The sequence below is a fragment of the Triticum aestivum genome, chromosome 2A, assembly GCF_018294505.1.
Source record: "Triticum aestivum cultivar Chinese Spring chromosome 2A, IWGSC CS RefSeq v2.1, whole genome shotgun sequence".
NCBI lineage: Eukaryota > Viridiplantae > Streptophyta > Magnoliopsida > Poales > Poaceae > Triticum > Triticum aestivum.
The window spans coordinates 683948957-684021045 of NC_057797.1; the positions used below are offsets into that span (position 1 = coordinate 683948957).

General features: G+C 45.3%; 2 protein-coding genes across 8 annotated transcripts in view; both read right to left on the reverse strand.

Moving 5' to 3' along the window:
• The window catches only part of LOC123190224 (ethylene-responsive transcription factor 4), a 1121-nt gene extending 60 nt beyond the window's left edge, over positions 1 to 1061 (reverse strand). Inside the window, exon 1 of the mRNA XM_044602829.1 lies at positions 1 to 1061. This exon is cut by the window's left edge and continues 60 nt beyond it. Coding sequence (XP_044458764.1) covers positions 333 to 965 — 633 coding nt within the window. The 5' untranslated portion in view covers positions 966 to 1061 and the 3' untranslated portion in view covers positions 1 to 332.
• A 4257-nt stretch (positions 1062 to 5318) lies between these two features.
• LOC123190225 (uncharacterized) lies at positions 5319 to 13650 on the reverse strand. 7 transcript variants are annotated; one of them, XM_044602832.1, is made up of 9 exons: positions 13182 to 13650; positions 10097 to 11693; positions 9950 to 10017; positions 8893 to 9017; positions 8622 to 8805; positions 8100 to 8534; positions 7696 to 8013; positions 7551 to 7613; positions 5319 to 6940 (listed from the first exon to the last, which is right to left on the reverse strand). In XM_044602832.1, exons 1-9 carry the CDS (start codon positions 13569 to 13571, stop codon positions 6866 to 6868), a joined length of 3255 nt encoding a protein of 1084 aa, XP_044458767.1. In that variant the 5' UTR covers positions 13572 to 13650; the 3' UTR covers positions 5319 to 6865. The 7 variants fall into 7 exon arrangements, with proteins under 7 accessions (XP_044458767.1, XP_044458766.1, XP_044458765.1 ...); XM_044602831.1 differs by having other exon boundaries at positions 8893 to 9026; positions 10097 to 11690; positions 13182 to 13649; XM_044602830.1 differs by having other exon boundaries at positions 8893 to 9026; positions 13182 to 13649.
• Positions 13651 to 72089: the final 58439 nt, after the last annotated feature.

Below are 72089 nucleotides of genomic sequence, written 5' to 3' on the forward strand. Positions count from 1 at the left end.
AAGAACAAAATGCTCTACTACTGGCTTCTTCCATTTTTGTCTTTGTTTTTCCCTTGCTTTTAAGGAAATTGTAAGTAACATCGGGAGCAGATAGATGGATGTTCCTCATCATGCTACCTGCCTCCCCATGCAAAAAACGCACGCACGCACGCGATCTATGTACACCTACTTACCCTTACCCATCGATGGATCGATCCTGGCAATTAAACGGCCGATTAACCTCTTACTAGTAAGTACACGCCATTCTTCTAAACTTTAAGTTCTACCCAAGAGAGAGCTTCGCTTTGCTTCCGGGCCGCGTCGTCATCGGGCGACCGAGATCGGTCCATCTCCTACGCCATCTCCACCGGCGGCGGCAGGTTCAGGTCGAACCCCACGCCCACGGCCGGCGAGGCGTCCACCACGGATGACGACGACCCCGTGTCGCTCTGCTCCTCCTCGCGGGACGCCGCCTTGTTCATGCCGCTGATCGCCGCCGACCGGCACGGCGCCGGCGCCGGCGCGGCCACGGCCACGGTCACCGCGACCCTCGGGTCCAGGAACAGGAACGGCTGCGCCGCCACCATGGCCGGCATCGCCAGGCTCAGGTCGAGCGCCGGCGGGGGCGCGGGGGCGGCGGGCGGCGCGGCCGGCGTGTCCCGGGACGAGGACTCGACGGTGCTGCTGCTGGGGCTGACGGCCAGCGCCTTGGGCGGCGGGAGCGGGACGTGCGCGAAGGCGGCGACGGTGCCGACGGGGAAGTTGGTCTTGGCCTTGGGCCCGCGGTAGTGGAGCGCGGCGGCGTCGTAGGCGCGCGCGGCGGCCTCGGCGGTGTCGAAGGTGCCGAGCCAGACGCGCGCCTTCCTGGCCGGGTCGCGGATCTCCGCCGCGTACCTGCCCCACGGCCGCTTCCGCACGCCGCGGAACCTCGGCTCCATGCCGGCGTCCGCGGCGGCGGCGGCGGGGGCCGCGTTCTTGGGAGCCATGGCAAGTGTTCGACGCGGCGGTTGTTGTGGCGGTGGCTGGGCGGGGTGCGGCGTTGGTTGGTTGGTGTGGCTGGTTGGAGCTGGGGGAGGAGAGGCGACGGGGGGCGCGGTATTAATAGCGGAGGCGGGAGGCGTGGAGGGGCCGGCGGGAGGGGCGGTTTGACCCACAGCCAGCCAGAGGAGGGGAGGTGGACGCGCCGCCCCGCGCCGTCTGTTCCTCCGCTAATACCTCTCTCCCTCTAACTTTTTTTTTTCTTTCGATTATTTGGTGGTGTGCGTACTGGTGCGCGGGCGCAGTGCAGGTGCGGTGTGGTTGGTTGGTCGCTTGCTCACTCTCTACTATACTGAGCAGTGCTGGTTCGGTTAGGGTGAGGTGCCCCGATTCTCTACGCCGTTAGTTCACGCCGTGCAGCTCTTTACAGCTTTTTATTCTGGCCGTGGATCGATGGAATGGTAATCGCGCACGTTTCAGGCTTCCGTTTTCCCCTCGTCGTACATGTACGGCAGCGTTAGTTGGTTCGGTATTCGTATGTAGCAGCACCAGTTGCGTTCTTTTTTTTAGAGCATAGGCACGTGGCCCGTCTTGGCTTATACCGAGAGCAACCGTTACCAGTGTCCACAGATTTAATCACTTGCCAAGCTTGTGCTCACCGATCGAGCGGCGAAAGGTAATTACCGACCATACGGAATCGCGTCTTCCTCTACCGAAGAGTCTCTTTAGCTTTCCACACATGCGCGCGGTGCGATTCGGTCCACTGACGACTGGGCCTGAGGTACGTACGTACGTGGTCGGTCGTGTGTTTTCGCGTCAAGCGCCAACCGGCCGGTGGCGGTGCGCTAGTGCGTGCGATTCGGTGGCAGCAGTTCCGTGCGCCCGGCCGCAAAGACAGACAGCAACGGCGCTGCTGCGGCCGCGAGCGAGCCAACGGTATCGCCGTCCCCGTCCGCCCGCCCCGATCGCTCTCCACCACCCGACCCGACCCGACGACGTGCGCCCGCCAGGCATGCAGTTTCCCACCGCGCGCGCGCGCACGGGCCACGCCCCCGCCGCCGCGTGGGGCCGGGTCTCGCGGCGGGCCGCGTGGCCCGCGGTGCGGTGCGGCCTACGTGTTGGGACGTGGACGGGCCGACGGGGACGGGGAAAAGGGGAAGCGGTCTCGTTTTTTTTTATTAATCTGCAAAAAATAATCCGGGGGAGGTGGGCCGCCGCACCGCACCTGCACCTGCACCGCGCCTTCCTTCCTTGCCTGGCACGGCGGCGGCAGCGGTCCCGTCCAGGCGGATTCGCGGGAGATCTGCGTGGGGGCGGAGTATTGTATTATTGGCCGACGTGCTATGCTACGTGTGTCTGGATCGGGACGGAGGTAGTACCGGCCGGTCGCCGCCGTTCCTGTTCGGACGGTGAATACGAAAGCCAGCGGTGGGTTGATTTGTCTCGCTGTTCGCTGCCCGCTGCCGGCGGCCGAAGGGGGAAGTTGTTGGTTGCGTCGCCTCGAAGCTTCCTTGGGGTCGTTTAGCAGTGTTTAAGGTGTATACGGCCGCACTTGTACTGACTGTTTCGATGAGTATACTGGATAGACTAGATTTTGTCTGCCTGGTGCGAAATTTACGTGCATAAAATCGTATCATGTCACAGATGAATAGCATCTCCACCACGGAAGCGGATTTTATAGCACCCGGGTGCTCCACACCTCTATACGAGCATTAAGTTTTAAAAAATAGCGAGAAATTTGAAGAAAAAAATCTGAGATTTTGTGATATAAAACCCGGGTTTCCGATCTACTCTTGTGTGAAATTTCGTGAAAAATACTAGGAAACGTATCCGTTGCAAAAAAGACAAAAAAAATCCTGCGTAGTATCAAAAAAACTGTTTGAATGGATTTTTGTTCGGACAATATTTCCTTCGCCGCGGATACGTTCCTTCGTGTTTTTCCATGAAATTTCACATGGAAGTAGATTAAGAACCCATGTTTGGTATCCCTAAATTTCAGATTTTTTATATATTTTTTGGTATTTTTTATTATTAACCCAAGAGCTCGTGTGTATTATCCCTCCATCACAGTACATACTACTCTCTCCGTCCTATAATAAAAATCTTTTTCTACACTAATATAAGAGTGTATTAGTGTAAAAAACGCTTCTATATAATAAAACGGAGGGAGTACCTCGATATCAAAATATAAGACGTTTTTTAAGCTAAACTAGCCTAAAAACATCTTACATTTTTATATGGAGGGAGTACAAAAGCTTAGGATGTCTTATAACTAGACTCATAATTTTAATAAAGTTACGCTCCATTAAGACGATGTGTATCTAAAATACACGGGTTACACTCCCTTCCCCCAGCGTCGCTCTCGCAAGTGACTAGGGGAACGCTAACCACCGACCAACTCCCCGTCCATCCCTGCCCTCCTCCACCTCCACCGTCGGCAGGCATCATCGGGTGAATCCCAACTGGCTTTGGAGGCGGCGACACCCTCCTCCATTACACTCATTCTTCGCCAGCTGCTGTGGGACAACAGGACTGAGCGGAGGCGCCGTGCTCAGCGTGAGGGCGGGGGCGTGACGGCGCCTGCGTCTCGCTTCGATGGCCTGGGTGTCCGTTGGCTGTGCGAAAGCGGCATAGTATCTACTTCATCCGTTCCTAAATATTTGTCTTTCTAGACATTTCAAATGACTACTACATACGGATGTATGTAGACATATTTTAAAGTGTAGATTCATTCATTTTGCTCCGTATGTAGTCACTTGTTGAAATGCCTAGAAAGACAAGTATTTAGGAACGGAGGGAGTAGATATGAAGGTGTGTGCCCCTGTGTCTGATCGCGCCTTCTCGGATGCAACACCTGGACGACGGTGGGTGGCGCGGGGCATCGATCCCGGGTTCCCTCCTTGTTACGATCCGCTCCTCCTTCCCTTTTCGCCGCCCTAGTGTTGCTTGGTCTATGATATTACGATGTTTGAAGCAGGGCATTTGCTGGCGGCTCCACCAGTCGTAGGGGTGCTGATCGGGGCAAAGCACATATCTTTGGTGGGTCTCGGGGGAGTGCGGTGTCAGGTTGTAGGGTGTCAATCCTGGCAGTGGGAGACATAGTGCTCCAGGAGGAACGCACGGGTCGGATGTGGACTAGCTACTATGGCCGCGTGGGTGGCATGGCTGTTGGTGTGCGGCGTAGTGTAACAGTGGTGCTGCAGGTGTTCCTATGTCTGATGGCACTCCGGTTCAGCAGAGGTGTGTAAACGTCAGGGTGACTATCTTGCATGCAGGGGCGAAGCTACGTATAGCTACCCGGTGTCACTGGCACCGGGTGCAATTTGCACGCACTTATTAGCTTAGTGTGTAGGCCATTCAATTGTTTGATATGTAGGCATGTGTTCTTCTATATGGACACCGGGTAATTTTAAGTCTGGATCCGCCCCTGCTTGCATGGATTCTCCAGGACGACGGGAGCGGCATTTGTAGGCCACGTTCCCTTCCCGAAGGCTTCATCATGGTTGTTCCCTTTCATTTGTGCTGCTATGTGTGAACACTTGATCCCTCGGATCAGGCTGTGGCAATACTCTGTGCCGTGCCTTTCTTGAAGGCTCCGTCTTGGAGTTCATGCTTGGACGTTGTCCATCTTCATCTCCAAGTGATTCCTTTTTTCTCCATCCGTATTTTTTCTTGCTATAACTAGTCCCTAAAATTTAGGAAGTAATTAAAACATGAGATCGGAAGGTTGGGAGGCAGATTTCACGGCTGCTAGGTGTCGAGCCTGATTTTGGCCGGCGAAGGTTGCCCAATGCCGAGGAAAGGCGGCGCGGACGGGGCATGGGCCGAAGGGGAGTCGTGAGATGCGGCCAAATCTAGCGGTGGCGCGATGACCAAACGTCGAGAGCTCGACAAGGACTAGCGGCTCGCCGGCGGGCACATGGGGGTCGCGGTGGCCCCTAACCGACGTATATGTGTGGTGGCTGGATAGGGAACATCCGGAGTCAGGCGTCGGCGTCACAGTTGAGAGCGGCCGATGGAGTCACGGCAGCGGCAAGAACTGGTCGAAATTGGCATGGGTGGGGACAATTGATGGAGGGGATGTTTCATCGTGACGGTTGGGTTCCCGCCACGTCGATTTGTTTTCAGGCAGCCCATGCAAAAAATGCAACATTTGTCCCAAAAATTTAGGGCCGATGTAAGAAAACATCACTTCATAGAGACAGAGCATGGTAGGTGTTTTTTTGGGACCGACGGCTGTTTCAAATGACAATTTCTTGGGACCGACGGCTGTTTCTTGCATCTACTGAAGATGCTCTGTGAACAGCCAAAATGGTTTTTCGTCCAAAAAAAAAACCCAGCCAAAATGGTTTGCGTGTACGTACCTACCAAACCATGCAACGATATTTTTTTTTAAAAAAAGAACATGCAACGAAATTGGTTTTGCTCTAGGACGCAGCTCGCTCGGCGTCATATGGCACTCACATTCGGTGCGCTCACTCCAGCGCCCCTGGAGCGCGCACGTCGTCCACCGCAGCGGATCACGAATCGCTCCAGCCGCCTGCTTTCGGGGCCGAGGCAGCCCACGCCGCTCGCCGCTCGCCGCGGTGGGTGGTGGGTGCCGGGTTGCGTCACGTCCCCGCACCCCGCACAGCGCACACCGCACGCAGATCCCAGAAGTCCCACCGCCCGCGTCGCCCACCGCAACCAAGTTTCCACACCGTCCGTGTCCGTGTCGCGCTCCCCGCGCCTCCCGGATCGCGCGCGCGCGTCCACCGTTGCGGCGTCCACATGTCAACGCGGTCGAGCACCGCACGCAGGCGGCCAAACGGGTGGGCACGGACACGACTGCGGGGGCGGCGGCGGGCGGACGAGGTGGGGAGCCGTGTGGCGGTGGGGGCCCCCGGGGTTCCCCGTTCCACACGCGTGTGCGCCCGGCCGCCGCTCGGCCAGTGGATTGGATGGGATATCCGCACTTGTTTATGAAATTTAATATAGTGGGGCGTGGATCGGCGGCCGGCGCCGCGCGGGGCCCGCCGTGACGTCGCCGTCTCCCCGTTCGCCGTGGCTTTCCGCCCCGGCGCGCTGTGCGGTCGCTCGCGGACCCGATTCGCTTTTTGTCTGACCACGCCGACAGGTCTCTTTTACACCTGCAAGGCTGCGACCGCAACCGACCGACGACGGGTGGTTGGGCGGCCTCCCTTGGCCGTGGCCGACCGAATCGGCTGATTGGCTCGGGCTGCCGCTCCACATCGTCGTAAAGCTACAAAGCTAGCGCTCGAATTCTGGTTGGTCTCGTAGTATCGAGAGTTGGGAGGTGCGAGATGCCAGGGCTTGGGAACGGAGGGCGGAAGTTCAAGATTTTGAATATGGGTGGATGGACTTCTCCGTCTCGCTGCCGGTGATTTGACGCCAAGAGCTACTGGATTGGATGATGAGACGATCCAACGCCAAACCTAGGAACTAATCATTCTGATCTATCTTATTGAAACGCGGCTGACGAACTACAGCGCCGGATTATTTTATGTCCAAAGACCGGCGACACGAGCGAGCAGGAGGATGCAGGGAAACCGGGTCAGGCAGACAGGCGTCACGTTGCCCACGACGGACGGGGCCGCCAGCGCGTGGCCACGCGCAGGTGGCGTGCCGCACCGCGTGATGGCCGGCGGTAAAGCGAAGGTCACGACGCCAGACGCCTCCGCGCCAAACAAACCAACACGGCCACCGCAAGCCGCGTCGGAGAAGCGAGTTCAGAGCGACGACTTTGAAAACATATGCACATGATCTAACTGGGTCAAAGGGATTCGCACATGATTTACACCCTGAGCTGCACGCACGCGGGGCTGATTGATTGCTCCCGTGCAGACGCACCGTCCTCCGATAGACAAAATCTGAGCCACAACAGGAGGCCCGCGTTGGCGCGTTGGGTCTAACTCCAACGCACATCATCCTGCTCCTCGCCGTCGTCTGGATCTTCCTCTCCCTCCGCCGAATCAAATGTGTCCTGCAAAGCATCGGAAGGGAAACCGTGTCAGTTTGCTCTCTCTCTCCGGCCAGTCTGGGCTGGAGAGTGCCAGTGGCATGGGCAAATTCAGAGACAATGCATGTAGTGCACTGGATAGATATGACCAATGGATGTGAAATCTTCTGCAAGTGCGAAACCCAGCGGAAGAATTTGGCAACCAGAGTTTCACAAGCTGCATGCTGCCAAGGACTGAAAGTATGCTGCATGCATCTGGTGAATAGTTCAGTGGTGATTTTGGACTTTGGACAGTTTCAATATATGAATTCACATGGTCTAAAAGGTTGCCCACCGTGGTTCATGGTTTCTGTTTCATTTTCTGTGGTTTGCTTAATAATTATTACAGATCACCAGCCACCAATCAACCTAAAAAGACCACGGTAGCATTAGATTGAGCACCTCAGTTTCTTCTACATATATAAACCAAAACATATTACTGCTGCCCAATACATGCGAGAAAACCCGGATTTTATCCCCACAGACCCCACCCATCAGAAGCTAATTTCTTCCCTTGAATATACCGAGGGGCCTCTTCTCCCTCCAGCCATTATCTATAGATGTATGTACAGACATAGGTAGATTTTATCATTACCTGCCGTGAAATCTGGCATCGCTTGTCCCTTGCAACAGCCACAGCTGACCTAGTCTTAGCACCCTGCAAAAGGATGTATCAGAAATGATAAGATAGATATCAAACCCCTGTTAAATGAGTTAAAAAGTCAGCTATTTTTTCTTACGACAGGAACAGCACGTGCCGAGGGCACGCTGCGCATGTTTTGCTCCAAGGACAGAAACTTCTTCTCCCAAGTTTCATTCAGTCCTTGTAGAGCTTGGTTAATCATCAGCTGCACCTGCTCCTGTGTGAATCTTGGCTCTTGTCCCTGTCTGCTCAAGAAATCTGGGGAGGATTTTGACGATGAATCAGTCTGGGCCTTCTTGCTGGCAACAGGAGTACCTTGGTACCTCCCACGCTTCGAGCTACCCACCTGCTCTTGCACAGGATGGGGGCCTAGCAGAGGATCTCTGGCCTCCTCAGCATGCCAGGATGTGGTATCCTGAAAAGTAGAACAAAACAGAATCATCAATACATTCTGAAAATCATAGCACCCAGAAATTGCATTCTTAGTTATTAACTTATTACCTTAGGGTGCTGGTGCATTGCTATGATTTGTGAGCCTGCAGCAGCAGAGGGGTGGCCTCCTGCATTCCGATTCTTTCTCTTTTGGTAAGAAACCTTCATAAATTCGTCTTGGGCCCAATGGTCACACAACATTTCCCACCATGATGGTTGCATCCAATCAGGGACAAACGGTTTCCAATTCAGTGGATCATCATGGTCAATCGACACAACGGACCCATCTCCCTGTCGTTCCTCTGAATCTTCTCTATCGTCTCCCTTTTCTAATTCTCCATTGGCCCTACCAACCACCGTAGATCCTTTGAACTTCTTTGCTGCCAACTCCTCTCTAACCCTTTGCTTCTCATAGCAAAAGAGGTTAACTAACTGTCTAACTGCTTTGCGCTCAAAGATCTTCTGGCACTCCTCTTCGTGGCCAGGGGCCCACTTGTAGCGTTTCTGCAGTATTCAAATGACAGGAAATCATCACTCGCAAATCTTACAGTGAGCAAAACATAGTTTGAGACGTCCTGATTAGTTACTCACAAGGAATTCATCCAACACGGTAGCCCTTACATCTGGAGGGCATTGGTGCCAATAGTGAACCACAACCTCACAGGATCTTCCCTCGTCATCCACTGAAATACAGGTCCCAGGATAGTTCTGCTTGATAAGAAGGGAGATGGTAGTTGCTACCTTCTTAGGAAACGGCGGGTGGACACTCCAGTTGCTGGTTACAAATTAAATTGACACATGAAGATCAGAATGCATCAGTTCTCCAACCATCGACAAACATAAAGGCAGGGGGGATACTTACTCTGTACCACTGGGCGTCAACACAGGCCTATCAGCTTCTTCGCGTGGTTCCACTAGCAATGAAGGGCCACGCCCCTTGCGCTTTTTCGATGACTTGCTAAGAGATCCTGATAGCATATCATCACACTGTGCATCCTGAAATTGCTCGGTATCAGACAATCACGAAGATTTCCATGAAAAGGTGAAATTCTTAGTTTCTCGGAAAAAAAGAACACCTCTTGCAAAAGTTACATCCTTGGGTCTTTCTATCATAACTAGAACCTTTGGTGTGCCTTGCCGTGCCGCTTAAGAAGATACGCAAGGATTAAGACATACCACAAGAAAGAAGACGACACGATGCATCCACAAGTAAAACATCCATACCCATGACCAACAGACCTTTGAGGAAAGAAATATACTCTTTGGACAACTTCAATCCCTAATTCCCTATACACCAAAATCACATACAGTCCAACACAGAAACCACGAGGAAAGACAACGGCCGATAATGAGTCCTGCGGCAGGCGACACATAAGGCGGATGCCAAACAGTGCCTGTCACTACAAACCACGGAAATGGAGGGTAAACTGAAAACACGCCTTATAATGGACACCTAACAGTCCTTTAACAACAACAGCCAGTCCCAGAAGGACATGCAGGGCGCCATTTCGGGTAGCCTTACAGCTTGGAGGAGATCCCATTGACAATACAGGGCTTTCCATTTGTAATACAATTAATCTAGCATGAAATATTAACACTAAACCAAAGGAAAGCTACTACAGATGAAACTCATGCCAACACCTTTTAACTGACAAAAAAGTTTTCAAGCTAACGTTCTAAAAAAAAAGTTTTCAAGCTAACATCACAAGTTCGCAAACCTGCATCGGAAGTATCAATTTCAAATGGTAATAATCAAAACCCATCTCACCAAGCCATTGGCAAGAACACATTTGAGTGGCGGCACAACAGTTACAAGTGACACTATGCATTGCTGTCAGACGAACACTGCACATCACACATAACACTTCTGACCATGCATTGAAAACAAAGTTCAGTAAAGAAGGGGTGAGGAGAGGGACCTGGGAATATATAACTGCTCGTGGTTGGTTATGCGGTGTTATTGGACTGCTGCACTGAGGTGGTAGCTCTGCAAGAATGGGAGGCGCATGTTAGTGATACAAAGCTCTCAATAGAGATTACCAAATACGTTGCAGAGAGGGACATACTTTCAGGTGAAGAAAGCGAGGAAATAGTGGGCAAAGTAGCGGAAGCTGGAACAGGCAACAAGGCAGCAAGGCGGCTGCATGAAGCAGCCAAGTTTATCGGCCTGCCATGCTCTGCAAAATTCTTGCTGTGAGGCTTGAGTCGAACCTGCTCCGAGTGGTTCTTGCCACTGCAAGCTGCTTCTGCCACTTGTCCATCCATATACTGATTTTGACCATCTGATGGACTTGAATGTACTTCCTCATCACTTCCATCAAGCTGGTCAATCCCATTAAAGCTTTTTTGGGGAATCTCATGCTCATGAGATGAACTAGAACCAGGATTAGGAAGTGCCCACCCAGTCTCTGGAGAGAGTGTTTGATCAGCTATGCTACTCTCAATCTGTGGAGCTTCTGAATGATTTTGATGGGGGGAAGCATCTAACTTCTGGATAGGCTCAACATCAATAAGGTCTGGTGATGATCCCTTTGACAGGCGTTTACTGCGCCTAAGCTGAGGCCGCTCATTAGAAGAATTCATCAAATTCTTGTTTTTCCTCTTACGATTTCCTTTAGTATTTTCGGTGCTCTTTATATTTTTGTTTGATGGCTTGCAGACAGAGTCCACCTTTTCCTGCTCCATGTGGACTCCGTCACTAGGATTTTCACCTTCCTGCTGCTCATGGTCAACTTGATGCCGAGAACGTACCTGCTCATGCTCGATAGCACTAGGGACAGCCACATGTTCAGTTCTCTGCTTGCCGTGCTTTGGAATTGTGTCATCAGGAAACCCTCCGTCTGCCTGATTTATATGAACCAAAGACTCAGTGGGCATTACTTGTGCCTGTGATGCGTGGACATTTATCAAATTACTGTTTTTCCTCTTATGATTTCCTTTAGTATTTTCGGCGCTCTTCCTATTTTCGCTTGATGGCTTGCAAGCAGAGTCCACCTTTTCCTGCTCCATGTGGACTGTGTCAATAGGATTTTCACCTGCCTGCTGTTCATGGACAACTTGATGCTGAGAACGAATCTGCCCATGCTCGGTAGCACTAGGGACATCCACATGTTCAGTTATCTGCTTGCTGTGAATCGGAATTGGGTCATCAGGAAACCTTCCTACTGCCTGGTTTGTATGAACTGAAGACTCTGTGGGCATAACTTGAGCATGTGATGCATGGACAACCTGGTTAGGCTGCTCTTTCTGGACATTTCCTTCTTGCCACGATTTTGGACCAAATACAAATCTATATGTCCTCTTGCCAGACCTGGCAATATTTCCTTGGACAGGTTCAGTATGTGACTCCTCCCTGTGGATTGAAGCATTAGGAAGCTCATTTTGTAGTGTCCTTGCTGCATCAATTTGTGTCCTCTTGCCAGGCCTGGCAAGAGTTCCTTGGACAGGTTCAGTATGTGACTCATCCCTACGGACTGAAGGATTAGGAGGCTCAATTAGTAGCGTCCTTGCTGCATCAATCTGTGTTCTTGGTTCAGCTCGAAATGAGTTGAAGGTCTCCTCTCCAGAAAAATGCTTGTATTGTTGTCCATGTGTCGGCTCTGAATGAATGGGCTTTTGAACCATTCCTGCACGAGCTGATTGACTCGAAGGCTGCTGCACCTGCTGCACAATATGGGTCAACAAAGAGAAGAAAATTGAACAATAGATACAGTGCATGATATACTCCCTCTACTAAAAAAATATCACATTGGTAAATGCGGACAATTCTTTGTCAACTTTGACCAACATGTTAACAAAAATTGGATTGATCACATGATAACTGTATAAGTTTATCATGAATACATATTCATAATGGGCACAAATTCCAGTGAAGCCTCCAACGACAATAGCGAGTGGAGCTATGGCTCCATGGAGCTGATAAACAATTTTCTGTTCCTAATCTTGATATTTTGTAGCTTTTGCTATTAAGGTAATAAAACTAATGGTTCAATTTGCACAAACAAATAAATTTAATTTAAATGGGTAAAAAGAACACCTTTTCCATGGTCAGTAGAAGTAACATTACGATTCACTCTGACGAGTCTACAAGTTGATACTTGGCACTGGAATAGGGGCCCTACCAACATGCTGCCGCTGGACACCGACCAAGACAACTCTTCTCCTTGACCTGGTCCTCATCAGCCACCCATGTCACAAAGGTGCATGGTTGTTGGTCCTCTGAACTAAGTCTGATTTGCTGGCTCCTTTGCTTAGCATTTCTCCCTCTGTTTTTTGGGTCCAATAGCAGTACAAGTTGTTGTGCCACCACAGTAGTAGCTTCTCTGCAACACAGATCATGCTCTGATTTGGGTAGTTGTGTACAACATGGGAGATGCTTCTGACTTCAGGTTCGTCTCCCCTCCCTGCCTTCATATCTTTTATTATAATAGCGTGGCATTTGTATAGTTGGTGAGTTAGTTCCACAGCCAGTCAGAGATCGACGAGACCATCCGGCTCCTAAATATTGTTTTTTGGAATGAAGAGCGCAACAACAAATATCACATCCAATGAGGTTGTCTAAAATTTTCAAAGCATCTAAAACCCACATTCCATAGCCACACTGGTTTCAGTAAATAAAGTTGTTTGTGACTAACTTATCAATTAGCACAAATCTTGAGCTATCCGAAGCACTTCCTGCACTTGTATCCCTTTCTTTAGCTTTTTCTTTGATTAATTTTCACCGAACTTGCTTATTATTCTAAAAAGGACCGGCAATCCTCAACTCTGCAGGTAGTCCTTAACCTTGTCTGTTTCTAGCCGAACAAGAGAAAAATGCAGACTCCTACAACAAAATCGTGGAGACGGGGAGCCTACATTGGCCACAGCTTACTGAACCAAGCTATTCAAAAGTAAAGTAAAACATCCCAGCCCTAAATTCCTGGCCTGATTGAACCTCACTGACTAGAATTATTAGACTACTAGTCAGAAATGTTCAATAACTAAATAGCGACGACACAAGCATTACACATTCTTTACTTAGCAATGCTTCTAGTAGCCTATTCAAGCTCATATAGCCAGAAATGTTAGCATCGTAGCAACAACCACCGGCACCAAGCTAAGCAACAATGCATGACAATGGAATCCCTTGGAGCGAACGACTGCGAGCAGTACCTCTGCGGCATTCATTGGCCGGGGGGAGGAGATTGGGACGGCTGTGGGCGACACCACGACCGGAACTGCGGCGAGGGGGAAGGACGCGAGCTCGACGCCACAGAGCGGGCAGGCGAATCGCCCGGGGCCGTGCGGCACGCTGAGCACGGATCCGCATCCGCCGCACGTGACTCGAGCGGTCGCGGCCGGCGGGGTGGGCGCGGCGTAGGGGGCGGCGCCTCGTCCGGGGAGCGGGAGCGCGCGGCGAGGGCGTGGCGGCATGAGCTCCGGCGGGAGCGACTGGGCCATGCCGCAGTCGGGGCAGGCGAACTCCATGAGGCCATGCTCCACCTCCAGGGTCTCGCCGCACCCCGCGCATCGCACCTCGAGGATCCCCGGCGGCGCCGCCATGGGAGGACGCAGCGGCTGATAGGGTTTTATTTTCCCCCTGTGGCTGTGAGCGCTACTGTTCTGTTCTGTGTGGGATGATTCAGCCGACAGCTACTTACGCGAAACAGAGTTTCCTGGCTACTCTCCCGCAGTTGTTTTCTGTCATGGAATAGCGGCACAAGTTGCCATACCACCAATATTTGACAAATGTCAAATGTTTGCTAGTGCCTGGTTGGTTATCAAAATTTTTTCACAAATCTCATGCAGAGTCGTCGACATTTCGCAACTTTTAGTTTTGCCAATTATCATAGAGCGATCGTTGTTGGGAATGATTTTCTGAACGAATGATCTGTGATGTGTTTGACCGTGAATGACACATGACAATGGTCATGGGGTTGCCGTTTGGCGTTCGCTCCAATGCAACCCTTTGAGTGAACAACACGAACGTTCGTTCTTCATGGCAATGTGAGGAAACAACACAGGCCGCGTCTTATCCTTTTACTCTCCTCCACCCCACCACCCCCGCCACCCCCGTCCTCAAAATTACATACAAATGGCGAAAAAAAACTAGAGCATGTCAATTTATGTGTGTACCATGACACGTCCCTCTTTTTTTCGAGTAACTTTCAATCTATTCATCAATTGTGAAGGTAGTATAAAGAACACTAGAAGTAAAATTTATATGCAGGTTCGTAGGCCATCTAGCGGCAGCTACAAGCACTAGAGGAAGCCGAATGCGCGCGCCGTCATCGCCCCTCTCTCGTCAGAGTCGGGCAAATGTTGTTGTAGTAGACGGTCAGGAAGTTGTCGTAATAAGGTCCCATAGGACCAGTGCACTAGAACAACCGTCGTCGATGAAGAGAAGTATAGATCGGAAGAATCCAGCCTCCAGACACACAGACGTAAGCGAATGAAGACCGGATTCAGGCGGATCCAAAGAGGACAAACGCCGACCGAATCACACAAGATTCGCCGAAGACACGCCTCCACACGCCCTCAAGCGATGCTTGAAGCATCACCTGAACGGGGGCTAGGCGGGAAGAACCTTATTCCATCTTCAAGAAGTCATCGCCGCCCCATCTTCCTAAGCATGGCACAAACCCTAACAAAAGTTAGAAAACATCTAAAAACGGAGCCCTCCCGCCGACAAGGGTTGGGTCCATCACGCCTACATGGTCCAAGGACCATAGGAGACGAGGCAAAATTGGCAAGCGTCGTTGACTTCTATGTTGATCTAGCAAAATTGACAAGCGTTGACTTTCTATGTTGATCATGAATGCAAGAAAAGTCATCACGAATATTTAACATAGAAGTCAACGCTTGTAGCGCAAAAACAACTTACAACATGAATGCAATATATGCAACATACACTCGAAGTCATTGCAGCATGCGTACATTGTGTTTGCAGCAAACCAAAAACAAGCTAAAGATATGTTGAACGAATGTATTCGACACATAGAAATCACTAAATTTGCTACCAAATATTTGAGGTGTTGCTCTTCGCCATTTAAGACTCGTCGACAATAATTTGACTAGTCGAAGTACCATTGTTTTCATATATTGTGAGTCTGGACTCATCACCCTCGTAAAAAAATCAATCGTACCCCTTCACTAGTGCGACCAAGGGCATTCATGATAGGTTTTCTCCTGCCTCTTGCTGGCGTCGACGTCGGTCTACCTTATCTCATGTGGTACTAGGACCATGGAAGCACGATGGATCTCGACCCTTTTGCCGATGGGAGGGCTCTATTTTTAGGTGTTTTTTGTTTTGTTAGGGTTTGCGTCCTGCTGGGGAAGGTGAGGCGGCTGCATTTCCCTGAAGATGGAATAAGGTTCTTCTTGCCTAGCCCCTATCTAGTTGGTTCTTCTAGCATCTTAGGAGAACATGTGGAGGTGTGTCTCCCACGGATCTCGCAGGATTCGGTCGGCGTTTGTCTTTGGTGGATCCACTTGGATCCAGTCTGCATTCATGTGTCTATAGGTTGGATCCTTCCGGTCTATGCTTCTCTTCATTGGCATTGGTTTTTGTTCTAGTGCGCTGGTATTACGAGGCCTTAGCATGATGACCTCCTAGTTGTCTACTACAACAATGTCTGTTTGGCTCTAGTGGGGAAGGGGCGCTGAGGACGACACACCTTTGGCTCTTTCTACTTCTTGTAGTCGCTGCTAGGTGGTCTATAGACTTAGATGTAATTTTTGACTTCTGATGTTCGTTGTACTGCCTTGACAGTTCATGGATAGACTGAAAGTTTTCCCCACGGAACAAAGAACTCATCACCCTCACCCCATCCTTCATCATTGAGTTGTCGGCGCAAAAAACTCCAACTCGAAACTCTAACTCGACCTCCACTTCAAGAATCTGGTGAGGGGGAGCAAGAGAAGGAGGAGGAAGACACACCTAGAACCCCCCCCCCCACATAACGGTTGGGACAAGAGGCGGGGGCATGGGAGAGGAGGATCTCAATTGAGAGGGTTTGGGAGAAGAAGACGCGGGATTGCGTGGTTGTTCAGGAGAGACGAGAAAAGATGGAGAGTTGTAGGATCGAAGGAAGACGTAGTAGGCAGGAGGCGCACACGGTGCACCGGAACGATCCAACAATTGATTGGGTGGGTAAATGTAATCATTCACCAATAACATAATAATACTAGCAAAAACTTTTCGACGCCTTGCTTGCACACCCTTGTAGGCTTGATAACCCACAAGTATATGGGATCACAACAATTTTCGAGGATAGAGTATTCAACCCAAATTTATTGATTCGACACAAGGGGAGCCAAAGAATATTCTCAAGTATTAGCAGCTGAGTTGTCAATTCAACCACACCTGAAAGAATTAATATCTTCAGCAAAGTATTTAGTAGCAAAGTAATATGATAGTAGAGGTAACGATGGCAAAAGTAATGGTATTGGTTTTGTAGTGATTGTAACAATGGCAATGGAAGAGTAACTAAGCAAAGATCAATATATGAAAAGCTCGTACGCAATGGATCGGTGATGGATAATTATGTCGGATGTGATTCCTCATGCAACGGTTATAACATAGGGTGACACAGAACTAGCTCCAGTTCATCAATGTAATGTAGGCATGTATTCCAAATATAGTCATACATGTTTATGGAAAAGAACTTGCATGACATCTTTTGTCCTACCCTCCCGTGGCAGCGGGGTCCTATTGGAAACTAAGGGATATTAATGCCTCCTTTTAATAGAGTACCGGCCCAAAGTATTAGCACTTAGTGAATACATGAACTCCTCAAACTACGGTCATCACCGGTAAGTATCCCGATTATTGTCACTTCGGGGTTAACGGATCATAACACATAATAGGTGACTATAGACTTGCAAGATAGGATCAAGAACTCACATATATTCATGAAAACATAATAGGTCCAGATCTGAAATCATGGCACTCGGGCCCTAGTGACAAGCATTAAGCATAGCAAAGTCATAGCAACATTAATCTTAGAACATAATGGATACTAGGGATCAAACCCTAACAAAACTAACTCGATTACATGATAAATCTCATCCAACCCATCATCGTCCAGCAAGCTTACGATGGAATCACTCATGCACAGCGGTGAGCATCATGAAATTGGTGATGGAGGAAGGTTGATGATGACGATGGTGACGGATTCCCCTCTCCGGAGCCCCGAACGGACTCCAGATCAGCCCTCCCGAAAAAGATTAGGGCTTGGCGGCGGCTCCGTATAGTAAAACGCGATGAATCCTTCTCTCTGATTTTTTCTCCCCGAACGTGAATATATAGAGTTGGAGTTGAGGTCGGTGGAGCACCAGGGGACCCACGAGGCAGGGGGCGCCCAGGGGGTAGGCGCACCCCCACCCTCGTGGACAGGGTGTGGGCCCGCTGGCCTTGATTCTTTCACCAATATTTTTTATATATTCCAAAAATATTCTCCATTGATTTTTAGGTCATTCTGAGAAATTTTATTTCTGCACAAAAATAACACCATGGCAATTCTGCTGAATACATCGTCAGTTCGAGTTAGTTCTATTCAAATCATGCAAGTTAGAGTCCAAAACAAGGGCAAAAGTGTTTGGAAAAGTAGATACGTTGGAGACGTATCAACACCCCCAAGCTTAAACCTTTGCTTGTCCTTAAGCAATTCAGTTGATAAACTGAAAGTGATAAAGAAAAACTTTTACAAACTCTGTTTTCTCTTGTTGTTGTAAATATGTAAAGCGACCATTCAAGTTTTCAGCAAAAATTATGAACTAACCATATTCACAATAACATTTAGGTCTCATGTTTACTCATATCAATGACATAATCAACTAGCGAGCAATAATAATAAATCTCGGATGACAACACTTTCTCAAAACAATCATAATATGATATAACAAGATGATATCTCGCTAGCCATTTCTAAGACCGCAAAACATAAATGCAGAGCACCCCTGAAGATCAAGGGCTGACTGGAAATTGCAATTCATGGTAAAAGAGATCCATTCAAGTCATACTCAATGTAAACTAACAATAATACATTCAAATGATAGCGGTGCTCTCCAACTGGTGCTTTTTAATAAGAGGATGATGACTCAACATAAAAGTAAATAGATAAACCCTTCGCAGAGGGAAGCAGGAATTTGTAGGGGTGCCAGAGCTCGGTTTTGAAATAGAGATGAATAATATTTTGAGCGATATACTTTCATTGTCAAAATAATAACCGAGAGATCTCGACATCTTCCATGCTACACACATTATAGGCGGTTCCCAAGCAGAATGGTAAAGTTTATACTCCCCCACCACCAACAAGCATCAATCCATGGCTTGCCCGAAACAACGGGTGCCTCCAACTAACAACAATCCTGGGGGAGTTTTGTTTGCAATTATTTTGATTTGATTTGAGCATGGGACTAGGCATCCCCGTGACCAACCATTTTCTCGTGAGTGAGGAGCGGAGTCCACTCCTCTTGAGAATAACCCGCCTAGCATGGAAGATACAGACAACCCTAGTTGATGCATGAGCTATTGAAAGCACAAGTGCTCCCTAGGTGGTTTTGATAATTGATGACAACATATCTCTTGTTGGACTAACATTTCTATCTAGCATGTTTCAGATAAGTTCAACAATGGAGTGGCATGGACTAAAGGTTGTGGGAACTCCTTCAAGATGCTAAGGACAAAGGATTGGCTAAAGCCTCAAGCTCAAGACTCTTCATTTTACATTTTAGTGATCCAAGATCACATTGAGTCCATAGAAAAAGCCAATACTATCAAGGAGGGATGAGGTGTTGTTTAATGAGCCTCTTGCTTCATGTGCTTAATGATATGCTCCAAAATCCTTAGCTACTTTCCCACTTCCACATATGACCTAAACCCTAAGCCAAACTCGGTCCTACCGATTCTTCCTATCCGGCGCCACCGAGTTTCACTTGTCATAAGCCACTACCAAACCCTAATCATTTCGGTCTCACCGATGGGATCTCAGTCTCACCGAGATGGGCTTGCAAACTCTCTGTTACCCATTGCAATATTCTCGGTCCCACTGAGATATGCAATCGGTTCCACCAAGTTTGCTTGGCCAAATCTCAGTTTCACTTATTACCCAAATCGGTCCCACCGAGTTTGAGTAATCGGTCAAACCGAGTTTTGGATTTACCCTAACCCTAGCACATCGGTCCCACCGAGTTGATCCAGTCGGTCCCACCGAAATCTCTAACGGTCACCAGGTTTACATTTTCGGTCCGACCGAGTTTATTGATTCGGTCCCACCGAGATTGGAAAACTGTGTAATGGTTGGATTTTGTGTGGAGGCTATATATACCCCTCCACCTCCTCTTCATTCGTTGAGAGAGCCATCAGAACGCATACACCATTCCAACTCATATGTTCTGAGAGAGAACCACCTACTCATGTGTTGAGACCAAGATATTCCATTCCTACCATATGAATCTTGATCTCTAGCCTTTCCCAAGTTGCTTTCCACTCAAATCTTCTTTCCACCAAATCCAAATCCTATGAGAGAGAGTTGAGTGTTGGGGAGACTATCATTTGAAGCACAAGAGCAAGGAGTTCATTACCTACACACCATTTGTTACTTCTTGGAGAGTGGTGTCTCCTAGATTGACTAGGTGTCACTTGGGAGCCTCCGACAAGATTGTGGAGTTGAACCAAGGAGTTTGTAAGGGCAAGGAGATCGCCTACTTCGTGAAGATCTACCGCTAGTGGGGCAAGTCCTGTGTGGGCGATGGCCATGGTGGGATAGACAAGGTTGCTTCTTCGTGGACCCTTTGTGGGTGGTTGCTTGTTCATGGACCCTTCGTGGGTGGAGCCCTGTGTGGACTCGCGCAACCGTTACCCTTGGGTGGAGCCCTGTGTGGACTCGCACAACCGTTACCCTTCGTGGGTTGAAGTCTCCATCAACATGGATGTAGGATAGCACCACCTATCCGAACCACGGGAAAACATCGGTGTCTCCAATTGCGTTTGATCTCTCCAAACCCTTCCCTTTACATTCTTGCAAGTTGCATGCTTTACATTCCGCTGCTCATATACTCTTTGCATGCTTGCTTGATATGTATTGTGTGTGTTGAAATTGTGCCTAAACTCCACTTAAGCCGAAAAAGCTTAAAAATTGCAACTTGAGCATTATGTGTCAAATCACCCCCCTCTAGACACATCTACTTCTAGATCCTACAACTATTCGAGCATACAAAACATAATTTTTATTTGAAGGTTTAGAGTTTGGCACATACAAATTTACTTGGAACGGCAGGTAGATACCACATATAGGAAGGTATGGTGGACTCATATGGAACAACTTTGGGGTTTATGGAATTGGATGCACAAGCAGTATTCCCGCTTAGTACAAGTGAAGGCTAGAAAGAGACTGGGAAGCGACCAGCTAGAGAGCAACAACAGTCATGAACATGCATTAAAATTAATCAACACTGAATGCAAGCATGAGTAGGATATAATTCACCATGAACATAAATATCGTGGAGGCTATGTTGATTTTGTTTCAACTACATGCGTGAACATGTGCCAAGTCAAGCCACTCGAATCATTCAAAGGAGGATACCACCCTATCATACCACATCACAACCATTTTAATAGCATGCTGGCACGCAAGGTAAACCATTATAAACTCCTGGCAAATTAAGCATGGCATGAGCAACTATAATCTCTAATTGTCATTGCAAACATGTTTCATTCATAATAGGCTTAATCAGGAACGATGAACTAATCATATTTATAAAAACAAGAGAGGTCGAGTTCATACCAGCTTTTCTTATCTCAATCAGTTCATCATATATTGTCATTATTGCCTTTCACTTGCACAACTGAATAGTGTGGATAATAATAATAGTGCACGCGCATTGGACTAAGTTGGAATCTGTAAGCATTCAATACATGGGAGAAGACAAGGTAATATGGGCTCTTTATTAGATCAACAATAATGCATATGAGAGCCACTCAACATTTTCATTATGGTCTTCTCCTCTCGATCCCCAAAGAAAAGAAAAGAAAAGAAACAAAACTATTTACACGGGAAAGCTCCCAACAAGCAATAGAAGAACGAGACATCTTTTGGGGTTTTCTTTTTAATTACTACTACTACAAGCATGAAAAGTAAACTAGCTAAAAGCTACAACTATTTTTTTGTTTTTTCTTAAGGTTTTTCAAACACACAAGAAGAATGCCAGAAAAGAAAATAAACTAGCATGGATAATACAATGAAAAAGTATGAGAACCGACAACTGGCATGAGTGTGTGAACATGAATGTAATATCGGTGAGAAATACGTACTCCACCAAGCTTAGGCCTTTTGCCTAAGTTGGTCTATGGCCATGGCTGGCCTGGTGGAAATCCAAAGTTGTAGCTGGGGTCGTACTGAGATGCAGCAGCTACTGCCTGACGAGCTGCAGCTTGGAGGCGAGCTGCCTCCGTCCTCCTCTCGTACTCGTTCGCCTCCTCCCTGGTTATAACATATCTCCCTTTTGTCTGAAAGTCAAAGAAAGCAGGAGCAGGGAGAGCAACATGGACGGTGCATCGTCTGTCAAAGATTAGTCGGTACTGGAGGAACTGATCGTTCCTCTCAACAAACTGATGACGAACCATAGCATCATAATCTAGATAAACTGGAGGCAATTCAATATCATTCTCATGTATGGGTATCTCAAGAAAATTAGCTAAATGGGTTGCATAAATTCCGCCGAACAAATCTCCATTAATACTGTTATTATGCAACCTACGTGCAACAATGGCCCCCAAGTTGTATTGTTTATCTCCTAATACAACACTCTTGAGAACACTAAGATCGGGAACACACATGTGACATGCCTCATCCTTACCATTGATGCATCTACCTATAAAGAGAGCAAAATAATGTATGGCAGGAAAATGAATGCTCCCTATGGTAGCTTGTGTTATTTCTCTAGATTCCCCCACAGTGATACTAGCAAGAAATTCTTTAAATTCAGATTTGCGAGGTTCACTAACACTACCCCACTGCGGGAGTTTACAAGCAGTATTGTCCATGGTATAAGATTTATCATAGAGATCAAATTGGACAGTGTGAGAATTGCGTGATGATGTAAATTTAAACCTTCTCACAAAGGAATCAGTTAGGTGATAGTATTGGGGGCACTTATCAGACACGAAGCCCTCAAGTTCAGCATTACGCACATACGCGTCAAATTCCTCCTTGATTCATGCTTGGACCATAAAATCTTCTGACGACCATTCACAAGGCCGCACGTGAGCTTCTCTTGGTAGTTCATAGTCCGGCTCATGTATCGCGGGCCTGGGTTCTTGCTTCTTTGAGGAACCACCTTGGTACATTTTCCTAAACATATTTGTTCCTCTGAAAAATTTCTAAATTATTTTAGTAACTCAAAATAAAAGTGAACCAAACTCAACAAAATTGATAGCAACTACTCCTACAAGTGCCTAGAGGCCATATCATGCATTGAAACTACTTTTGACCACATAAATTTGACGTGCAAGCTCAAGAACAGGGTCACCTAAGAAGCAAAGATTTGCAATAAATAAAGCACTAGAACAAAAACTAATTGGAGTATTGGAGGAGTCACATACCGAGGAACAATCCCCCAAAGCAGTTTTGTGAATGGCCAACAAGATGAGCTAGAACACGGGTTTGAGCTGGTGGGTGATTTTTTCTGGGGGAAGATGAAATGTGTGGGTGCAAGAATAAGTGGAGGGGACCCGCGTGGGGTCCATGAGGCAGGGGGTGCGCCCAGGGGGGTAGGGCGCTCCCTCCACCCTCGTGGGCACACAGTGGGTCCCTGATGTGTTCTTAGTGCTAATAATTCTTAAATATTCTGGAAAAAATCATATTAATTTTTCAGGGCATTTGGAGAACTTTTATTTTCGGGGTATTTTTTATTGCAAGGATAATTCAGAAAACAAACAGAAAATATTATTTTTGCTTTATTTAAACTAAATAACAGAAAATAAAAAGAGGGTACAGAAGGTTGTGCTTTCTAACTTCATCCATCTCATGCCCATCAAAAGGAATCCACTAACAAGGTTGATCAAGTCTTGTTAACAAACTCATTCCGAATCACATGAAACTGGAGAAATTTCAAATATGCACATCCCAAACAATAAGAATATCATATTTCTTCTTGACAGTAGGAAGAGGAAATTCAAAACCTCCAATAGTAACTGTTGGAATTTTTCCAATAGAATTGATACTGTGGACTTGAGGTTGTTTCCTCGGAAAGTGTACCGTATGCTCATTACCATTAACATGAAAAGTGGCATTGCCTTTGTTGCAATCAATAACAGACACTACAGTATTCAAAAAGGGTCTTCCAAGAATAATGGACATACTATCGTCCTCGGGAATATTGAGAATAACAAAGTCTATTAAAATAGTAATGTTTGCAACCACAATAGGCACATCCTCACAAATACCGACAGGTATAGCAGTTGATTTATCAGCCATTTGCAAATATATTTTAGTAGGTGTCAACTTATTCAAATCAAGCCTACGATATAAAGAGAGAGGCATAACACTAACACCGGCTCCAAGATCACATAAAGCAGTTTTAACATAGTTTCTTTTAATGGAGCATGGTATAGTTGGTACTCCTGGATCTCCAAGTTTCTTTGGTATTCCACCCTTAAAAGTATAATTAGTAAGCATGGTGGAAATTTCAGCTTTCGGTATCTTTCTTTTATTAGTAACAATATCCTTCATGTACTTAGCATAAGGATTCATTTTAAGCATATCAGTAAAGCGCATACGCAAAAAGATAGGTCTAATCATTTCAGCAAAGCGCTCAAAATCCTCATCATCCTTTTTCTTGGATGGTTTAGGAGGAAAAGGCATGGGTTTCTGAACCCGCGATTCTCTTTCTTTTACCGTGCTTCCTAGCAACAAAGTCTCTCTTGTCATAACATTGATTCTTTGATTGTGGGTTATCAAGATCAAAAATAGGTTCAATCTCTAAATCATTGTTATTGCTAGGTTGAGCATCAACATGAACATCATCATTAACATTATCACTAGGTTCATGTTCATTACCAGATTGTGTTTCAGCATCAGAAATAGAAATATCATAGGGATTCTCAGGTGTGTCTTCAACAGGTTCACTAGAAGCATGCAAAGTCCTATCATTTTTCTTTTTCTTTCTTTTAGAAGGACTAGGTGCATCAACATTAGTTCTCTGAGAATCTTGCTCAATTCTCTTAGTGTGGCCTCAGGATACAAAGGTTCCTGAGTCATTTTACCCCCTCTAGTCATAACTCTAACAACATTATCATTTTTCTTATTATTTAATTCATTGAGCAAATCATTCTGAGCCTTAAGTACTTGTTCTACTTGAGTGGTAACCATAGAAGCATGTTTACTAATAAGTTTAAGTTCACCTTTAACTCTAGACATATAATCACTCAAGTGTTCAAGCATATCAGCATTGCGTTTCAATTGTCTACCAACATAAGCATTGAAGTTTTCTTGTTTAACACTAAAATTATCAAACTCATCTAAGCATTGGCTAGCAGACTTATTACGAGGAATATCACCTTCATCAAATCTATAGAGAGAATTTACCTTTACTACCTGTGTCGGGTTGTCAAGACCATGTATTTCTTCAATAGGTGGCAAATTCTTAACATCTTCAGCTTTAATACCTTTTTCTTTCATAGATTTCTTTGCCTCTTGCATATCTTTAGGACTAAGAAATAGAATACCCCTTTTCTTTGGAGTTGGCTTAGGAGTTGGTTCAGGAAGGGTCCAATCATTTTCATTACTCAACATATTATTCAATAGCAATTCAGCTTGATCAACTGTTCTTTCCCTGAAAACACAACCAGCACAACTATCCAGGTGGTCTCTGGAAGCATCGCTTAGTCCATTATAAAAGATATCAAGTATTTCATTTTTCTTGAGAGGATGATCAGGCAAAGCATTAAGTAATTGGAGAAGCCTCCCCAAGCTCCTGGGAGACTCTCTTCTTCAATTTGCACAAAATTATATATTTCCCTTAAGGCAGCTTGTTTCTTATGAACAGGGAAATATTTAGCAGAGAAGTAATAAATCATATCCTGGGGACTACGCACACAACTAGGATCAAGAGAATTAAACCATCTTTTAGCATAACCCTTTAATGAGAACGGAAACAACTTAAGGATAAAGTAATAGCGAGTTTTCTCATCATTAGTGAATAGGGTGGCTATATCATTTAATTTAGTAAGATGTGCCACAACAGTTTCATATTCATAGCCATAAAAAGGATCAGATTCAACCAAAGTAATTACCTCAGGATCGACAGAGAAATCATAATCCTTATCATAAATAAAGATAGGTGAAGTAGCAAAAGCAGGGTCATATTTCATTCTAGCATTCAAGGATTTTTCTTTAAGCTTAGCTAATAATTTCTTAAGATCATATCTATCAGCAAGCTAAAAAGTCTCTAGCAGTTTCTTCATCCATAACATAACCCTCAGGCACAACATGCAATTCATATCTAGGGAGAGAATCTTCATCATCACTTTCATCAATATTATCAGTTTCAATAATTTCATTCTCTCTAACCCTAGCAAGTTGTTCATCAAGAAATTCACCTAGTGGCACAGTATTATCAAGCATAGAAGTAGTTTCATCATAAGTATCATGCAAAGCAGAAGTGGCATCATCAATAACATGCGACATATCAGAATGAATAGCAGGTGTAGGTGTCGCAAGTTTACTGAAAACAGAAGGTGAATCAAGTGCAGAGCTAGATGGCAGTTCCTTACCTCCCCTCGTAGTCGAGGGGAAAATCTTGGTTCTTTTATCTTTTAAGTTCTTCATAGTGATCAGTAGATATAAATCCCAAGTGACTCAAAGAATAGAGCTATGTTCCCCGGCAACGGCGCCAGAAAATAGTCTTGATAACCCACAAGTATAGGGGATCACAACAATTTTCGAGGGTAGAGTATTCAACCCAAATTTATTGATTCGACACAAGAGAATCCAAAGAATATTCTCAAGTATTAGCAGCTGAGTTGTCAATTCAACCACACCTGAAAGACTTAATATCTGCAGGAAAGTATTTAATAGCAAAGTAATATGGTAGTAGCGGTAACGGTGGCAAAAGTAACGTATTGGTTTTGTAGTGATTGTAACAGTGGCAATGGAAAAGCAACTAAGCAAAGATCAATATATGAAAAGCTTGTAGGCAATGGATCAGTGATGGGTAATTATGTCGGATGCGATTCCTCATGCAATGGTTATAACATAGGGTGACACAGAACTAGCTCCAGTTCATCAATGTAATGTAGGCATGTATTCCGAATATAGTCACACGTGCTTATGGAAAAGAACTTGCATGACATCTTTTGTCCTACCCTCCCGTGGCAGCGGGGTACTATTGGAAACTAAGGGATATTAAGGCCTCCTTTTAATAGAGTACCGGACCAAAGCATTAGCACTTAGTGAATACATGAACTCCTCAAACTACGGTCATCACCGGTAAGTATCCCGATTATTGTCACTTCGGGGTTAATGGATCATAACACATAATAGGTGACTATAGACTTGCAAGATATGATCAAGAACTCACATATATTCATGAAAACATAATAGGTACAGATCTGAAATCATGGCACTCGGGCCCTAGTGACAAGCATTAAGCATAGCAAAGTCATAGCAACATCAATCTCGGAACATAATGGATACTAGGGATCAAACCCTAACAAAAATAACTCGATTACATGATAAATCTCATCCAACCCATCACTGTCCAGCAAGCCTACGATGGAATCACTCACGCACGATGGTGAGCATCATGAAATTGGTGATGGAGGAAGGTTGATGATGACGATGGCGACGGATTTCCCTCTCCAGAGCCCCGAACGGACTCCGGATCAGCCCTCTCGAGAGAGATTAGGGCTTGGCGGCGGCTCCGTATCATAAAACGTGATGAATCCTTCTCTCTGATTTTTTTCTCCCTGAACGTGAATATATAGAGTTGGAGTTGAGGTCGGTGGAGCACCAGGGGGCCCACAAGGCAGGGGCGCGCCCAGGGGGGTAGGCGCGCCCCCACCCTCATGGACAGGGTGTGGGCCCCCTGGCCTTGATTCTTTCGCCAGTATTTTCTATATATTCCAAAAATATTCTATGTTGATTTTCAGGTCATTCCAAGAACTTTTATTTCTGCACAAAAATAACACCATGGCAATTATGCTGAAAACAACATCAGTCCGGGTTAGTTCTATTCAAATCATGCAAGTTAGAGTCCAAAATAAGGGCAAAAGTGTTTGGAAAAGTAGATACGTTGGAGACGTATCAAGGCTATCATCCCGTAATACTCGATGTTGAGAAATAAGAGAATGTATCAACTTCTCATTGTAGGACCAAAGATGTGGACTAAACAAGAATGAATAGGCGACTACAAAAGTGTAAACTTTTGTTAACAAATGTTAGGGATTGTGGATAAAGTAAGTTCTCTAAATATCCAAGTAGATGTGATATCTATACAACGAGCAAGCAATGATAACACAAGTGAATTGGATAGGATTATAAATAACAAGAACACATGGAAAATAAGATGTATCACTTCCTTTAAGGGAAGCTAATCTATGTTGGATAGTTGTGGGGAACACAAACTATCCCAACGACACAAAGTCACACCTTCTTATCCTTGAACCTAAGCTAATATAATGAACACAAAGTATCTATGTTGGATAGTTGTGGAGAAACATAATATAATCATTTGAAATTGCATCCCCCCTCATGGATCACCTTGATTATACTAATTCAGACTGTTGAGTTTGTTCCTCTAGAATTATTTCCAAAGCGGAGAACAAGAGAACCATTATGTGTTAGTGCTAAATGGTGTTATTTGTTGCTGGTGTACCAGCTTTAGAGCATACCTAGCTGATCTTTTAAAATTTGCCCCTTTATATCTTAACTTCTTACATTTGCCCCGTTAAAAAATGGATCCTAACAAACTCTTAAATCTAGCTTTCTAAAAAATCACGCAAATCTGAGCATCGGTAGCCCAATTTGATTCAAACTAACCAAATATAGCACAAGTAGGTTCAAACTAGATTGCACAATATGAATTTAAACTAGTCGATTCGAGTGAAATAATAAAAAAAATCAATCATCTTCTTTGTCCTCTATTTTGTCCATGATCTTTGTTGGGAACGTAGTATTTCAAAAAAATTCCTACGATAACGCAAGATATATCTAGGAGAAGCATAACAACGAGCGGGGAGAGTGAGTCCATGTACCCTCACAGACCGAAAGCGAAAGCATTTAGTAACGCGGTTGATGTAGTCAAACGCCTTCGTGATCCAACTGATCCAAGTACCGAACGCACGGCACCTCTGTGATCTACACACGTTCAGCTCGGTGACATCCCTTGAACTCTTGATCCAGTTGAGGTCGAGGGAGAGTTTCATCAGCACGACGGCATGGTGATGTTGATGATGATGTTACCAGCGCAGGGCTTCCCCTAAGCACTACGACGATATGACTGATACGTCTCCAACGTATCTATAATTTTTGATTGCTCCATGCTATATTATCTACTGTTTTAGGCAATATTGGGCTTTATTTTCCACTTTTATATTATTTTTGGGACTAACCTATTAACCGGAGGCCCAGCCCAGATTTGTTGTTTTATGCCTATTTCAGTGTTTCGAGGAAAAGGAATATCAGACGGAGTCAAAACGGAACGAAATCAACTGGAGAAGTTATTTTTGGAAGGAAACCCACCTGATGGACTTGGACCGCACGTCAGAAGATACGGTAGGTGCTCACGAGGGTGGGGGGCGCGCCCCTGCCTCGTGGGGCCCCTGTAGCTCCACCGACATACTCCTTTCACCCATATATACCATCGTACCCTAAAACTTCCAGAACATAAGATAGATCGGGAGTTCCGCCGCCGCAAGCCTTCAGAACCACGAAAAACCAATCGGGACCCCTTTCCGGTACCCTGCCGGAGGGGGGATCCATCTCCGGTGGCCATCTTCATCATCCTGGCGCTATCCATGACGAGGAGGGAGTAGTTCACCCTCGGGGCTGAGGGTATGTACCAGTAGCTATGTGTTTGATCTCTCTCTCTCTCTCTCATGTTCTCTCTCGTGTTCCATCTATGGCACGATCTTGATGTATCCCGAGATTTGCTATTGTAGTTGGATCTTATGTTTCTTCTCCCCCTCTACTCTCTTGTGATGAATTGAGTTTCCCCTTTGAAGTTATCTTATCGGATTGAGTCTTTTATGAACACTTGATGTATGTCTTGCCGTGCTTATCTGTGGTGACAATGGGATATCACGTGCCACTTGATGTATGTTTTGGTGACCAACTTGCGGGTTCCGCCCATGAACCTATGCATAGGGGTTGGCACACGTTCTTGATTCTCCGGTAGAAACTTTGGGGCACTATTTGAAGTACTTTTATGTTGGTTGGATAAATCTGAGATTGTGTGATGCATATCGTATAATCATGCCCACGGATACTTGAGGTGACAATGGAGTATCTAGGTGACATTAGGGTTTTGGTTGATTTGTATCTTAAGGTGTTATTCTAGTAAAAACTCCAGGGTTGTTTGTGACACTTATAGGAATAGCCCAACGGATTGATTTGAAAGAATAACTTTGAGGTGGTTTCGTACCCTACCATAATCTCTACGTTTGTTCTCCGCTATTAGTGGCTTCGGAGTGACTCTTTGTTGCATGTTGAGGGCTCGTTATATGATCTATCTATGTTATTATTGTTGAGAGAACTTGCACTAGTGAAAGTATGAACCCTAGGCCTTATTTCCTATCATTGCAATACCATTTACGCTCACTTTTATCATTAGTTACCTTGCTGTTTTTATATTTTCGGATTACAAATACCTTTATCTACCACCCATATTGCACTTGTATCACCATCTCTTCGCCGAACTAGTGCACCTATACAATTGACCATTGTATTGGGTGTGTTGGGGACACAAGAGACTCTTTGTTATTTGGTTGCAGGGTTGCTTGAGAGAGACCATCTTCATCCTACGCCTCCTACGGATTGATAAACCTTAGGTCATCCACTTGAGGGAAATTTGCTACTGTCCTACAAACCTCTGCACTTGGAGGCCCAACAACGTCTACAAGAAGAAGGTTGTGTAGTAGACATCAAGCTCAAGCTCTTTTCTGGCGCCGTTGCCGGGGAGGCTAGGTAAGTGGCACTCACACCCCGTCAACTAAGCTCTTTTCTGGCGCCGTTGCTGGGGAGGTGAGTGCTTGAAGGTATATCTTTAGATCTTGCAATCTAGTCTTTTAGTTTCTTGTTTTATCACTAGTTTAGTTTATAAAAGAAAATTACATAAAAAAATGGAATTGAGTTTATCTCATACGCTTCACCTTTTTAGTATCTTTCGTGAGTATGATGGAAAGGATAATTGTGCTCAAGTGCTATAAGAAGAAATCTATAAAATGTTTGGCACTAAATATTTGAATGATGAGCATGATTGCAATGTTGTTAGTATTAATTCTTTGAATATCCATGATGCTAATGATATGCAAAGCCACAAGCTTGGGGAAGCTATGTTTGATGAAGATGATATTTTTTGTCCCCCAAGTTATGATGAGCAAATTTATTATGATGAAAGCATGCCTCCTATTTATGATGATTATATTGATGAAAGTGGATTTGGAGAGGTCATGACTTTACTTTGTGATGAATCCACTATTTCGGAAGAGGTTCCAATTGATTATGAGAACAAATTTGCTATATATGATGATTATTGTGATGACTTGTATGCTATAAAGAATAATGATATCCATGAAACTTGTCATCATGATTTTAGTTTTCAATTGGATTATGCCTCACATTATAATTATTTTGTTGAGTTTGCTCCCACTATTATTCATGAGAAGAAAGTTGCTTGTGTGGAGAGTAGTAAATTTTCTATGCTTGTAGATCATGAAAAGAATGCTTTAGGTGCTGGTTATATTGTTGAATTCATTCATGATGCTACTGAAAATTATTATGAGGGAGGAACATATGCTTGTAGGAATTGCAATAATATCAAGTTTCCTCTCTATGTGCTTAAAATTTTGAAGTTATGTTTGTTTTACCTTCCTATGCAAGTTGATTATTGTTACCATAAGTTGTTTGCTCACAAAATCCCTATGCATAGGAAGTGGGTTAGACTTAAATGTGCTAGTCATATTCTTCATGATGCTCTCTTTATGTTTCAATTCTTATCTTTTATGTGAGCATCATTGAAATCATCATGCCTAGCTAGGGGCGTTAAACGATAGCGCTTGTTGGGAGGCAACCCAATTTTATTTTTGTTCCTTGCTTTTTGTTCCTGTTTAGTAATAAATAATTCATCTAGCCTCTGTTTAGATGTGGTTTTATGCTTTTAATTAGTGTTTGTGCCAAGTAGAACCTTTGGGAAGACTTGGGGAAAGTCTTGTTGATCATGCTGTAAAAAACAGAAACTTTAGCGCTCACGAGAATTGCTGCCATTTTTATTTGGAGAGTGCTATTTAGTTAATTCTTTTTTAAGATTATTAATAGGTAAATTACTCAGGTCCAGCAATTTATTTGAGAATTTTATGAGTTCCAGAAATAGACGTTTGATCCAGATTACTACAGACTTTTCTGTTTTTGACAGATTCTGTTTTTCGTGTGTTGTTTGCTTATTTTGATGAATCTATGGCTAGTAAAAGATTTTATAAACCATAGAAAAGTTGGAATACAGTAGGTTTAACACCAATATAAATAAAGAATGAGTTCATTACAGTACCTTGAAATGGTGATTTATTTTCTTATACTAACGGAGCTCACGAGTTTTCTACTTTAAGTTTTGTGTTGTGAAGTTTTCAAGTTTTGGGTAAGGATTCGATGGACTATGGAATAAGGAATGGCAAGAGCCTAAGATTGGGGATGCCCAAGGCACCCCAAGGTAATATTCAAGGACAACCAAGAGCCTAAGCTTGGGGATGCCCCGGAAGGCATCCCCTCTTTCGTCTTCGTTCATCGGTAACTTTACTTGGAGCTATATTTTTATTCGCCACATGATATGTGTTTTGCTTGGAGCATCAATTTATTTTGTTAGGATTTTCTTGCTGTTTTAATAAAATACAAAGATCTGAAATTATTAAATGTTAGAGAGTCTTCACATAGTTGCATAATTATTCGACTACTCATTGAGCTTCACTTATATCTTTTAGAGCATGGTGGTAGTTTTATTTTGAAGAAATAGATGAACTCTCATGCTTCACTTAGATTATTTTGAGAGTCTTAAATAGCATGGTAATTTGCTTAAAATCCTAAAATGCTAGGTATTCAAGAATAATAAAAATTCTCTTATGAGTGTGTTGAATACTAAGAGAAGTTTGATGCTTGATGATTGTTTTGAGATATGGAGATGGTGATATTAGAGTCATGCTAGTTGAGTAGTTGTGAATTTGAGAGATACTTGTGTTGAAGTTTGTGATTCCCGTAGCATGCACGTATGGTGAACCGTTATGTAACGAAGTCGGAGCATGAGGTGTTTATTGATTGTCTTCCTTATGAGTGGCGGTCGGGGACGAGCGATGGTCTTTTCCTACCAATCTATCCCCCTAGGAGCATGCGCGTAGTACTTTGTTTCGATAACTAATAGATTTTTGCAATAAGTATGTGAGTTCTTTATGACTAATGTTGAGTCCATGGATTATACGCACTCTCACCCTTCCACCTTTGCTAGCCTCTCTAGTACCGCGCAACTTTCGCCGGTACCATAAACCCACCATATACCTTCCTCAAAACAGCCACCATACCTACCTATTATGGCATTTCCATAGCCATTCCGAGATATATTGCCATGCAACTTTCCACTGCTCCGTTTATTATGACACGCTTCATCGTTGTCATATTGCTTTGCATGATCATGTAGTTGACATTGTATTTGTGGCAAAGCCACCATTCATAATTCTTTCATACATGTCACTCTTGATTCATTGCATATCCCGGTACACCGCCAGAGGCATTCATATAGAGTCATCTTTGTTCTAGTATCGAGTTGTAATTCTTGAGTTGTAAATAAATAGAAGTGTGATGATCACCATTCAATAGAGCATTGTCCCAAAAAAAGAAAGGCCAAAAAAGGGAAAGGCAAAAAAAAAGGCCAAAAAAAGAAAGAAAAGGCCAAATAAAAAAAAGAAAATAAATAAAAAGGGGCAATGCTACTATCCTTTTTCCACACTTGTGCTTCAAAGTAGCACCATGATATAGCGAGTCTCATATATTGTGCTTCAAAGTAGCACAATGTTCTTCATATAGAGAGTCTCATATGTTGTCACTTTCATATACTAGTGGGAATATTACATTATAGAACTTGGCTTGTATATTCCAATGATGGGCTTCTTCAAAATGCCCTAGGTCTTCGTGAGCAAGCAAGTTGGATGCACACCCACTAGTTTCTTTTGTTGAGCTTTCATACATTTATAGCTCTAGTGCATCCGTTGCATGGCAATCCCTACTCACTCATATTGATATCTATTGATGGGCATATCCATAGCCCGTCGATATGCCTAGTTGATGCGAGACTATCTTCTCCCTTTTTGTCTTCTCCACAACCACCATTCTATTCCACCTATAGTGCTATATCCATGGCTCACGCTCATGTATTGCGTGAAGATTGAAAAAGTTTGAGAACATCAAAAGTATGAAACAATTGCTTGGCTTGTCATCGGGGTTGTGCATGATTTAAATATTTTGTGTGGTGAAAATGGAGCATAGCCAGACTATATGATTTTGTAGGGATAGCTCTCTTTGGCCATGTTATTTTGAGAAGACATGATTGCTTTATTAGTATGCTTGAAATATTATTATTTTTATGTCAATATGAACTTTTGTCTTGAATCTTTCGGATCTGAATATTCATATCACAAGTAAGAAGAATTGCAATGAAATTATGCCAACTAGCATTCCACATCAAAAATTATCTTTTTTATCATTTACCTACTCAAGGACGAGCAGGAATTAAGCTTGGGGATGCTTGATACGTCTCCAACGTATCTATAATTTTTTATTGCTCCATGCTATATTATCTACTGTTTTAGGCAATATTGGGCTTTATTTTCCACTTTTATATTATTTTTGGGACTAACCTATTAACCGGAGGCCCAGCCCAGATTTGCTGTTTTATGCCTATTTCAGTGTTTCGAGGAAAAGGAATATCAGACGGAGTCAAAACGGAACGAAATCAACTGGAGAAGTTATTTTTGGAAGGAAACCCACCTGATGGACTTGGACCCCACGTCAGAAGATACGGGAGGTGCTCACGAGGGTGGGGGGCGCGCCCCCTGCCTCGTGGGGCCCCCGTAGCTCCACCGACATACTCCTTTCACCCATATATACCGTCGTACCCTAAAACTTCCAGAACATAAGATAGATCGGGAGTTCCGCCGCCGCAAGCCTTCAGAACCACGAAAAACCAATCGGGACCCCTTTCCGGTACCCTGCCGGAGGGGGATCCATCTCCGGTGGCCATCTTCATCATCCTGGCGCTATCCATGACGAGGAGGGAGTAGTTCACCCTCGGGGCTGAGGGTATGTACCAGTAGCTATGTGTTTGATCTCTCTCTCTTCTCATGTTCTCTCTCGTGTTCCATCTATGGCACGATCTTGATGTATCCCGAGCTTTGATATTGTAGTTGGATCTTATGTTTCTTCTCCCCCTCTACTCTCTTGTGATGAATTGAGTTTCCCCTTTGAAGTTATCTTATCGGATTGAGTCTTTTATGAACACTTGATGTATGTCTTGCCGTGCTTATCTATGGTGACAATGGGAATCACGTGCCACTTGATGTATGTTTTGGTGACCAACTTGCGGGTTCCGCCCATGAACCTATGCATAGGGGTTGGCACACGTTCTTGATTCTCTGGTAGAAACTTTGGGGCACTATTTGAAGTACTTTTATGTTGGTTGGATAAATCTGAGATTGTGTGATGCATATCATATAATCATGCCCACGGATACTTGAGGTGACAATGGAGTATCTAGGTGACATTAGGGTTTTGGTTGATTTGTATCTTAAGGTGTTATTCTAGTAAAAACTCCAGGGTTGTTTGTGACACTTATAGGAATAGCCCAACGGATTGATTTGAAAGAATAACTTTGAGGTGGTTTCGTACCCTACCATAATCTCTATGTTTGTTCTCCGCTATTAGTGGCTTCGGAGTGACTCTTTGTTGCATGTTGAGGGCTCGTTATATGATCTATCTATGTTATTATTGTTGAGAGAACTTGCACTAGTGAAAGTATGAACCCTAGGCCTTATTTCCTATCATTGCAATACCGTTTACGCTCACTTTTATCATTAGTTACCTTGCTGTTTTTATATTTTCGGATTACAAATACCTTTATCTACCATCCATATTGCACTTGTATCACCATCTCTTCGCCGAACTAGTGCACCTATACAATTTACCATTGTATTGGGTGTGTTGGGGACACAAGAGACTCTTTGTTATTTGGTTGCAGGGTTGCTTGAGAGAGACCATCTTCATCCTACGCCTCCTACGGATTGATAAACCTTAGGTCATCCACTTGAGGGAAATTTGCTACTGTCCTACAAACCTCTGCACTTGGAGGCCCAACAACGTCTACAAGAAGAAGGTTGTGTAGTAGACATCAATGACTGAGGTGTTAACTATGGAGGGGGGCGCCGCACACGGCTATGAACAATTGATGTGTGTTCTAGGGGTGCCCTCCCCAGATATATAAAGGAGGGAGAGGAAGCGAGGCAGCCTAGGGCGCCGAAGTAGGAGGAATCCTACTTGGGCCCCTAGTCCAATTCGGCCCCCCTTACCATATTTGGACAAGGGGGAAAGGAAGGAGGGGGAAGGGGAAGGAAGTAGGAGTCCTACTTCATATTTTCCTTTTCCTCCTCTCCTTTTCCTTTCTCCCTGGCCCTATAGGGAGCGCACCGGCCCCTTGTGGGCTGGTGTGTTCCCTTACTTGGCCCATTAAGCCCATATCTTTGCCGGGGCTTGCCTGAAACCCCTTCCGGTGACCCGGTATCACCCGGAACACTTCCGTTATCCGAATATAGCCTTCCAATATATGAATATTTACCTCTCGACCATTTCGAGACTCCTCGGCATGTCTGTGATCTCATCCAGGACTCCGAACAAACTTCGGTACATCAAATCACATAACTCATAATATAAATCGTCATCTAACGTTAAGCATGAGGACCCTACGGGTTCGAGAACTATGTAGACATGACCAAGACACATCTCCGGTCAATAACCAATAGCGGAACCTGGATGCTCATATTGGCTCCTACATATTCTACGAAGATCTTTACCGGTCAAACCGCATAACAACATACGTTGTTCTCTTTGTCATCGGTATGTTACTTGCCTGAGATTTAATCGTCGGTATCATCATACCTAGTTCAGTCTCGTTACCGGCAAGTCTCTTTACTCGTTCCGTAATGCATCATCCCGCAACTAACTCATTAGTCGCATTGCTTGCAAGGCTTATAGTGATGAGCATTACTGAGAGGGCTCAGAGATACCTCTCCGATACACAGAGTGACAAATCCTAATCTCGATATATGCCAACTCAACAAACACCATCGGAGATACCTGTAGAGCATCTTTATAATCACTCAATTACGTTGTGACGTTTGATAGAACACAAGGTGTTCCTCTGGTATTCGGGAGTTGCATAATCTCGTAGTCAGAGGAACATCTATAAGTCATGACGAAAGCAATAGCAAGAAAACTATATGATCATTTATTCTAAGCTAATGGATGGGTCATGTCCATCACATCATTCTCTAATGATGTGATCCCATTCATCAAATGACAACACATGTCTATTGTTGGGGATATTACTACTGGAGGTAAACCGGCCTTATGTAACTGGGCTGACTCCTTGAAGATTAGAAGCCCATAAAGATACAAGGATAACGACGCTTCATGGAGGCCCAAGGCCCGAAGGTGGGTTAAAGCCTGTGAATGTAAACCGTCTTAGTCATGTAATTTGTATTGTAAGATAGGAAGGATAGAGACCGAGCTGGATACGTTTATGATCCGGCTTTGGGACTCTGTAAACCGGCGGGCGTTAACCTATGTATATAAAGGGACGACCCGGCAGAGGTTTAGGGACAGACAACAACTCGAGAGCCAAACAAAGCGGATTCGCTCCCTGGCCTTCGAAACCCTAGCAATACCAATCACAACTAGACGTAGGCTTTTACCTTCCTCGAAGGGGCCGAACTAGTATAAAATTCCCCGTGTCCCCTTGTCCGGTTTAACCCCTTAAAGCTAACCCATAGCGATGGCTCCACGACTAAGTCCTTTCACAAGGACATCTGCCGTGACAAATCCACGACAGTTGGCGCCCACCGTGGGGCTATCGCACGATGGTTTTGAGTTCTTGAAGGGCAGCTTCGATGGATGACGGTGTCCTGGACTAGGGGATACTCACCACGTCATCTCCCGATCTGTTAGATTAGGCCAAGGACCCCCCCATGGCTGTATACTCATGGGCCAGTTCAGACTGTTGCCGCATACAAGGAAGATTCCACAAGACTTGGTGATCAAGACAAGGACTCCTCCCCACTGGCGTATTCGGCTAGGACTCTTGTTATCCTAGGCCTTTGGTGCATTATATAAACCAAGGCCAGACTAGTCGATAGATATACATACAATCATACCATAGGCTAGCTTCGAGGGTTTAGCCTCCTCGATCTCGTGGTAGATCTACTCTTGTACTACCCATATCATCAATATTAATCCAGCAGGACGTAGGGTTTTACCTCCATCAAGAGGGCCCGAACCTGGGTAAAACATCGTGTCCCCTGCCTCCTGTTACCATCCGGCCTAGACGCACAGTTCGGGACCCCCTACCCGAGATCCACCGGTTTTGACACCGACATTGGTGCTTTCATTGAGAGTTCCGCCGTGTGTTCGGCAAAAGGTCGATGGCTCGCCTGCAGATCAACTGCGACTCTGGCATGTTCGTCACCAGCTCGGCTGGTCACCTTGGTTCGACCAAGAACTGCGCCCCGTGTTCGGATCACCATGTTCGGACGAGGGCCTTCATCAAACATCAACTCTGATCTCTATCAAGATCAGGGGGAATCATCCATGGAGCTCGAGGGCTCAACGTCAACAGTGCCCTCGGGCGGCCGTGCTGTTTTTATGGACAGTGAACTTGTATTCGCCGTCACCACCTCCTCGAGCGTCGGTTTGACGATTACTTTTGTGGAATAGTGCGGAATTACGTCTACAACAGCCATGCAAATTTCGTCGAGTTCCGATGGAGGAATCTCCGAAAATCTACGATATACCGGAGCCCTGTCAAATTTGGACGGGAATCTGGACGAGTTTAGGGTGTGGTCTCCAGGGCCCAGCTCGGAGGTCCCTTGGAAGATCCAACCGTTCATCTACTGCGGAATTCCCATATCTACCACCCCTCCAAATTTCAGCTTGATCCGATGGTTCAAACTCCGGGAACCTTTTGATGAGTGGACCTATTTTCGGATTCATTTTCTGCGCGAATACGGATCCGACCCGAATTCATGTTTCTTTATGAACGTGATATTGGACAACCTTTTTAGAGGAATTCTCTTCTAGGGTATTGTGTGTTGTTTTTTAAACACGTGCCCGTAAATTTTTAAGCCTCCCCTGAGGTCATCTTCATCATCATGCTGGTGTCAAACCAGTCCGACAATATTGCTCCAAGGCTGCCGACCTGCGCTGGACATGTCGTCACTTTGTTGAGCCGAACTCAACTTCTTCAGATCATCATCTCGGCAAGCCGAACAAGAGTCCGGCATCGCGAAGGATAAATCATCACCAACATTGCCGCCCCACAGATTACACGGAGCGGGCATACCGGCATCACCGCACGGTCACTTCATCAAGCCGGCATCGATCACGTCACGACCTGCATCGGCAGGGCCGCACTATTGCTTCTTCAAGCTGGTGTCCATCGTGTCGACCTACTTCGACTCATCGGCTGACATCGAGGCTTCAACATCTCGGCTAGACCGGGGGCTTCACCATCTCTTCATCAACCTACTCTGAAGACTTCAGCGTCACTAGCCGACCAGCTCCGTCACGTTAGCTGGACCGAGGGCTTTGCCTCGGCGAGCCAACCTTTGCCAGCATTGCCATATCGTCGCTTTATCGCCCATCAGGCAATGGGTGTGCGGATCGAGTCCCAATTTTCGGAATCACCTTTCTTCGGATTGCTACAACAAATAAACCAGGTGCTATTAATCCTAGTATTTTTTGCTTGTTCGCAGGGTTGATCCTGAAATTTTGGGGGCCCGGGGCAAAACTAAAACCAGGGGCCCTTAATATAGGCATCATAACAATAACATGAATGTGCATATAAGTTAAATATTATCAATAACACTTGAATGCATCTAAAATCAGTATGCACATCAAATAATTTATATATATTACCTTTAAAATTTCTTTCAGCATTCCCCGATGCAAAGCTACTTCTGATGGGGTCGATGTTAATTCATTCAATAATTCTTCTTGATGCATAATTTGCCAAAACCATTTAACCTCTCTTGAGTCATTGTTGACCTCAAATAATTCTTCAGTGATTTCAACTTCGAAAAGCTTCTTTCGACCGATGGGACTATCACATGCGAAGTAAAGAAGATGCAATAATCAATGGAGATATTAGGGTAACAATCAATTTTTCTAACATGCTTGAAAGTCTCCATAGCAAACATTACACCAACTAGAAAGGTAAATCTCATATACCTCAACATCGGATGAACCATCAAGAGCGGAAGTTTCTACAAAAAAATTGCAACACCCATCAAGTTCAAAATTTCTTCTTGTTTCTATTTTAGAGAATAGGCACTTGCAAGGCTTAACAAACTGAAGCTCTTATAGGTTTACAACAAAGTGTGGAACATCAAATAAAAGTAAAGAAGTAATTTCTTCTTGTTGTTGCTGATCCGATTCCAAATTTACGGTAGTTGGTTGCTCTTCCTCTTCTTCTATGCCAATCATCGCCAACTCAACATCTTATCGAAGCAGTGGCGTATTACTCTTGAGAAATTTGTGAATATCTCTGCATTGTGATTGTACCAATTTATCCACAACTTTTGGATACTTCATGTTTCTGACGACATGACAACACACTGCTTAAAAAAATTGGTTGCATCAATTGTTGAACTGTGCTGGCTATGCATCAAAGAATGGCAATATGATTCTGATATACCTGATGGTCCCTAAGTTCTGACGACCGTCAATGCGTGTGTCCCTATACACGGCCTAGAGGCTAGAGTACGAGAGCAGTTCAATTGGGCACAACGGATGATGATGCGGCCCCGGGAATTGTAATCAGCTGCGTCGGCGAACTGGATTAGGAACGAATTAAAGAGCCATGAGGGAGGCGGCCATGCAGCTGTATGGCGTCGGCGGCCTAGGTGCTAGGGCTGGGACTGTGAATCGTCGCGTGATAGAAAATCATGGAATAGGGGATCGCAATCGCTCTTTTTTACGTGAAATTGGTTGCTGGATGGAATCGGGCTATCGACAAGGGCTGCCTGCGTGAAAGCCCAGCAAGGCCGCTCCCCAGCCCTTTTGAATTTTTTTTTCTGACATACGTTGTACTCTGTAGCCTGCCATACATATACCTGGGTGGGGGCCCCTGCACTTGGGGGGCCCGGGGCGGCCGCCCCCTGCCCCTCCCCAGGACCGGCCCTGCTTGTTCGGGTTCATTTTTCCCAAGGAATTATTACTCTGGTTTGTTCATCATGTGTACACAGGTCTATCAAATGATGTCCGCATTAACGAGGTCGCATGGTGGTTCGGTCAGTTTCCGTACATGGTCCGGCGAACGCTGCATCCGGAACTCGGACCGACCTGTGAATTCGGGCTTTGCCACGCCTTTATCGCATCACGTCGACACCCTACATCGACATTGACTTCGGCGCTAGGCCATATTTCTTTTATTACACACTTTGCATAAATTATTTATTATGCAACAATTTTTTTAATTATTATTATTACTATTATCTCCGGTTTGCACTATTTTTTGTGCACAGGAAAATGATCCGGGTTGGGCAGTATCGTCAACTCGGCGTACTGACATACCACGTCATCTCGGCTGGACGGGGGGCTTCGTCAACACTTCATTACCCCATGCCAGGGACTTTGACATCACTCTGTCGGCCCGCATTGACCGTGCTATTTCACCACTTCGGAGTTCCGAGCTCTTTGCTCCGCCACCTTGGGACCGGCTTGGGGGATGGAACCTTGTCCCGCATCAAGCTCGGGCCGCGTCATCAATACCGAACACACTAACCAGCTAAGTTGCCTTCATGCTCAAAGTTTTAAATTTTTAACTTGTGTTCGATTCGACCAAGCATTATACCTTTTTGAAAAAAAGTTGCTTGTAGAGAATCTCCTTGTCAAAACATTGTTTGTGACACAAAAATTCAAATACCCCGTTTACTTGGGGGCTCCCTTGATGGAGCTTTTCCTCTTGCATATGATTATACTTGTACAACTTCGTTCCTTGTTCGTGTATTATGCCACAATATGCACCATATTGACTTAAGCGATTTGCAAGCTGGGTTGCCTGGCTCCTGTGCTTACCCCTACGTTCCCGATTGTTCGGCTAGGGAGTAAAGGGAGCACCTCTGTGATTGTCACGACCAGGTCCTCCAAGCTCTGACCTCAGACTGGGTGAAGCCGAAAGCTAGCGCTCTTATTGTTTTCAATCATGGTCGGCACACAACGGAACTCATGAGTACAAAAAATCTATTGCACAAGCCTCATAGTAATAATGAGCACCGAAGAAAGGTATCGATGGGGGTACTATTTTCTTCGAAGATGCTTCTTACACTTCGTTAGTAATATAGCATAAGTTCCCTGAGCGTGCTTTGTCTGTTACAACCTTATGGCATGATTGCCTGGTCATCGGAAACACCGTCGATACTCTCGACAGGCGGAGTACATGACACTTTTTGGCCCTTGGCCGAAGAGGGAGAAGCCGACGGCCGGTTAAGACGTGTTTAAAGTTCGGGCGAACACATATATGATATAAGTACTTCGGTACATACAATCATTATACATAAAATTCTTTTACCCAAGTCACTTGGGGGCTCTTAAAATTTATATATGAGCTATAAATGTGTTTTCTTCTTGGTCATTGTCAAAACACGACAGAAGCACCTTTTTTTCTCTTCCAATTTTCGGATTGGCACCGAACACTTGATCTTGTTCGGACGTCATGTTTTTACTGACATTTTTTGTGTTTCCAAGCTTTTGACACTTTTAACCATTTGTGTGTTTCCAGCACAAGTCTCACAGTGCAATGCCGGTCACCTTTATAGATTCGGCAAAAACATTCTCGGATCTCACTATATATGCATTGATTTCGAATTGTGTCTTCAGTCAATAGTTGGGTTGCCCGGCTCCTGCGCTTGCCTCCTACGTTCCGCCTTGTTCGGCTAGGTGTGCAAAGGGAGAACCACTGCGATTGTGCTTCCAGCTCACATGGTTAAGCACCTCAGTGGAGAAAGCCGAAAACTGACTGTCACAATAAGCGTAAACTGGTCAGCAATCCGATAACTATGTTAAATGACGACCATTCATAACATTGGCCGAAGTGTTTACGGCTTGACCTCGACTGTCGCCGAACACTACCGGGGGCTAGTAACTGGCCTCCCAAACTAAATCCTCAATATTTTGCTCTTACATTAGAGCTGAGGTTTCATGACAACCCAAAGAAAGGAACCGATAGCGGGAGTATTTTCTTTGGAAGACATTTCTTATGTTAAACAGTAATATAACATATCTCTCTGCGTACCTTTGTTTATAAAACCCTATGGCCAGATTGCCTTGTTTGTCATAAATCTTTGCCATCATAAAGGCTTTATAAAGTAGGACAAACACTCCTCGGCTACTAGCCGATGAGGTGGAAGCCGATGGTCGGTCAAGAAAGTTTTGTACAATGCGGATCCAAGCATTAATGACGTAAAGTACTTGGATACATAGAGTCATTACACATAATTTGTGATTTTACTATGGATATCGATCCTTAATTCGGCCACCCGTGCCCGCATTAAGGCTCGGGGGCTACTGGGCTTCGGGCTTATTATTTAAAAATATTAAAGGGGCACATCGATCCCCTGATCTGGTGTTGCCACCCGACCAGTATCTCGGGGGCTACTGCATTGCCTGTCCAATGCAGAAAATTTTATGTGCAATATAGTTTCTGAGGGGATTTTGATCCTCAGGTTGGTCGGCCGCACCCAACCTGAGTCTCGAGGACTAAGCACGCCGCTTTTAGTGTCCCGAAGTATTCTGCCGAGCTAGGACTTGATCCTCAGGCTGATTTTGCAAATCAACCTGAGTCTCAGCGGCTATTGGGATCAGCGGTCTTACGTCATCCTTCAGGTGCATCTTGGATTTTAGACCGATGCACACCTTGAGGGCTACTGGCTATATATCTCGGCAGAGAATAAATTGCACCAATAAAAAATATTGACAAAAAATCGGCCCACAGTCGGGGTGGTGCACCACCTCGGAAGCAGTCCGGCATAAAGCTCGGGCGCTAGCGGCTAGCTCCATAGAGGGCATTTCCGGCATTAAGCTCGGCTAAACTCCTTCAACTTTTTTTGGACCAAGATGATCTATGACATCTTGGATATCGTCCGGTGTTGGATCTTGGACATAGTCCGGCGTTGGAATTCGGATACATTTCGGCGTTGGAGCTCAGAAGCAGTCTGGCATTGGTGCTCGGCTGCAAAAGATACCTTGAATGCAGTCCGGCGTTAGAGCTCGGACGCAAGAGGACACTGCCTCCCGGGAACAACTTCAAACCTGAGGTCTGGCATAAAAATAACAAGGCATTGATAAAGGCCGGAAACTTAAAGGGGCTCCTCGGATACCCGACATGTAAACTCGTCGAATGCATTTTGGCAATCCTCAAGATCGAAGATGAGAAGATTTGTTGAACCAGTTTTCAAGACCGACAACCGAAGATGAAGAATAGTTTGGAAGAATCGAGGAGCGTCCCTAACTTGAAGACCGGTTCAGGGGGCTACTGACGGTGTCCTGGACTAGGGGGTACTCACCACGTCATCTCCCGATCTGTTAGATTGGGCCGAGGACCCCCCATGGCCGTATACTCATGGGCCAGTTCGGACAGTTGTCGCATACAAGGAATATTCCACAAGACTTGGTGATCAAGACAAGGACTCCTCCCCACCAGCGTATTCGGCTAGGACTCTTGTTATCCTAGGCCTCTGGTGCATTATATAAACCAAGGCCAGGCTAGTCGATAGATATACATACAATCATACCATAGGCTAGCTTCTAGGGTTTAGCCTCCTCGATCTCGTGGTAGATCTACTCTTGTACTACCCATATCATCAATACTAATCCAGCAGGACGTAGGGTTTTACCTCCATCAAGAGGGCCCGAACCTGGGTAAAACATCGTGTCCCCTGCCTCTTATTACCATCCGACCCAGACGCACAGTTCGGAACCCCCTACCCGAGATCCACCGATTTTGACACCGATAATGGACTTAAGGGATACGCTGTGGGCCGGATGACGAAGAGTCATCGCGACAAGCTCTACATCGACAAAGCAGGATGGGGTCCCGAGGCCGATTCAATCGAATACGGGTACCGGGTCCCCTTTGGTGGTATTCACGTCTTCATCGGCAAGATCAGCGAACCGGCCCCTGAACCGGACATCTACACCGACATCATCGAAACGGCTCGGCGTGCAAGTTCTTCGCCGGTTCAGCCCGAGGCAAGGCATGTTTTCGTGGGTGTCATCCATGGATCGAGGTACGAGGATGGACCGGTGTCCGATGGAGAGACTGTGGTCTGTTCTGATGACGAGTCTTCTGGAGAGACCGAATCACTTTACCAGTTGCAGGACGGCCGGATTGATGGAGGATCCGAGGGCAACAGTATTCCGGATTCCCCTGATCTACCAAACCAGGCCGCCATCTTCATGGTCGGCACACAATCGGCGCCTCATTCATCTACCGCCGCAGCAATGCTTTCTGGTTCAACAACGGCCACACCAGCAGGGGCAGGAAGCTCGGCGCCGCCTCCGGCCCAAGTCCTGTCTGATTTGTTCGACGCTTTGGCAATGTTGATGGCCGCGGAGGTGGATGCAGCAGCCAGGGATCAGCACAATGCAGAGATTGCAAAGGTAAAAGATCAGATAGCCTAGGCTAAGACGGACCTGGCAACAGAGAATGCTAGGATGGCTACAGAGCGGGCTGAACTGGAAGCACAGGCCTACCGGATTAGACTGGATCAGAATGCTTTAGAGGAAGTCATGAGAAGAAGGTATCGATCACGTCTCCCGTCGGTTTATGAGCCGCAGAATCTCTTCAACACACCAGGAGCAGGAGATGGTAGCCAACCCACCCTAAACCGGGCGGGGGCGCCGGGAACAGGAGCGCCGGTTCAACCACGCACGACAGCCCCACCTCGCCAGAACAACGTTGTGCCACAGTATGTACCAACACCGCCTGGGCATTATTCCAACCCGTTGGACAACATTGTGGCCATCGCTTCACGCCTGGCGGCCCTCCCAACCGATGGCGAGTCACCAGTTGCAGTGGAAGCACGTCGGGCTAGGGATTTCCTTCAAACTGCACTAAATCAATAGCAGGCGTATTCACACAGTCATGAGAGGATTCATTCCACTCCCCGTGCAAGCCGGAGCTATAGCAGACACGTGGAGGATGAACCAGCCATGTCCAGTAGTGCATGTCGCCGAAATTCACCACGGGGGAACAACCCGGCCGGGGGAGGCGCTAATGCGCAAGATGTTGTGGACCATGGCCGCACACGTCGGGAGGCCGAGTTGGCGGTTCGACACGGAGCATGACATCATACTCCGGTTCACCCCACGGCCTCCGTGGAGCTAGGAGTGATGTTCAGTTCCTTAGGGGTGCCGTGTCTAACCCCCGCTTTGCGTAATGTGAGACTGCCCAAGGATTTCAAGGGACCTCATAAGGTACCAAATTACACCGCCGATTTGCAACCAGAGGCGTGGGTGGAGAGCTATGAGATGGCAATGGAGATGTTAGATGTGGATGAGGCAGTGTGTGCTAAATATTTCACCATGATGTTGGAAGGAACAACTCGCACTTGGTTGAAGAGCTTGCCGACCAACTCTGTTGGATCATGGGCCGAATTGAAGCACCGGTTTATCCAGAACTTCAAGGTTACGTGTAAGCAGCCGATGTCAATCGTGGATCTGGCCGCTTGTGTCCAAGAGGAAGGGGAATCCACGACCCATTGGGTCAAACGGGTCTCAGCAATTTTGCATTCATCAGATCGTATCAATGCAGACACTGCAGTGTTAACATTAGAGGGCAATTGTCGTTTCAAACCGTTAAAACAGAAATTGGGAAGGCTCAAACGTCACTACAATGATATGTCAACACTCATGGCCGCTTTGGTTAAATACGCCGATTCAGATAAATACCAAGGATCCGGATTCAGAGGAGGACAACAACTCGAGAGCCAGACAAAGCGGATTCGCTCCCTGGCCTTCGAAACCCTAGCAATACCAATCACAACTAGACGTAGGCTTTTACCTTCCTCAAAGGGGCCAAACTAGTATAAAATTCCCCATGTCCCCTTGTCCGGTTTAACCCCTTAAAGCTAACCCATAGCAATGGCTCCACGACTAAGTCCTTTCACAAGGACATCTGCCGTGACAAATCCACGACATCTATGGTTAGGAAACTTAACCATATTTGATTAACGAGCTAGTCAAGTAGAGGCATACTAGGGACACTCTGTTTGTCTATATATTCACACATGTACTAAGTTTCCAGTTAATACAATTCTAGCATGAATAATAAACATTTATCATGATATAAGGAAATATAAATAACAACTTTATTATTGCCTCTAGGTAGGGATGTAAACAGATCGGATCAGATCGGATAATGCCTTTACCATATCCTTTACCACATTTTTTTGTCGGATTCGGAGCGGATCAGATAATGACTGGATGCGGATTTGAATACGGATTATATCGGACTACGGATTCGGAGTGGAAGTGGAGCGGATTCGGACCGAAAACGGATAAAAAATCTATGTACTTCTTTTCCATAATACCATCATGATCTATGCAAATAAGAACAATATATAAGTGAAAGTGCGTTATATCGACTAGAGGGGGGGTGAATAGGCGATTTTTATGAAAGTCTTCAAAACGTGGATGTTATGAAGACAAACGATAGAAATAAACCTATTACCCTGCAGCAGAAGGTAGACTACACTAGGCAAGCCATAGTCAAGTATTCAATAGAGTGAAAGCACAATGACTAATAGCAACAATGTAGTAAGGATCAGGTAGGAAGATATTGTGAAGCCACACAGAACACGCAGTCACTCAGTGAAGACAAAAGATAGTGCGAACATACAATGACTTCACAAGGAGTAACAGTAAGTAAAGGGAAGGGAAGATGAAACCAGTGACTCGCTGAAGACAATGATTTGTTGGACTAGTTCCAGTTGCTGTGACAACTGTACGTCTGGTTAGGGCGGCTAGGTATTTAAACCTTAGGACACACAGTCCCGGACACCCAGTCCTGAACACGCAGCTCAGGACACCCAGTCCTCACCGTATTCCCCTTGAGCTAAGGTCACACAGACCTCGCCCAATCACTCCGGTAAGTCTTCAAGGTAGACTCCCAAACCTTCACAGACTTTGTTCACCGGCAATCCACAATGTCTCTTGGATGCTCAGAACGCGACGCCTAACCGGCTGGAGGATGCACAGTCCTCAAGTGTAATAAGTCTTCAGATCACACAGACAAGAAGACTTAAGTGATGCCTAATTCTCTTTGGCTCTGGGTGGTTAGGGCTTTATCCTCGCAAGGAATTCTCTCTCAAAGGCTTCGAGGTGGGTTGCTCTCAAACGACAAAAGCCGTACTCTGAATCTGAGCAGCCAACCATTTATGGTTGTAGGGGGTGGGCTATTTATAGCCACTTGGCAACCCGACCTGATTTGTCCGAAATGACCCTGGGTCACTAAGGAACTGACACGTGTTCCAACGGTCAGATTTCAAAATCACATGGCAACTTTACTTGGGCTACAAGCAAAGCTGACTTGTCCGACTCTGGACAAGATTCGCTCTCATAGTCTTCACTCAAAGACATAGGTTTTGTTTAAGCATCACTACAGTCATTCTGACTGGTTCTCTTGGACCCCACTTAACAGTACGGTGGTTCCTATGACTCAACACAGAAGAAAACGAACTACGAAAGATCTAAGTCTTCGAGCTCCATAGGCTTCATGTGGTGTCTTCTCTTGTCATAGTCTTCAATGTGAATATCTTCATATACCACCTTTGACTTCAATGTCTTCATACATTTTTAGGGGTCATCTCTGGTAGGAAAACCGAATCAATGAGGGACTTCTACCTGTGTTATCCTGCAATTCTCACAAACACATTAGTCCCTCAACTAGGTTTGTCGTCAATACTCCAAAACCAACTAGGGGTGGCACTAGATGCATTTACAATCTCCCCCTTTTTGGTGATTGATGACAAACTAGTTGAAGTTTTCAACGAGGAATATAATCTGTGAAATTGTAAAGGATAAGGAATTGTCTTCATAAGTTGCAAGGGCTCTCCCTGAAGATGTGCATATAAGTAATTTGCTTTTGGAATGCAAATGCACATGGTAGGTTGTACTTGTGGAGATCCACTTCAACTTATGATGACAATCCACTATGCATGTGAAAGTATATGAAGATAATGACATGCATAATGGAAAATGGACGTCTGCAGAATGATCTATGTGCGGAATTTATCGCCGCACATGCGGAATTTATCATCGCAACACAAGGTGGCAGATAAGTAGCAGACGACCATCGAGTTTAAGTGTTACAACTCCAAGAACCAAATGTAGCAAAACGAGAGTTGTAAGCACGAAGCAAAATATAAAGCACCCGCCCATATGGACCCGCTTGAAGACTATCAACCTCATATGCTTCTCCCCCTTTTGTCAGTAAGGACCAAAAAGGTTTGAAGACATAGAGCATCTACTCGTTCCCATGAGGAGTAGGTGAAGCAGCAGGGTCGTTGGTGGTGTTTGGCGGTGCTGAAGAGCTTGGAGCAGAGTCGAAGCATGCTGAGGGAGGTGGCAGTGAAGTAGCATCGTCTTCATCCTCGATCACTCTGGCAGTCACAGTTGCAGCAGGGGAAGAGAACTCAGAGTCTTCAAGGGATGGAGTTTGTCGCAGCACTGCCCTTCGAGGAGGTGTGGAGTCAAACTTGAATCGCTCAGTGAAGCCATCCTCTTGAAGATCATCTTCAGAACACATCAGCGTTAGCCCTTTCCATGTGCGGCGAGAGGTTTCATGGGCAACAAAAGCATTCTTGGTGGCAAGATTTTGAATGCGATTAACATCCACCAAGAGGCTTTGCATCTGACACTTCAGCCAGTCATGATGCCTATCCTATTTCTGATGAAGATCCACAAGAAGCTCTCGGACATTGAGAACACGAGTGCGCTTCTTGGGTCATGGAGCAGTTGTACTGTCAGTGGCTTCAGTGAGAGCAGGATGCGGTGCACGTGTAGTGCCAGCCAAAGGATACACACGAGCGACTGCTTCAACTCCTTCAATGTTCTAAGAAAAACTTTGATGCTCTGCATTCTGAAGACTTAGGGGTTCCTTGGCAGGCTCAGGATAGATGGCTTCAATCAACATATCCACATCAGGCAGAAAAATCCGATGATTGCGAGCAGATGGCTGATATGAGATAGTGGAGTGAAGTTTGATCAGCCACATGACCCATGGGGCGTAGAACTTCAAGCCAAACAGATCAGAGCCTGATGCAGCAAGTTGGCGAATGAAGAAGTCCTGTGCATTGAAGCATTTTCCATGAAGAATATAGAAGACCAAAGTCTTCATTGCACCCTCAAGCTTGGCATGTGGAGAGTGTCCTTTGATTGGCCAGAGAGTTCGCCTTATGATGTGATAAATGGTTCTTGGCAGATACTCAAGGTCTTCAACGAAGAACTCCGTGGGATAACCAGCATCTTGGGGCAATGGCTTCATCATACTGAGCATCTGACTCATATTAGGTTCAGTCTTCTGAAAGATGCTCTCAATAGCTTCACTATGAAGCTGACAGCCATGCTCGTAGAGATCGCCAGGAGTGGGCAAACCAGTGAGCTCAATGATGTCAAAGGCTTTGGCTTCGTGATGAACATTTCCTGTCATCCACTCCAGGACCCAAGTCTTTGGATCTCTGCTATACCCGCGGATGTGAACTGTGGCATAGAATTGGAGCAGCAACTCTTCATTTCAATGCTCTTGGTCAGTGACGAATGGCAGCAATCCAACTTCTTTGAAGCAATCCAGAGCTTCTTCCAGACAGGGCAGACCAGCTATAGCTTCAATGTCAAGGCGCTTGTGGGGGAAGATGCGACCTTGATTGTATAGAATGCAGGAGTAATAGCTTCGCTGCGGATAGCTCCAGAACCGATCAGATGATATCCTTTCCCTTGAGTAGGGGTTCCTGGAGCTATTGAAGAATGTGTTGTCTGCTCTGAAGCCATTGATATTGAAGGAGCCAGGTGCTGATGCAGGACCTGGGAACCTTGGCAATCTTGGGATTGGCTTCTGTACCTGAGGCCTATGCTCAACATGATAGTCGAACTGGGGACCGGCAGCAGACTCAGGAACAGAAGTGGCGGGATCAGTGGCTTCGCTGACTTCTGGTGCTTTTGTTGGTGAGGGCTCCACATTAGCTTCAGCCATGACAGCGTCAGTGGCTTCAGTGGTGTTGGTGGTGCCAGCCTCAAGATGTTCAACCTCCACTTGATGAGCTGGAGGGTCGGTCACAGTCACGCTCTCCTTGAGAACAACTTCTTGGTGAGACGGGGGTGTAGCAGCGCTTGGGGTTTCTTCTTCATCGGCTGATGCAGCCGGAATGTCTTCAGCAGATTCAGCTTCAGACGCAGAGACTGGAGGCCTTGGTCCTTTGCGAAGCCTACGCAACGCAGGCGACGCCTGTGTAGTTGGAGTTGGCTGGGCCTCAAAGTCTTCTTCCTCTTGTGGGCGATCAGCCCATGAAGCATCCTGAGCGATTGGCATCAGAGGACGCCCAATGCTGATGAGTTCACTATGCTCGAGCTGAGGAAGGACTGCACCATCTTCTACATGGTCATGTTGACCAATGTCTTCAGCAGCGATGGGATCAGCTGCTGGAAAGTCTTTAGCTTCACGAGCCTCTGTGAAAGCAGGCTCATGGATTGTCAGCTGGCGTTCAGTGTCAGGACGAACCATGGAAATGGGTTCAACTATCAAAGGCTCTGTGGGAGCAGCCCGATCTTTCTTGGTCTTCCTCTTCTTCTTGGAGGGGGCAATAGGAGAGGCTTCAGGATGTTTCCTCTTCCTGGCTTCAGCCTCAGCAGTCCTCGTCTTCTTGAGCTCTGAAGCGGTTGACCGGCTTTTTGGCTTCGAGCCAGTCATTCTAGTTGGGAAGACAATGGGATCTGCTTCCTGCCTTGGTGCATCAGGTTCAGCCGTAGCGGGCTTCTTGATCTTCTTTGCAGCCATCCTGGGGTTGATGCCAGGACGCCCAAGGGCCTTGCGCTTCTCAGCCTCATTGTAGGCTTGCACACATCTGTCAGCCAGAACCTTCATGTGCTCACGCGAACCCTGAGCTTCTGCACGTTTCTTGAGAAAGGCTTCCTTGAGCTCATGCAGCATAATCTTGAAGTTCTTCACCTCTTGCACGCTGAGCTTGGCCATATGCTTCTTGAACTGAGATTTCTCAAAGTCAATCTTCTGCTTCAGTTCAACAATGCGCTGGGCGATAGCTAGCTCTGAAGCAATGATGCCATGGAAGGCGACACTGAGGCCAATGGGTAGCTGCAGATCTTCGAAGCTGATGTTTGGCGTGTCAAACCACTCATCAATGAAGTTGTGGATGATTGTCACATCAAAGAGAGGCAGATCATTGAAGATTTCTGCTTCTTCTTTGCTCTTGATGGGTTGCTCAAGAGCGTCATCCACAAGATCTTCATCACTTGACAGATCAATGGCATCATTGCGCAGAATGGCAGCAGCTGTTAGCTCTTGGCTGGTGTGTGGCAGAGGCATCTTGACCTTCTGGGCTTGGAGATGCGTGATAAATCTTCGGACTGCACACTGTCTTCAGGAGGTGCAGTTGCCAGTGGCTTTGCCCATGAGATTTTTGGTGAAGGGGCAGGCTTTGAAGCTTTAGGCTTTTTCAACTTCTTTGGCTTCGGCGCTGCAGGTGCTTCATCTGATTCAGCGTTGGCTGCAGGCTCATTCACTGCAGTCCCTTGAACCAAGATATGGGTGATGAGGCCTTCAAGGTTGTAGAAAGGACCGATGACATTGGGTTCTGCATCTCGTGTGCCATCAGCCCTTGGAGCTGAGGGACCAGGGTTGAAGTCTAATCCCAATGTCTTCTTGTTTTGCTTCGCTGAGTTCTGGGCAAACTGGAAGTTGCGCTTGAACAGAATGTTGTCACGACACCATAGTAGTGACGATGGGTGTGCATCAATAGGCTGTGGCCCACGGACCATGTAGGGATAGAAGCCTTGTTCAATGGCTTCATCTCTGGACCTGGGTTGAAGATTCTTGTATAGGATGTCTCCCCACGGTCTCTTGATGGCATTTTTCTCAGCATATTCCTGGGTTACAAATCGGTATTTGAACCATTGTTCTGCCCAATATCTTCGAATCCATTGGATTCGGGTCTTGCGCTGATTGTAATCCTCTTCAGGATCTGTCTTGTACAGTTCTGAGAGGTCATCTGGCAGATCTCTAGATGTTTCTCCATGACGCTTTCTGCCACCCTTCCTTGCTGATTTCTCTGAAGCCATGAACTTTAAACTGAAAGGCTTCAACACGTTCAAAGGCTTCAAAGGTTTTCACTTGCTGGACAAACAGGAACTGGCTTTGGGAGAATTTATGTGATGCTGTAAGAATTCTGCAAATGAATGCAGACTATGAGAACCAAAGGATTCTCCCACGGACATGTACCTGTGACAGCATTAAGGTGCGAGGGAAGGGGAAGAGGTCATATGCATTCTCAGAAGATTTTGAAGATAAATCAGTTTAGAAGACATTGACCTCATCGTGCGAAGACATTCACTCATAGATAAGGAGTTGGTTCCAGATTTGTACGAATCCATAGATCAGTACAAGTGAGGAATCTAACTACTTTGTGAAGCATAAGTGAATATACTAGGCATGTATAAGATGCAGTATGAGAGAGATCTAACTTGTGTGAATAGAAACTGCTTGTGGTAGAAAGTGACAAAGCCATAGGATCAACAGTGCCGTAAAAAGGAAGTTTTATTTACCACACTAAGAACTGCTAGACGGAGTGGAAGATGAGGCCGAGCAGTTCGATCTTCCGTGCCCTAACTTGGCGACGGAGGACACCTATGACGACGGCGGAGAGGACGATGTCCGCGGTCGGCGTGAAGACGGCGTCGAAGAGGTTGCGGCAGCGAAGCGCTTTGTCGCCGTGCGTCGTCGAGGGCTAGCGGTGGCGCTAGGGTTCGTGCGAGAGTGGAAGAAGAGATAATGACTGCCGTGAAGTGTGAATTTATAGGTACAGGGGCGGCACTGTGTTATTACACAGATGCCCCTGGCGATTCGCATCTGAGGAACACGTGGCCATTATGCGGAATTTTGGGGTTTGTTCCACGTCCCACGCACGCCTGGATTGTCGGGTGGTCGTTCCCACTTCTCCAAGTTTCATGTGGAGGAATGAGCATTGAAAACGGACTTAATGGTTGTCTCTGTATCTTCTGCTGACAAGGACGCAGAGAAGACATTCGACAGTTCAATAGAATGCATATGATTTGGAGAGATAGAATTTGAGATAGAAAGCATAGAGAGGTTAGGGTCCGATCACATTCACTTAGTCAAAAGATTCAACAAGAAGACATAGCTATAAGTGAATGCTGTAGAGGACAGAACACTAGTATATATATAATCAACATAGTGAAGATAATCATGAAGACATGTTGAGATTGAAGCCAAACCAAATGGGAAGACATAGCAAGGTAACGCCATGAGTGAAACACTTCAAAATAGAACATTTGGTGGTGGCGTTACCCACCGTATAGGAAGTATTAGACCCAGACACGGCGCATAATTATCGTGGCGCTCCGAAGTCAAATTCCACATTAATGTATTCACACTTAGAATGTATGTCTTCATTGATTGAAGATATACTTTACTTCGTGTGTTGCACATCTAAGTCATCAATATGCATAAGGGTTAGGATGTGTGCCTGATCACAGGACATTTGAGGATTCCAGGATATTTAGCTCACACCGTAACTTGCAAAATCTCTTCTCATCCAAGGGCTTGGTGAAGATATCTACCAATTGCTCTTCAGTGTTGACGTGTATGATATCAATATCTTCCTTCACAACATGATCTCTGAGAAAGTGATGACGAATTTCAATGTGCTTTGTCTTCGAGTGCTGAACTGGGTTGTTGGCAATCTTGATGGTGCTTTCGTTATCGCAGTAGAGTGGCACTTGCTTCAGATGAATGCCATAGTCTTTGAGCGTTTGCTTCATCCACAGAAGCTGAGCGCAGCAAGATCCAGCAGCAATGTATTCAGATTCAGCAGTGGAGAGAGATACACAGTTCTGCTTCTTTGAAGACCAACATACAAGTGATCGTCCCAGAAAGTGACATGTGCCTGACGTAGACTTGCGATCAACTTTGTCACCAGCATAATCAGCATCCGAGAATCCAAGCAGATCAAACTCTGAGCCCTTTGGATACCATAATCCTAGAGTTGGGGTGTGAGCCAAATATCAAAGAATTCGCTTCACAGCTAAGTGACGCGACTCCTTTGGTGCCGCTTGAAATCAAGCACACATGCAAACACTAAGCATAATATCTGGCCTAGATGCACATAGATAAAGTAAAGAACCAATCATGGAGCGGTATACCTTTTGATCTAACTCTTTACCATTGTCGTTAGGACCCAGATGATGCTTGGCTGGCATTGGCGTCGTGAAGCCTTTGCAGTCTTGCATACCGAACTTCTTCAGGCAATCTTTGAGATACTTCTCTTGAGATATGAAGATGCCGTTGCGTTGCTATCGTATTTGAAGACCGAGAAAGAACTTCAGCTCTCCCATCATAGACATTTGATATTGCTCTTGCATCATATATCCAAACTCTTCACTGTACTTCTGATTGGTGCAGGCGAAGATAATGTCATCCACATATATTTGGCACACAAACAGTTCACCATCATATGTCTTCGTGAAGAGAGTGGGGTCGAGAGAACCAGGTATGAAGCCTTTGCTCTTCAGGAAGTATTTGAGTGTGTCATACCAGGCCCGAGGGGCTTGTTTGAGGCCATACAGTGCCTTGTTGAGCTTGTATACCATGTCAGGATGTTTTGAATCTTCAAAGCCAGGAGGTTGTGCAACATACACTTCTTCTTCAATCTTGCCATTGAGGAAGGCACTCTTCACATCCATTTGATAAAGAAGTATGTTGTGATGATTTGCATAGGCCAGCAGTATGCGTATGGCTTCAAGTCTAGCCACAGGAGCAAATGTTTCATCGAAGTCAATGCCTTCCACTTGAGTATATCCTTGAGCAACGAGACGAGCTTTGTTTCTGACAACTTGACCATGCTCATCTTGCTTGTTGCGGTATATCCATTTGGTGCCTATTATGTTGTGCTTCTGAGGATCGGGACGCTTGACCAGTTCCCATACATTATTCAGCTCAAACTGTTGAAGCTCGTCTTGCATAGCTTGAATCCATTCAGGTTCCATGAAGGCTTCTTCAACTTTCTTGGGTTCTGTTATTGAGACGAATGCGAAGTGCCCACAGAAATTTGCCAGCTGAGTCGCCCTTGAACGAGTGAGTGGACCGGGTGCATTGATGCTATCAATTATTCTTTTAATCTGCACTTCATTAGCAACGCGAGGATGTATAGGGCGAAGATTTTGCTCTTGCTGATCATTGTCGTTGTTAGAAGGAATGTCTTCAGGCTGAGCATTGTCTTCATGTTGATCAGGTGCTGAGATGATAAGTTCTTCTTCAGGATGAGCTTCAGAAGGTATAATTTCTCCAGTTCCCATTAGCTTGATTGATTCACTGGATGGAACTTCATCTAGCACATTTGGCAGTTGCTCTCTTTGTGAACCGTTGGTCTCATCGAACCGCACATCCACTGTTTCAACCACTTTGTAATGAAAGAGATTGAAGACTCTGTAGGAGTGCGAATCCTTTCCATATCCAAGCATAAAACCCTCATGTGCTTTTGGTGCAAACTTTGAGGTGTGATGTGGGTCCTTGATCCAGCACCTGGCGCCAAATACTCGGAAGTAACTGACATTTGGCTTCATGCCAGTAAGGAGCTCATAAGATGTCTTGTTCAGAAGCTTGTGAAGATAAACACGATTGATTGTATGGCATGCAGTATCAATGGCTTCAGGCCAGAATTTTCTTGGAGTCTTGTACTCATCTAGCATCGCTCTGGCCATCTCAATGAGTGTTCTGTTCTTGCGTTCGACGACCCCATTCTGCTATGGCGTGTACGGGGCTGAGAATTCATGTGTGATGCCCAAGGTATCAAGATATGTATCAAGGCCAGTGTTCTTGAATTCAGTGCCATTGTCACTTCTGATATGCTTTATCTTGGCGCCATAGTTGTTCATTGCTCGATTGGCGAAGCGTCTGAAGACATCCTGCAGTTCAGTCTTGTAAAGGATTATGTGCACCCAAGTATATCTAGAATAATCATCAACAATGACAAAGCCATAGAGACAAGCAGTAGTAATAAGAGTTGAGTAACGAGTGGGACCGAAAAGATCCATGTGAAGCAGTTCGAAGGGTCGAGTAGTGGTCATGATTGTCTTCGAGGGATGTTTGGCCCTCGTCATCTTTCCCGCCTCACAGGCACCGCATAAGTGATCTTTCTTGAACTTGACGCCCTCGATGCCTATGATATGCTTCTTCTTTGCCAGGGTGTGGAGGTTCCTCATGCCAGCATGCCCAAGCCTCCGATGCCAGAGCCAGCATTCTAAAGCTTTTGCTAGAAGACATACGGCAAGCTGTGGTCCTACTGAGAAATCTACCACGTACAAATCATCTTTTCGATACCCTTCAAATACTAGAGACTTGTCAGATTCCATTAGAACAAGGCAACGATATTTTCCAAATATTACGATCATGTTTAAATCGCAAAGCATTGAGACAGGCATTAAGTTGAAGCCAAGGGATTCAACAAGCATGACTTTATCCATGTGTTGATCCCTTGAGATTGCAACTCTACCTAGACCCAATACCTTACTTTTACCAGTGTCAGCAAATGTGATGTGGCTCTTGTCGGATGGACGTAAGGTTGAGTCCATAAGAAGGCTTCTTTTGCCAGTCATGTGATTTGTACACCCACTGTCAATAATCCATTCTGAAGACGCTGGTGTCGTACCCTACAGTGCAGTTAGGGGGATAGGCTTCACGAAGAGCATTGTGAAGCAAAAACGTTTGACGAACCAGTGGGTTATGAAAGCTTAGATCCAGATTAGGACTAATAGGGAGAGTAGCAAGCGATTCAGGAACGAAGTACATAGTAAGACCATTCGGGCATTTGATCTTGCGCCCTACAAGATGTTTAAGGTCCCCAGCAATAGCGTCAGACGATTTTGGTTTTTTGCTGGAGACCTTTCCCTGCAAAAGAGAGTTAAGCTTTCTTAGCCACCCACATCTTTAAGGGTGCCTTAGAAGTAATAAGTCTAAGTGCAGCATCTGAGAACTTTGGCTTTGGAGCCCTAGCAAACAGTCTTGCAGGCGGACAATAGTACTCATAAAAATAAGCAGAATAGTTCTTGGTCTTATGAACATGGCGGTTTGATAAAACGCTCTCATATTCATATGCCTGAGTATGGTTTCCCTGCAAAACATTTGCGTTAGTGCGACTCAGGTGAGTCCTCTGTCTGTATGAAGCCTTTGGACCGTATGAAGCCTTTGGTCTGAGGTTTGTCTTCTTCACATGAGGTGTCATGATGACATTCACAGGAAGATTCTCCAGACACCTTTTCGGAACCCAGATCTTCTTCATAGGCGGTCCATTCCTGTAGTTAGTACCAATGTACCTGGCAAACACTTCACCATTCTGATTCTTAAACAGTTTATAGTTTGCATCAAGGGATTCATCAATGATAATGGGGTTAGCACAAGTGAAGCCAGATAGATTGGATGGATCTGCTGAAGGTTCCTTTGCAGCAACCCACGTGGTTTTGGGGTACTGCTCAGGTTTCCAGTAAGAGCCATCAGCATTCATTTTCCTTACGAACCCAACACCCTCTTTCATCGGGTTTCGGTTCAGAATCTGCTTTTTGAGGACATCACATAGTGTCTGATGCCCTTTAAGACTTTTGTACATCCCTGTTTCAAGCAATGTCTTCAACCTAGCATTCTCATCAGCAATAGCAGTGGTATCCTCAGCAGAGGGGTTAGTTACCACATCAATAGTTGAAGATATTGCAACAGTAGTAGCCATAGAACATTCAGCAACATAAGTAGCATTATCACGCTCAATGCATTTAAGACATGGTGGTTCAAATCCTTCATGAGCGGAACTGATCTGTTTGGCGCGAAGTGACTCATTTTCCTTTTGAAGATCTTCATGAGCCGCTCTCAATTTCTCAAGATCTTGCTTCCTTTGAAGATAATCATAGGAAAGCTTTTCATGAGTTGTTGAGAGAGTTTCATGACGACTTTCAAGTTCCACATACTTAACGTGAAGATTTTTTATGTCTTCAATTAAGGATTCAGATCGAGTCATTTCAGCACCTAACAGATCATCGCTTTTGTCTAACAGTTTTTGAATATGTTCCATAGCTTTCTGTTGTTCAGTTGCAATTTTAGCAAGTGTTTTGTAGCTGGGTTTTGAACCACAATCAGAGTCATCGTCACTAGATGTTTGATAGTGAGTAGTGCGTGTGTTTACCTTGGCACCGCATGCCATGAAGCAGTAGGTAGAAGCGGAGTAGTCCTTGTCATTTGCATCGGTGTCGGTGATGAAGTCATTGTCTTCAGTGTTGAAGATGGACTTGGCAACGTATGCTGTAGCCAGACTTGCGACGCCTGAATCGGACTCCTCCTCAGACTCCACCTCTGCCTCCTCAGAAGCGGACTCCTCCTCTGAATCCATTTCCTTGCCAACAAATGCATGTGCCTTGCCAGATGAGCTCTTCTTGTGTGATGAAGACTTTGAGGAAGACTTGGAAGAAGACTCTGAGTATTTCTTCTTCTTCTTGTCGTAAGAGTCATATTCCTTGCTCTTCTTCTTCTTGTTGTTCTCATTGTCCCACTGTGGACACTCAGAGATGAAGTGGCCAGGTTTCTTGCACTTGTGACATGTTTTCTTCTTGTAGTCGCGAGCAGAAGCTTCATCATTCCTTGAGCTTGATCGGGAAGACTTTCTGAAGCCTTTCTTCTTGGTGAATTTTTGGAACTTCTTGACAAGCATAGAAAGTTCCCTTCCAATGTCTTCAGGATCATCAGAACTGCTGTCAGATTCTTCTTCAGATGAGGAGACAGCTTTTGCCTTCAAGGCATGAGTTCGCCCATAGTTTGGACCATAGATATCTCTTTTCTCAGAAAGTTGAAACTCATGTGTGTTGAGCCTCTCAAGTATGTCAGACGGCTCAAGTGTCTTGAAATCAGGACGTTCTTGAATCATCAGGGCTAGGGTGTCAAACGAACTGTCAAGTGATCTCAGTAGTGTCTTGACGACTTCATGTTTGGTGATCTCAGTAGCGCCGAGGGCTTGAAGCTCATTTGTGATGTCAGTGAGTCGGTCAAATGTGAGCTGGACATTCTCATTGTCATTTCGCTTGAAGCGGTTAAAGAGGTTGCGAAGGACACTGATTCTCTGATCTCTCTGGGTTGAGACGCCTTCATTGACCTTGGAGAGCCAGTCCCAGACCACCTTAGATGTTTCCAAAGCACTCACACGACCATACTGTCCTTTGGTCAGATGACCACAGATGATATTCTTGGCAGTAGAGTCCAGTTGAACGAACTTCTTGACATCAGCAGCAGTGACACCTTCTCCAGCCTTGGGAATGCCGTTCATGACCACATACCATAGGTCGACGTCAATGGCTTCAAGATGCATGCGCATCTTATTCTTCCAGTAGGGATATTCAGTTCCATCGAAGACGGGGCACGCAGCGGAGACTTTAATTATCCCTGCAGTCGACATAGCTAAAACTCCAGATGGTTAAACCGAATCACACAGAACAAGGGAGCACCTTGCTCTCATACCAATTGAAAGTGTGTTATATCGACTAGAGGGGGGTGAATAGGCGATTTTTATGAAAGTCTTCAAAACGTGGATGTTATGAAGACAAACGATAGAAATAAACCTATTACCCTGCAGCGGAAGGTAGACTATACTAGGCAAGCCATAGTCAAGTATTCAATAGAGTGAAAGCACAATGACTAATAGCAGCAATGTAGTAAGGATCAGGTAGGAAGATATCGTGAAGCCACACAGAACACGCAGTCACTCAGTGAAGACAAAAGATAGTGCGAACATACAATGACTTCACAAGGAGTAATAGTAAGTAAAGGGAAGGGAAGATGAAACCAGTGACTCGCTGAAGACAATGATTTGTTGGACCAGTTCCAGTTGCTGTGACAACTGTACGTCTGGTTAGGGCGGCTAGGTATTTAAACCTTAGGACACACAGTCCCAGACACCCAGTCCTGAACACGCAGCTCAGGACACCCAGTCCTCACTGTATTCCCCTTGAGATAAGGTCACACAGACCTCGCCGAATCACTCTGGTAAGTCTTCAAGGTAGACTCCCAAACCTTCACAGACTTCGTTCACCGGCAATCCACAATGTCTCTTGGATGCTCAGAACGCGATGCCTAACCTGCTGGAGGATGCACAGTCCTCAAGTGTAATAAGTCTTCAGATCACACAGACAAGAAGACTTAAGTGATGCCTAATTCTCTTTGGCTCTGGGTGGTTAGGCCTTTATCCTCGCAAGGAATTCTCTCTCAAAGGCTTCGAGGTGGGTTGCTCTCAAACGACAAGCCGTACTCTGAATCTGAGCAGCCAACCATTGGGTGGGCTATTTATAGCCACTTGGCAACCCGACCTGATTTGTCCGAAATGACCCTGGGTCACTAAGGAACTGACACGTGTTCCAACGGTCAGATTTCAAACTCACACGGCAACTTTACTTGGGCTACAAGCAAAGCTGACTTGTCCGACTCTGGACAAGATTCGCTCTCATAGTCTTCACTCGAAGACATAGGTTTTGTTTAAGCATCACTTCAGTCATTCTGACTGGTTCTCTTGGACCCCACTTAACAGTACGGTGGTTCCTATGACTCAACACAGAAGAAAAAGAACTACGAAAGATCTAAGTCTTCGAGCTCCATAGGCTTCATGTGGTGTCTTCTCTTGTCATAGTCTTCAATGTGAATATCTTCATATACCACCTTTGACTTCAATGTCTTCATACATTTTTAGGGGTCATCTCTGGTAGGAAAACCGAATCAATGAGGGACTTCTACCTGTGTTATCCTGCAATTCTCACAAACACATTAGTCCCTCAACTAGGTTTGTCATCAATACTCCAAAACCAACTAGGGGTGGCACTAGATGCACTTACAATAAGTAACCAATCATTTTTATTGATCAATGAAATTAATAACTTACACGCTGCACCAAGCAAGACATTAGCCATCATAGGTCCATAGTGTTCTTTGGTTCATAATAGAATATGTTATATACTATTAGGTAAGTGAGCTTGTATAGTACGTGTTCTCAAGTCTATTGGCTGTGCTTGTACTTGTACGTGTTCTCAAGTCCATAGTAAGTGAGCTTGTATAGTACGACAGTGCTATTAGGTTTAGGGTTATATGACATCTATATGTAGTGATTCTAATCAGTGGTCTAATTGGGTCTTTGGGCTTGTCGATTGGACCAAATTTATCGGATAATCCTATTTGAGAACACCGGATAATCTGCAAAAAAATATTGGATAATCCGCATCCGTCGGATATTATCAATACCATATTCGTCGGATATCCGGTTAACCAATATCGGTATCCGCATCCGTATCCGTTGGATTTGGGAAAGTGCATACCATATCCTTAAAAACGGATGCGGATTCGGAGCGGAAATTATTCGTACCATTTACATCCCTACCTCTAGGGCATATTTCCTTTAGTCTCCCACTTGCACTAGAGTCAATAACCTAGTTCACATCGCCATGTGATTTAACACCAATAGTTCACACCGTCATGTGATTTAACACTCTATAGTTCACATCACTATGTGACCAATACCCAAAGGGTTTACTAGAGTCAATAATCTAGTTCACATACCATGTGATTAACACTCAAAGAGTACTAAGGTGTGATCATGTTTTGCTTTGAGAGAAGTTTAGTCAACGGGTCTGCCACATTCAGATCCATATGTATTTTGCAAATTTCTATGCCTACAATGCTCTGCACGGAGCTACTCTAGCTAATTGCTCCCACTTTCTATATGTATCTAGATTGAGACTTAGAGTCATCCAGATCGGTGTCAAAGCTTGCATCGACGCAACTCTTTACGACGAACTCTTTGTCACCTCCATAACCGAGAAACATTTCCTTATGCCACTAAGGATAAGTCTGACCATTGTCTAATGATCCACTCCTGGATCAATATTGTACCCTCTTGCCAAACTCATGGTGAGGTACATAATAGGTCTGGTACACAACACAACATAATTTATAGAACCTATGACTGAGGCATAGGGAATGACTTTTCATTCTCTTTATTTTTTCTGCCGTGGTCGGGTTTTGAGTCTTTACCCAACTTCATACCTTGCAACACATGCAAGAACTCCTTCTTTGACTGTTCCATTTTGAACTACTTCAAAAACTTGTCAAGGTATGTACTCATTGAAAAAAACTATCAAGCGTCTTGATCTATCTCTATAGATCTTGATGCTCAATATGTAAGCAGCTTCACCGAGGTCTTTCTTTGAAATGCTCCTTTATGCTTTCCAGAAAATTCTACATTATTTCCGATCAACGATATGTCATTCACATATACTTATCAGAAAGGCTGTAGTGCTCCCACTCACTTTCTTGTAAATACAGGCTTCACCAAAAGTCCGTATAAAACTATATGCTTTGATCAACTCATCAAAGTGTATATTCCAACTCCGAGATGCTTGCACCAGTCCATAGATGGATCGTTGGAGCTTGCACACTTTGTTAGCACCTTTACGATTGACAAAACCTTCTAGTTGCATCATATACAACTCTTCTTTGATAAATCCATTAAGGATTGTAGTTTTGATATCCATTTGCTAGATTTCATAAAATGCGGCAACTGCTAACATGATTCGGACAGACTTTCAAGCATCGATACGAGTGAGAAAATCTCATCGTAGTCAACACCTTGAACTTGTCGAAAACCTTTTTGCGACAATTCAAGCTTTGTAGATAGTAAAACTACTATCAGCGTCCGTCTTCCTCTTGAATATCCATTTATTCTGAATGGCTTACCGATCATCGGGCAAGTCAATCAAAGTCCATACTTTGTTCTCATACATGGATCCCATCTCAGATTTCATGGCATTAAGCCATTTCACGGAATCTAGGCTCATCATCGCTTCCTCATAGTTCGTAGGTTCGTCATGGTCTAGTAACATGGCTTCCAGAACAGGATTACCGTACCACTCTGGTGCGGAACGTATTCTGGTTGACCTATGAGGTTCGGTAGTAACTTGATCTGAAGTTTTATGATCATCATCATGAACTTCCTCACTAATTGGTGTAGGCATCACTGGAACTGATTTTTGTGATGAACTACTTTCCAATTTGGGAGAAGGTACAATTACCTCATCAAGTTGTACTTTCCTCCCACTCACTTCTTTCGAGATAAACTCCTTCTCTAGAAAGGATCCACTCTTAGCAACAAAGATCTTGCCTTCGGATCTGTGATAGAAGGTATACCCAACAGTTTCTTTTGGGTATCCTATGAAGATGCACTTCTCCGATTTGGGTTTGAGCTTATCAGGCTGAAACTTTTTCACATAAGCATCGCAACCCCAAACTTTAAGAAATGATAGCTCTGGTTTCTTGCCAAATCATAGTTCATACGGTGTCGTCTCAATGGATTTAGATGGTGCCCTATTTAACGTGAATGCAACTGTCTCTAATGCATAACCCCCAAAATGATAGTGGTAAATCGATAAGAGACATCATAGATCGCACCATATCTAATAAAGTACAGTTACAACGTTCGGACACACCATTACGTTGTGGTGTTCCAGGTGGCATCAGTTGCGAAACTATTCGACATTGTTTCAACTGAAGGCCAAACTCGTGACTCAAATATTTTGTCTCCGCGATCAGATCATAGAAACTTTATTTTCTTGTTATGATGATTCTCCACTTCACTCTGAAATTCTTTGAACTTTCCAAACATTTCAGACTTGTGTTTCATTAAGTAGATATACTCATATCTGCTCAAATCATCTGTGAAGGTCAGAAAATAATGTGACCTGCCGCGAGCCTCAACACTCATCGGACCGCATACATCGGTATGTATTATTTCCTATAAGTCAGTGGCTCGCTCCATTGTTCCGGAGAACAGAGTCTTCAGTCATCTTGCCCATGAGGCATGGTTCGCAAGCATCAAGTGATTCCAAAATCCCATCAACACGGAGTTTCTTCATGCGCTTTACACCAATATGACCTAAGCAGCAGTGCCACAAATAAGTTGCACTATCATTATTAACTTTGCATCTTTTGGCATCAATATTATGTGTATCACTGCGATCAAGATTCAGTAAACCATTTACATTGGATGTAATACCATAGAAGATTTTTATTCATGTAAACAGAAGAACAATTATTCTCTGACTTAAATGAATAACCGTATCACAATAAACATGATCCAATCATATTTATGCTCAACGCAAACACCAAATAACATTTATTTATTTCCAATACTAATCCCGAAGGTAGAGGGAGTATGCGATGGTGATCTTATCAACCTTGGAATCACTTCCAACACACATCGTCGCCTCGCCCTCAACTAGTCTCTGTTCATTTTGTAACTACTATTTCAAGTTACTAATCATAGCAACCGAATCAGTATCAAATACCCAAGGGCTACTATGAACACTAGTAAAGTACACATCAATAACATGTATATCATATATACTTTTTGTTCACTTTGCCATCCTTCTTATCCGCCAAGTATTTGGGGCAGTTCCGCTTCCAGTGACCATTTCCTTTGCAGTAGAAACACTCAGTTTCAGGCTTGGGTCTAGCTTTGGGCTTCTTCATGGGAGTGGAAACTTGCTTGCCATTCTTCTTGAAGTTCCCTTTCTTTCCCTTGCCCTTTTACTTGAAACTAGTGGTCTTGTCAACCATCAACACTTGATGCTTTTCTTGATTTCTACCTTCGCCGATTTCAGCATCGCGAAGAGCTCGGGAATCATTTTCGTTATCCCTTGCATATTATAGTTCATCACAAAGTTCCAGTAACTTGGTGGTACTGACTAGAGAACTCTGTCAATCACTATCTTATCTGGAAGATTAACTCCCACTTGATTCAAGTGATTGTAGTACCCAGACATTCTGAGCACATGCTCACTAGCTGAGTGATGACCCACAAGTATAGGGGATCTATCGTAGTCCTTTCGGTAAGTAAGAGTGTCGAACCCAACAAGGAGCAGATGGAAATGATAAGCGGTTTCCAGCAAGGTATTCTCTGCAAGTACTGGAATAAGTGGTAACAGATAGTTTTGTGATAAGATAATTTGTAATGAGCAACAAGTGACAAAAGTAAATAAGGTGCAGCAAGGTGGCCCAATCCTTTTTGTAGCAAAGGACAAGCCTGGACAAACTCTTATATGATGTAAAGCGCTCCCGAGGACACATGGGAATATCGTCAAGCTAGTTTTCATCACGCTCATATGATTCGCGTTCGGTACTTTGATAATTTGGTATGTGGGTGGACTGGTGCTTGGGTGCTGCCTTACTTGGACAAGCATCCCACTTATGATTAACCTCTATTGCAAGCATCCGCAAATACAACAAAAGTATTAAGGTAAACCTAACCATAGCATGAAACATATGGATCCAAATCAGCCCCTTACGAAGCAACGCATAAACTAGGGTTTAAGCTTTTGTCACTCTAGCAACCCATCATCTACTTATTACTTCCCAATGCCTTCCTCTAGGCCCAAACAATGGTGAAGTGTCATGTAGTCGATGTTCACATAACACCACTAGAGGAGAGACAACATACATCTCATCAAAATATCAAACGAATACCATGTTCACATGACTACTAATAGCAAGACTTCTCCCATGTCCCCAGGAACAAAAGTAACTACTCACAAAGCATAAACATGTTCATAATCAGAGGGGTATTAATGTGCATATAGGATCTGAACATATGATCTTCCACCAATTAAACCAACTAGCATCAACTACAAGGAGTAATTAACACTACTAGCAACCTACTAGCACCAATCCCGGACTTGGAGACAAGAATTGGGTACAAGAGATGAACTAGGGTTTTGAGATGAGATGGTGCTGATGAAGATGTTGATGGAGATTGCCCTCTCTCGATAAGAGGAGCGTTGGTGATGACGATGGCGATGGTTTCCCCCTCCGGGAGGGAAGTTTCCCCGGCAAAACAGCTCCGCCAGAACCCTAGATTGGTTCCGCCAAGGTTCCGCCTCGTGTCAGCGAAGTTTCGTCCGAGAAGATGGATTATGATTTTTTTCCCATCGAAAGAGTCCATATAGCAGAAGATGGTCACCGGAGGGCCACCAGGGGGCCCACGAGGTAGGGGGCGCGCCCAGGGGGTAGGGCGCGCCCCCCACCCTCGTGGGCAGGGTGTGGCCCCCCTGGTAAAGTTCTTGCGCTCAATGTTTTTTATATATTTGGAAAACATCATCCGTGAAGTTTCAGGTCTTTTGGAGCTGTTCAAAATAGGTCTCTAATATTTGCTCCTTTTCCAGCCAGAGTCCCAGCTGCCGGCATTCTCCCTCTTTATGTAAACCTTGTAAAATAAGAGAGAATAGGCATAAGTATTGTGACATAATGTGTAATAACAGCCCATAATGCAATAAATATTGATATAAAAGCATGATGCAAAATGGACGTATCACTCAGCTATTCTCCTCCATCTTGTAGGCAAAGTACTTTGTCAGAGGTATTATACCTCTTGACACGGGCATGAGTCTGAAATACCAATTTCAGTTCTTGGAACATCTCATATGCTCCATGGCGTTCAAAATGTTTTTGAAATCCCGGTTCTAAGACGTAAAGCATGGTGCACTAAACTATCAAGTTGTCATCATATCAAGCTTGTCAAACGTTCATAACGTCTGCATCTGCTCCTGCAATAGGTCCGTCACCTAGCGGTGCATCAAGGACATGATTCTTCTGTGCACCAATGAGGATAATCCTCAGATCACGGACCTAGTCCGCATCATTGCTACTATCATCTTTCAACTTAGTTTTCTCTAGGAACATACCATAAATAAAATGGGGAAGCTATACGCGAGCTATTGATCTACAACATAGATATGCAAATACTATTAGGACTAAGTTCATGATAAATTAAAGTTCAATTATTACTTAAGAACTCCCACTTAGATAGACATCCCTCTAGTCATCTAAATGATCACGTGATCCATATCAACTAAACCATGTCCGATCATCACGTGAGATGGAGTAGTCTTCAATGGTGAGCATCACTATGTTGATCATATCTACTATATGATTCACGTTCGACCTTTCAGTCTCAGTGTTCCGAGGCCATATCTGCATATGCTAGGCTCGTCCAGTTTAACCCAAGTATTCTGCATGTGCAAAACTGGCTTGCACCCATTGTATGTGAAGTAGAGCTTATCACACCCGATCATCACGTGGTGTCTCGACACGATGAACTGTAGCAACAGTGCATACTTAGGGAGAACACTTATACCTTGAAATTTAGTGAGAGATCATCTTATAATGCTACCGCCGTACTAAGCAAATTAAGATGCATAAAAGATAAACATCAAATGCAATCAAAATATGTGACATGATATGGCCATTATCATCTTGTGCCTTTGATCTCCATCTCCAAAGTACCGTCATGATCTCCATCGTCACCGGCATGATACCATGATCTCCATCATCTTGATCTCTATCAACGTGTCATCACATGGTCGTCTTGCCAACTATTGCTTTTGCAACTATTGCTATCGCATAGCGATAAAGTAAAGCAATTGTATGGCGCTTGCATCTTATGCAATAAAGAGACAACCATAAGGCTCCTGCCAGTTGCCGATAACTTTAATAAAACATGATCATCTCATACAACAATTTATATCTCGTCACGTCTTGACCATATCACATCACAACATGCCTTGCAAAAACAAGTGAGACGTCCTCTACTTTGTTGTTGCAAGTTTTACATGGCTGCTACGGGCTTTGCAAGAACTGTTCTTACCTACGGCATAAAAACCACAACATGGTATAGTGATTGCTTTTTGATCTTCAGAAAGAACCCTGTTCAATGAATCCGATTCAACTAAAGTTGGAGAAACAGACACCCGCCAGCCACCTATGTGCAAAGCACGTTGGTAGAACCAGTCTCATGAACACGGTCATGTAATGTCGGTCCAGGCCGCTTCATCCAACAATACCGTTGAATCAAGAAACAACTAGTGACGGCAAGCAATATGTATATACGCACGCCCACAACTCCTTTCTATTCTACTCGTGCATATAACATCTACGCATAGACCTGGCTCGGATGCCACTGTTGGGGAACATAGTATTTCAAAAAAATTCCTATGATCATGCAAGATATATCTAGGAGAAGCATAGCAACGAGCGGGGAGAGTGAGTCCACGTACCCTCGTAGACCAAAAGCGGAAGCGTTTAGTAATGCGGTTGATGTAGTCGAACGCCTTCGCGATCCAACCGATCCAAGTACCGAACACACGGCACCTCCATGATCTGCACACGTTCAGCTCGGTGACGTCCCTCAAACTCTTGATCCAGTTGAGGTTGAGGGAGAGTTTCGTCAGCACGATGGCATGGTGACGGTGATGATGATGTTACCGGCGCAGGGCTTCACCTAAGCACTATGACGATATGACTGAGGTGTTAACTATGGAGGGGGGCGCCGCACATGGCTAGGAACAGTTGATGTGTGTTCTAGGGGTGCCCTCCCCACATATATAAAGGAGGGAGAGGGAGGGAGGCAGCCTAGGGCGCTGCTACCTCTTGAGCATGCATTGGTTTCCCCTTGAAGAGGAAAGGGTGATGCAGCAAAGTAGCGTAAGTATTTCCCTCAGTTTTTGAGAACCAAGGTATCAATCCAGTAGGAGACTACACACAAGTCACCTAGTACCTGCACAAACAAACAAGAACCTCGCAACCAATGCGACAAAGGGGTTGTCAATCCCTTCACGGTCACTTACGAAAGTGAGATATGATAAAGATAATAAGATAAATATTTTTGGTATTTTTGTTGTATAGATTGAAAAGTAGAGATTGCAAAATAAAATAAATAGTAAACTAGAATTGTAGATCGGAAACTTATATGATATGAAGTAGACCCGGGGGGCATAGGTTTCACTAGTGACTTCTCTCAAGATAGCATATATTATGCTGGCTGAACAATTTATTGCCGAGCAATTGATAGAAAAGCGCATAGTTATGATGATATATAGGCATGATCATGAACATAGGCATCACGTCCGTATCAAGAAGACCGAAACGATTCTGCATCTACTACTATTACTCCACACATCGACCGCTATCCAGCATGCATCTAGAGTATTAGGTTCATAAGAACAAAGTAACGCATTAGGCAAGATGAGATGATGTAGAGGGATAAACTCAAGCAATATGATATAAACCCCATCTTTTTATCCTCAATGGAAACAATACAATACGTGTCGGTTTCCTTTCTGTCACTGTGATCGATCACCGCAAGATTGAACCCAAAGCTAAGCACTTCTCCCATTGCAAGAAAGATCATCTAGTAGGCCAAACCAAACTAAAAATTCAAAGAGACTTGCAAAGATATAGATCATGCAAATAAGAATTCAGAGAAGAATCAAATATTGTTCAGAGATAATATTGATCATAAACCCACAATTCATCGGATCTTGGCAAACACAGCGCAAAAAGAATTACATCGAATAGATCTCCAAGAACATCGAGGAGAACTTTGTATTGAGAACCAAAGAGAGAGAAGAAGCCATCTAGCTAATAACTATGGACCCGAAGGTCTGTGGTAAACTACTCACACATCATCAGAGAGGCTATGGTGTTGATGTAGAAGCCCTCCATGATTGAATCCCCCTCTGGCAGATTGACGGAAAAGGTCGTGATACGTCTCCAACGTATCTATAATTTTGATTGTTCCACGCTATTATATTATCTGTTTTGGATGTTTAATGGGCTTTATTATACACTTATATGTTATTTTTGGGACTAACCTACTAACCCAAGGTCCAGCGCAAATTGCTGTTTTTTTGCCTATTTCAGTGTTTTGCAGAAAAGGAATATCAAACGGAATCCAAATGGAAAGAAACCTTCGGGAGAGTTATTTTTGGAACAAACGTGATCCAGGGGACTTGGAGCAGACGTCAAGAAAGAAGCGAGGAGGCCACGAGGCAGGGAGGCGCGCCTGCCCCCCTGGGTGTGCCCCCCACCCTCGTGGGCCCCTTACAGCTCCACCGACCTACTTCTTCGTCCTATATATATCCATATACCCCCAAAACATCCAGGAGCACCACAAAACGCTATGTCCACCACCGCAACCTTTTGTACCCAAGAGATCCCATCTTGGGGCCTTTTCCGGAGCTCCGCCGGAGGGGGAATCGATCACGGAGGGCTTCTACATCAACACCATAGCCTCTCCGATGATGTGTGAGTAGTTTACCACAGACCTTCGGCTCCATAGTTATTAGCTAGATGGCTTCTTCTCTCTCTTTGGATCTCAATACGAAGTTCTCCTCGATCTTCTTGGAGATCTATTCGATGTAATTCTTTTTGCGGTGTGTTTGTCGAGATCCGATGAATTGTGGGTTTATGATCAAGTTTATCTATGAACAATATTTGATTCTTCTCTAAAATATTTTATGTATGATTAGTTATCTTTGCAAGTCTCTTTGAATTATCAGTTTGGTTTGGCCTACTAGATTGATCTTTCTTACAATGGGAGAAGTGCTTAGCTTTGGGTTCTATCTTGCGGTGTCCTTTTCCAGTGACAGCAGGGTGTCGGAGTAATGGGCCACGGGTAGCCTAACCCGGGTCCCAGAACCTTTCAAGACATCGGGCCAGCTGCGCCCCTCAAGATGTCAAGATGAAGCGCCGCCTTCTGGTGGCCGGCTGGCCCGGATGGCCGACTGCCACAAGACGGCCATGCTCAGGAAGGCGACTCCAAAACGGGCCGACTCCAAGCAGGCGGCCTCTAGAGAGGCCGGCTCCTAGCAGTCGGCCCATGGCGCCCGCAAGGTCTACGCCCCCATTAAGAAGCCAAGACGGTGCAAGGTTATAGTGTAGCCCATCACCCCCGTATCCAGGGCCGGGCGTGGCCACAGTGCTTCGTACAGGCGGAGATCTCCGCCTGGCGCGGCACTATTGCCACTCCTCCCCTGACGTCACTCCTGTCAGGCGGAGCCCTGCTCCCACGACTGCCTGTCGGTATGGCCTAAAGACGGCGGGCCCTACCAGGCAGCGAGAGCCCGGAAGATGGCGGAGGCTGGGCCAGACGGACCCGAGGGAAGCCGACTCCTAGCAGTCAGCCCGTTCCTTTCCCAAGGCTCACTCACCATTAACTAGATAAGACTCGGAGTGGCTACAGTGATCTCCCGCCAGGCGGCGGGACTGTAGCCATGCTCCCCTGACCAAGCAAGCATCATTAGCATCACGGCTACAGTAATCAGCAGCCGGCAAGACCCGCGAGCGGCGGGAGCGGCCTGTCGGCTCCGTACCAGACCAGTCGGCGGGGCCCACCAGGCGGCGGGCCCCAGC

Coding starts and splice junctions, on each gene's coding strand:
- LOC123190225 (XM_044602830.1), bottom strand. CDS start 13,571: ATGGCGGCGCCGCCGGGGATCCTCGAGGTGCGATGCGCGGGGTGCGGC. Junction 8,014..8,099: donor CAATGCACCAGCACCCTAAG/GTAATAAGTTAA, acceptor TCTACTTTTCAG/GATACCACATCCTGGCATGC. Junction 6,941..7,550: donor GATGCCAGATTTCACGGCAG/GTAATGATAAAA, acceptor GATGCTTTGCAG/GACACATTTGATTCGGCGGA.